The 60,948-nt window shown below is 44.9% G+C and overlaps 1 protein-coding gene across 1 annotated transcript; it reads right to left on the bottom strand.

Moving 5' to 3' along the window:
- Window positions 1-4,111: 4,111 nt before the first annotated feature.
- ANXA13 (annexin A13) lies at window positions 4,112-35,285 on the bottom strand. The gene is made up of 11 exons (XM_055546383.1): window positions 35,187-35,285; window positions 34,845-34,962; window positions 26,643-26,737; window positions 22,743-22,913; window positions 19,330-19,363; window positions 19,146-19,225; window positions 17,492-17,560; window positions 16,979-17,080; window positions 12,341-12,416; window positions 7,906-8,018; window positions 4,112-4,293 (listed from the first exon to the last, which is right to left on the bottom strand). Exons 1-11 carry the CDS (start codon window positions 35,283-35,285, stop codon window positions 4,174-4,176), a joined length of 1,077 nt encoding a protein of 358 aa, XP_055402358.1. The 3' UTR covers window positions 4,112-4,173.
- Between the last annotated feature and the right edge of the window lie 25,663 nt (window positions 35,286-60,948).

Here is a 60,948-nt window from a genome sequence, read left to right as displayed (position 1 = left end):
GGGTGAGGGAAGAGCCAAAATAATGAAGAGAAAAATGACAAAGGGTGGTCTGCCTCAAGGCTGAGTCAGACCCCAGAGGTCTGGTTAGCTGGAGTCGCCAGGGCAGCAGATGGCAGTCTGTGGGTGTTGATGGAGGTGGGTAGTTTGCTCATTTGCTGTGATTAAGGCTCATGCAGGGTTCCAGCAGCCTGAGCTGGCTCTGGTCTCCTGAAAGGAGAAGAGATGGGAGGCCAGAGGAAGGTAAGAAGGCAAGTGGCCATTGCTGCTCAGAATAGTTCATGGAAAGGACTCCCTCCTCTGGGCCCCTCTCTCAGGGAAGATACCCTGTCCTCCCCTCCCTGTAGTTCTCCTGCGGGGTGAGGGGTGCGTGGGGCTGAGGAGACAGACTGACCTGCAGCTTGAAGCCCCTTCTCTAGACCTTGTCTTTGTTGGGGCCCTCAGATGGCTTCTAGGCAGGCACCAGCCTCTCCCCAAGGTTCACGGCAGGGCCATGGACAGCACTTGGGTGTGTGGGCTGCACTGTTCCCACGGAAAGGGAAAATTGAGAAGGGGGGCTGGGACCCACAAAAATTGAGAGTGGGCCTGCATGAGGGACTCTAGAGCCCCTGGGAGGAGCAGCCAGGGGGCTGGAGCACATGCGGTGGGTTGTGGGACTCCCTTTTCTCCTCAGGGGGAACCTCAGCTTCTCCCCAGCTTCCCACAGGCAAGCGTCCCAAAGTCCACATCACCAACCAGCCACGGCCAGGTGAGTCTCTGGGAGTGAACCTGTCAGGGCTCGGAAGGGAATTTCCTGGGGAAATGGGTGGTGAGTTACCCCATGCACCCATGGGACCTGCCTGCTCTTCCTGCAGCCCCAGAGGAGGGATTGGCACCCACTCCCCACCTCCTCAAGCCCCCTCATGTCCCCAGTGAGCAGCCCCGGAGGAAGGGAGTGGGGTGGGGGCAGGGTAGGTGACAAGGCAGGGTTGCCTGCCCCCCCTTCCTTCTACCTCTGTCCTCTCCTTCTTCCCCATCCCCACTGGCCGCCCCGCCCTCGGAGAGTGGAGGGTTGGGGAGCAGAGAGGGGGAGCCTGGACAGGGCAGGGGTGTAGCAAGGGAAAAGGAGGGGATTCCTGACCTGAGGACTGGAGGGTGGGGCACTCAGGGGACAGACTGGATGGGAGTTCTCTCTGAAGCAGGCCCCAGGTCAGGCACAAAAAACTGGCTTCTGCTTGTGAGCGTGAGCGCTGAGCAGCATCAGGGAGGTGCCTTGCGCCTTGTGCAGCAAGCTTTGGGGGAAAACCCGCTGTGGATGTGAGCTCGTGTGGCAAAGAGCTCAGACATCAGGGTCAGAAGGACTTCGGTTTGAATTCTGGCCCTGATTCATTCTTCTTATGTGTGACTTTTTCTTTATTGCAATGTCTTTTTTTTTTTTAATGCTATACAGTATATATAATTATATGTATATTTATAAATTCACATATCAATTTATAAATATAAATTTATATAATGTAAATACATATAAATTTATAAATAAGTGTATTATATAAAATTTATAAATAGATAAAATTTATATATAGACATTTGTTTATGTAATATATTTATATAATATATATTTCTATTTGTATATATATTTAATTTTATGAGCAGCTCATACAGCTCAGTATTAGGAAAACAAGCAACCCAATCAAAAAATGGGCAGAAGACCTAAACAGACATTTCTCCAAAGAAGACATACAGATCGCCAATAAACACCTGAAAGATGCTATGTGTGATTTGAACAAATGACTTTGCTTCTCCATCTTCCTCAGCCTGCTTCCTTCCCTGTGAAACCCCTTTCCTCTCTTCTTCATGTCAATCGTGTCCTTCAACACTCTCCAAGGATGGCTGTTTTCAGTAGTTTTTCAGAGATCTCTTTGTAGCCCGTTGGTTTTTCTGTCCTTACTATTAGCTCAGATCCCAAGAACTGGTTGCTTTTGTTACTGTCATTTTAAAAAGCAAAGGCCAGCTTGGACAACAAGTAAGTATGAGTATGTTTTGTCACGGAGCCATTTTAGCTGTTAGAGCCCATAGCGACAGCGGTGGCTGGTAGGTGGGTCCGCAGCTCTGTTGAGGATGGGGATGTTAGTGTAAGGTCTTCACTTGTTGATCACCCTTTACAACCACTGGGAGGATACGGCTCAGTATGTTTGGGCTATATACTCTGGTGATTACACCACCAAAGTGATTTCCCGGGCCCAAATCTGATCATGTTCTCAGTCACTCAAACATTCCCAGTGACCACCATTGTCCAGAAGACCAAGCCTACACTTGGGAAGCAAAGCCACAGCTAATGTGGCCCAAACATACACCTTGGCAGCTTCACTGCCTGCCTCTCCAACCCTCTCCTTTTGCCACATGCAAGCCCCAGGGGAAGGGATTCACTGCTTCCTGAACACATCATGCGCCATCATGTTTCCAAGCCTCTACACACGTCATTCTTTTTCTGGAGAATTTCTATGCATTTAAACCCCAGCACGACTGTATCTCTGTGAAGCACATCCCTCAGCTCCCCCAGGCAGAGCTCTGTGTTCTCCTCTTCTTACTCATGTGTGGAGAGCTTTACATGCACATATTAATGTACTTAGGGTTTCCCTGGTGGCTCAGTGATAAGGAATCGTATGTAATGCAGGACACGTGGGTTTGATTCCTGGGTTAGGAAGATCCCCTAGAGAACGAAATGGCAACCCATTCCATATTCTTGCCTAGGGAATCCCATGCACAGAGGAGCCTGGCAGGCTATAGTCCATGGGGTCACAGAGTCAGACACGACTTAGTGACTAAAGCATCACCACCATTAATGTGCTTACAGGGTCTGGTGAATATTGAGGCATCTGTCCACACCAGTGACCTGGGACTGAAATGCCCAAGGTATGGCTAGCGTTCTCTTTATTTTTGTAGCCCTAGAACCCAGCAACAGTGATTGGCAGGCAGTAGGAACTTAAGCAGGTAAATGAGTATAGACCCATTTCCATGTACTTTCTGTTATTTTCCCAAGAAAAGCAGTTACTAGTGTGGATTCTGGACTCAACCACCTCTGAATGCAAATCTCAGTTCTGTCACTTGTGAATGAATTCAGCCAGGTTGTTGAATGTCTCAGTTGCTTCAGCTAATAAGTGGGTAACAATATTAACCTTAAAGGGATGTTGGGAAGATTAACTATGAAAGTAAGCCATTTAGCAGTGCCAGGCACAAATAACCATCCAATGAAGGATGACTATAATAATTAGACACAAATGCCCATGTTCTCATGATAGACCCCTTTATGTGGAGCCGCACGTGGCTATGAGACAACCATCTCGGAACAGAGATGCTGTTGGTACAGAATTAATCCATTTAAGAGTCAGACCATTAACCTTGATCCTAATGGCACTGTGCCCAGCCTAATTGTATTTGAAGATCAGAGAGAAGATTCAAGTGGGTCAGTTGTCTAGAGGAGCAAGAACCTTCTAAACCTTTTAAACCAGGTAGCAGATCAGTGAATTATACCCTTCATTACGTTTCATATCGACAAGTCCATTGTTTCCTTGCTGTTGGACTTGATGTCTGTCCTTGGTGATTATCCATAAACATAACTGTTTGCATTTTCCAAATATGTTTGAATTTCACAAGTCATATATTTCCAGGACAAAAGCCAAAATGAAATCAACCCAGTCTTTGAAAAAGCAGCTGATGAAGGCATAATCCACATCTTTAATTAACATTGAGGATTTGAAACTGAAGATTTGAGTACACAGAGGGAAAATGAATGAATTGCTTAATTTTGTCTTTCTTGTACTTCACCTAGTCTCTCTTTACCCAAAACATCCATACCCCTGTATGACATATTCTTCTAAAGGTTTTATTATGAATGCATAGTTTTTTCATCAACTGCAGACTTTATTTGTGCTTAGAAAGCATTCAGTTATTACCCTCAAGGAAAATTATGAGGCTGCCCAGGTACTCACTAAGCCAGCCTTCAGGGTGATCAATTCAAGTATCTCGAGGTTGCTGCCCTTAACTTAAGCAGCTTGGCCTGGCCACTTGGCTCAAGCTGCCAAGGAAATAAACCAGGACCCTTGAGGGTGTTTCATGCTGGAGTTGTATTTGCAAATCTGGTTTGGGAGAGGTTTTCAAAAAAGGTTCCTTCCTCTGCTCCTGCTGCGCTGGGTTGGTTCAGCGCAAGAGGGCGACCAGAAGCTTCTGGAAGTCCCCAGAGGTGTCTGAGCGAACCATGTCAGAGAGAGACTTCTGATACTTCTCTTGGAATCTGGCTTTTATCCCCTGAAGGTCCACCTGTAAGAGAGATGATAGCCAATGGGACATTTATAGTGTTTTCACCATAAGCACAGGCAGCCGCTGTGCTGAGCACATTATTCTCACTTGCTCATTTATGCCTCAGAGCAACCCTTGGAGTTGGAGTTACTATTCTTCCTATTTTGTAGCTGAGAAAAATAAAGTTGAGTTCAGCTCCCCAAAAGTGGCAGAGGTGTCTGTGTGTATGTTCCAGTACAACTTGGTTTATGGACACTAAAACTTGAATTTCATATGACTTTATGTGTTACGAACATATTATTTTTCCTTTGAGGTTTTTTTTTACAGTTACTTTAAAATAATCACTTTCTGATAATAGGGCTGTATAAAAATGAATGGTGAGCCTGATTTGACTTGCAGGCCATACTTTGCGGACTCTTAGTATAAAGTTAAGAAAATTGTCAACACAGTTTGAAATGAAGGCTTTTTTTTTTTTGTCTTTTATACCCTGATCAGCAAGGATATTAGTGCCAAACAACAAAATTCAAATCATCATCAATTCGTAGGACTTAATTTTGAATCTACAATTGACCCTTGACAATACAGGAATTAGGAATACTGACTCCCGGGCAATCTAGAATCTGTATTGCTATCTCTGCCTCAAAAATGAAAGAATTGATCCATGACTCATGCAAGGGCAGGAAACTGAAACAGTTTGAGTAGAATCAGGCCTCAAACCTTAGTTCTTTCGATACTACATATTGTGATCTCTAATGGAACATAAGGGCTTCCCTGGTGGCTCAACGGTAAAGAATCGGCCTGCCAGTGCAGGAGACCTGGGTTCGATCCTTGAGATGGGAAGACCCCCTGGAGAAGGAAATGGCAAGCTACTCCAGTATTCTTGCCTGGGAAAACCCATGGACAGAGGAGCCTGGCGGGCTACAGGCCATGGGGTCGCAAAAGAGTCAGACAACACTTAGTGACAAAACAACAAGGAAATACAAACTCTTCCTCACACTTAGTTAATTTAAAGATCTGTAAAATGAGAACACAGGTACTATTATTTATTGGAAAAAATCTGCATATGAGAGCACCCACACTGTTTGAATCTGTGTTGTTCAAGGATCAATCGAAAAACTTGAAAAGGTACCACCTAGGTGCTGGAGGTGGAGAAAGGACTTAAGAAACATGAATAAAAAGATGGTTTTGCTCTAAAGACTCTTACAACCTAGAAAAGGAGATAATAGTTGTGCTATGGAAGATATAATTCCAGATAGAACACAGGGAGTCTCATAAAAGAAGTACAGAGCTCTCTTTAACCAGGAATTTTTTTGGTTTTTGTTTGCAATTTTGTTTGTTATCATTATTGTTTTAAAATTAGACTATATCTTGCTTTCTAGTATTTGTTCAGTCATTCAGTCGTGTCCGACTCTTTGTGACCCCATAGACTGTAGCCTGCCAGGCTCCTCTGTCCATGGAATTCTGCAGGCAAGAGTATTGGAGTGGGCTGCCATTTTCCTCCTCCAGGGGATTCTCCCGACCCAGGGATCAAACCTGCGTCTCTTGCATCTCCTTCATTGGCAGGCAGATTCTTTACCACGAGTGCCACTTGGGAAGGGCTTTCAAGAGAGACCCACAAACCATTGCTCAGATCTCTGGTTCTTATTTTCTCCTACCCCAATTAGAGGGCCCAACGGGAGATGGAAAGTTAAGAGCAGGGAGGGTAGAAGAGTGGAGGGTTGTTGGAAGTGGATGCTGTGCAAGAGATCAAGCAGGTGGCGCGTGTCCCCTGCTCCCTTGGCTGGTGGGCTGCTTGGCTGGGGGAGGGGGGTGAGTGCAGGGACAGGATGGGGCTCTCCTGGGCTCTGTTCTAGTCTGAGGCAGCTTTGGGGGATTAGGGGATCTGGCCAATATAACTGTCTGGGCCCAAAGCATTCAGAGGGAATGGTCCCCATGTGGAGATGACTCAGGACCTGTGGTCAGCACTGAGCTAGGACAGAGCATATTGGAATGAACAATCCACAGTCCATGCATGCTGGAGTGACCATGGCACCCTGATGATCACTCAGAGAGCTCCAACCCCTGGCATCTATAGCATCCTTGCTGGCCTTTGTCACCAACCTGCTCCTTGGAGTGTCCTAGCATCTGCAGAGACTCTGGCTGGGCCTGAGATACTAAGAGACAGAGAGACAGAGAAGGCAGAGACCTGGAGAGATTAAGAAAAGAGAGAGATTCAGAGCAACCAAAACAAAGTGAAGAGGGTGGCAGAGAGACTGGGGGAGGGAGAGAGGAGGAGGAAAGGACAGGGGCTTTGGGAGAGAAAAGGAAATATGAATCAATCGTGGAGGAGGAGAAAGAGAGGGAGGAGAAATTCCAGGAATAGAAATAAAAATGAAAGAACGGTCGTGTTGCTAAGTTATATTTCAAAACAGTGTCAGATGTTAAGTATTATTTGTCAGAAATATGAGGGCCAGAATTTGGGTTGATATCTCTTCCCCCTCATTTAACACGTTTTTGAGGGAAGATGTCAGTGGTTTTCAAGTTCCACTTCACCCTCCAAGGTCTCTCTGCTGTGGGTGAAATGCCATTTCCCCTCTCTTCTGTAATTCCTTCTCTCTGTGGCCCTGTATTCTGAATCTGAGTCTTGACAGTTGTTTCCAAACTTTTTTGGCTATTTCTCTCCCTGGGCCTTTGTTATGCTCAGGCATTCTCAGAGGGGGGCGATAATGCTCCCCAAAGGGGCAAAATTGGTTCTTAGAGGGTGAAAAAAAAAATCCAAATCTTTTAATATAAGTGTAACTACATATATACGTAAGGAACATAAACAGATGTACAGTGTATGCCGTGTTAACATTTCTTGGAGGGGAGTAAGGATTAGGAAAAAATGAGGTCTAAAAAGGCTCCCTCGTGCGGGGATCGCTAATTTTAAAAAGGTTGAGAAACCGTGTCTTGTACTGACCTGGTTTTTGTGCAGAACTGTGCTTTGGGGGTGTGTTTAAGGAAATAAAGGCCTAACTCAGGAGTCTGGAAAGGACTTGCTAAGGCTCTGCTGCTGGGTGACCTGTTGCCAAGTGAAAGTGTTAGTTGGCAACCCCTGGACTGTAGCCCACCAGACTCCTCTGTCCATGGAATTCTCCAGGCAAGAATACTGGGGTGGGTAGGCATTGCCTTCTCCAGGGGATCTTCCTGTCCCAGGGGTTGAACCAGGGTCTCCCACATGGCAGGCAGATTCTTTACCATCTGAGCCACCAGGGAAGCCCTACCCAGACCAGCCCCTCCAAGTCCCTTCCAGGCACCACCCCGAACTCTCTGGAGGCACCGACGGCAGAAATAGAAGCTGCCGACTTCCCTGGTGGTCCAGTGGTCAAGACTCTGCACTTCCACTGCAAGGGGCATGGGTTTGATTCCTGGTCCAGAAACTTAGATCTCACATGCCCCACACTGCAGGAAAACAAAGATGAAAAAAGAAAAGGCATAGAAGCCGCTATCGTTATTGGATTTTTATAAAAAGAAACCAACTGGAGCACAGCTCAATGTCCTTCCACAAAGTCTGGGAAAGCAAGGGCCGTCTCTGCAGATACACCCTTCATAAAAGTGACCTGTTGATGACGTCCGTGGTGGCAAAACAAGAAGGTGGAGCCAAATGCGTCTTACCTCAGCCCGGGTCACAATGATGTCAATGAGGGTCTCCTCGTCGGTGCCCGCCCCCTTCATGGACTTGTACAGACGGTCAGCAAAGTAGCCCTGGAGATCCCGGGCGCTCCTCACTGGGCAGGACAAAGGGAAAGAGAGCATGAGGAGGTCATGTCTTGTTCGGTAACAGAGAGACGTTGGGGAAGAACAGAGCTGGCTTGCCCTTGGAGCGGATGGAGTCATGACCTTTGAAAGGAGCAGACTTCACACTGTTGATAAAGGGTCTGGAAGATTCCCCTGGGATCAGGGCACCCGACTCTTCAAACAAGTCACCTTCAGACACATAAAAACCTCTCCTATTCCCTGAAGACCCTGGGGAGGAGAGGGAGCGTTGTGGGCACCCTCAGGCTCTCCCTGCAACGTTCAGGATTCTCACCAGCAGAAATGCCTTCTTATCTTTTTTTTTTTTAATTTTATTTTATTTTTAAACTTTACATAATTGTATTAGTTTTGCCAAATATCAAAATGAATCCGCCACAGGTATACATGCCTTCTCATCTTTAAGAGAAATCTCTGATGCCAGAGTCAGGTCTGGAGGGGAAGCGCAGTGGTGGTTTAGTCTCTAAGTCGTGTCCGACTCTTGTGACTCCATGGACTGTAGCCCGCCAGGCTCCTCTGTCCGTGGAATTTTCCAGGCAAGAACACCAGAGAGGGTTGCCATTCCCTTCTCCAGGGGATCTTCCTGACCCAGGGATCAAACTTGGGTCTCCTGCATTGCAGGTGGATTCTTTACCGACTTAGCCACCAGGGAAGCCCCCGAGGGGGAACACAGACTGGCCGGCAACGTCTGCATAATAAAACTTGGTAATCTTGAAGACCGGCTCAGTTGCACTGTGATCCTCCTGCCTGCCGTGCTAAGTAAACTTCCTTCCCTTCGTTTTTCATCACTGGGTTTTAGGTGTGAGCTTCATCTCTGAATCTTTTCCGAAGTCCCCACAACCTTCGTCGTGTGTGGTCTGAGATGTGGGCTTGATGAAATGTTTGGTCTTGTCTACACAGCATCCTCCTGTGATGCTGCTATTTGCTCTTTTCGAGCCCTGCCCCAGTCAGAAATGAATGAAGTATGAGCTAGTCCACAAATTAACAAAGTATGGTCTCTCTTCACCCATAAGGGGATGGGGTGCACCTCTGCTCCTGGGGATAAATCTTGGTTTGTCCCCTCTCCTCCCAGGTTCATAGGAGTCTAACACTTTGGGGGGATGAACTCTTTTCTGTTTATGTTGTTGATGTTTTGCCTAGAACAATGAGCATTTTTGATGTTAGGGATAAGTAATAAGAAATAAATTCAGCGTAAGTGTGGATGCACATCATTACCATGTCCTGTAATGAGAACTCTTATTTTCTAGGTAATTGCCAATGGGATTGATGCTTACAAGCCAGAGGGAAGAACAGAACTGTGGAAGCAGAGTCTAGTTTGGGGGTGTGTCTCCTTATTTTATAGATTATGTGGTAGTCACCAGAGTGTCAGTGGAGAAGCCCAGACTCAGGTGTCTGAATCCACAAACTGCTGAATTGGTGGTGGTTTTTGGGGTGAACCTGGCAATTTGAGGAGCAGCATATCTGAGACTCACTGTGGCACCGCCCTCCCAGGCATTCTGAGCTGGTGACCTCACAAGATTGCCCTGAGGACCCTCTGCCATGCATTTGTATTAATTGATGTTGAAATAATCATCTGCCTGATGTCAGTGTGTTCTGAGTCTACACTAGGGGTGACTTCTCCCTTGAACTCCTTCTTCCTGATATATTGGGGAGAAAATTCTCAACTTTGCTCCTGCATACAGGCTATGCCTGGTGAACAAGCTCTGCTGCTCACAGCTGCAGGAAGGTCCCAAAAGTTTGGATGGGATTCCAAAGTGGAAGGATTTCCCAGATGGCTCAGTGGTAAAGAACCCACCTGCAAAACAGGAGTCATAGGAGTTGCAGGTTCGATCCCTAGATCAGGAAGATTCCCCAGAGGAGTACATGGCAACCCACTCCAGTAGTCTTACCTGGAGAATCCCATGGACAGAGGAGCCTGGTGGGCTATAATCCATAGGCTCACACAGAGTCAGACACGATTGAGGCGACTTAGCATGGATGCTCAGACAGCTCAGGAGGATATGGGAATAAAGCTGTTTGTGGCTGTGGGTGCAGGGCAGCCAGATGCTCTGCTGTGTCCCCTACTCCTCTGGGCATGCAGAGCAGGGATTCTCAAACTCCAGGGAAAGTAAGACAACCACTTGGGGAGCTTGTAAAGGTGTGGCTTTAGGCTGAATTCCTGCAAGTTCTAAGTGGGTGGCCTGGACTGGGACTCGGAAACTGCATTTTCACATCCCCTTCCCCCAGGTGGTTCTGATACAGGGGGTTGTTAGACCCCACTTTGAGAACTGCTGTTCCAGAGACTATGAGCAGTGAGAACCATTTGGTCTCATAAACACCTCCTCCTCAAATTTAGCTTCACATTGGCATCTTTACAAGTTAGGTAGGAGCAGGGTGGGGAAGTGTCTAGAGAATTTAGTTATGGAATCATGTTCCACTCTCTTTGTGGTTCATTTTCAAGGTCTTTTCTGATCTCTTTTTAAATTACTGATCTTTTAGGGGAGTCCACCTAAGTCCTGCATTTCATGGTCCCCCAACTGTAGGGCCGGGCCCTTTCCTTCCTCTGTACTCACTTTGCTCTGATTGCTTTTATCTTTGTGCATTTGTGCTTGTGCGTGCGTGCTCAGTCGTGTCTGGCTCTTTGCAACCCCATGGACTGTAGTCTGCCAGGCTCCTCTGTCCATGGGGATTTTCCAGGCAAGAATACTGGAAGGGGTTGCCATTTCCTTCCCCAGGGGAATCTTCCTGACTCAGGGATCAAACTCCCATCTCCTGTGTCTCCTGCTTTGCAGGTGGATTCTTTACCTGCTGAGCCATCAGAGAAGCCCATTTTATCTTTACTATAGCTCAGTCCATTGATTTGTGTGTTTGTCCTGACCTTGACGCTTCTTTAAAAGAGGAACTGGACCTGTTTCCCACTGATTCCCATGCCTGGCACAACCCCTGGCCCAAGCAGGTGCTAAGTAAATGTTACAGACTTGAATGGTTTTATTACCATTAATACTTAATATCAATAAGGATTTATATTAACCTTCTGACTGAATTCTGGTGTTTTCCTAATTCTTTACAACTGCAAGTACAGAAAGGATTTGGAGCCTTGTAAATGGGCCATGAGTAGATCTCTCTGTTTACTTGAGACAGTGATCCCTAAAACCCTAAGGACAGTCATCTGTGTGTATCCATCTTGGGACAGGAGCAACATTAAGGATGCTCAGGCCTCTGCATTGGATCACAACAGCAGAGCCGCTAGTTTGAATGCAAAATGTTGATGGACTAAAAAAATAATCAATTGCTGACATTGCTCCCAAAAGTCCCATCAAAAAAAAAAAAAAAAAAAAAAAAAAAAAAAGGCAAAACAAAAGAGTTTGGCAGCGATAGGACATTTTTTAGCTTCCAGGGGCTGCTTTTTTGGTTCTTCCTCTTCTTCTGGGGATATTCTCTCCATTTCTTGTGCCATTTGGGATGCTGCCCTGGCCTCCGCGCCACTGGAGTGTGGACAAAGGACAATGCCTTCCTTCCAGGACTTGCAAAGATGAGAAAGGAGCCTGCCAGTCACAGCCCAGTACCCATCTCTCTGCTATTTCCTGCCTTACGGGCAACACCTGGAGAGAAGGGCCTGGCGTTTGCTTGGCATAGCCATGATCTGGTCTCCTCCCCCTTGCTTTCTAAACAGATCTCATTCATTCCAATGTTGAAGGGAAACAAATGGAAAAGGTCACCCTCGAGCCATCAGGCACCTGCGAAAACTTGTTCATGGATCAGAACCTGAGTGCTTTCGGGTGTGTGTCATGTGAACCTGTGCTGCCCTGAGACTAGACAATGGTCCCAGGCTGTGATGGTTGCTGCTGGGGACCCACAATCTTAGTGGGACTGTAGTGGATGCTGTGATATGTCCCAAAGCTTCTGTCTTCAGGACCGTGGCACTGAGGCAAAGTGTTATGTGCTGGCTGCTCACAGCTGAGTCACTTTTCAGGAGGGAGGGAGTGACTGGGTCATACGCATTAGGAGTCAAAGGAGGGAGCTGGCTTCCCCAAGGTTGCACATGCCTCGTGGGTGCAGCCAGCCAGCTGCTTGGTGAGGGGTGCGAAGGCCTGGGACCCTTGCCTACACTTCAGACATCCCGACTTCAGGGCTTCCTGGGGACCAGAAAAGCTCCTGTTGCAGCTGCATCACACCCATTCTCTCCCTTCCCAAGGCTGCTTAGATGTGTTGTGGTTCTCAGACTATTACCTGAAGTCTTCCAGCACACAAACCTCTATCTCCGAGTGTGGTTCCAGGGAGCCTGGCTGAAGTCAGGGGCTCTCCTGGCTTTACTTACCGAGCGTTAAGTAGGCCTTCTGCAGGTCTCCTGATGTTTCTGCCTCGATGGCCTCTTCGATGTCTTTGCCGATGAGCTAGAGAGAGAAAGTCTAGCTGTTAGTCCAGCTTTTGCTCTTGGCCGTGGTGCACTGAAGGCTTGTTCTTCCACGAAAAGACTCATCCAGACTTGGTCATGCAAGGACCAAGGAAACTTTGAAACTCCCACCTGGCCTCATCCTTTGCAGGGCTGGGGGTGGTACCCTGCCCATTCAAGTGGGGACTCTCAGGGCCAAGAGAGATTTGACCCCTAATGGACGTGACCCCAGGCAGGACCACCCCCTCGGCCTCAGTTTCCTCTTCTGTAAGAGTCAGAGAGTGGAAGAACAACGAGTAAATACTGAAACAACATTCTTTGTATTTCTATAGTACTTGAGTTTCCTATGTGTTTATAAAAATTCTTTCCATTTCCAGTTTTTCAGGAGGCTGTGGTTATAATCATCTCCTTCGTTGTAAACTGAGACGGGGAGCTCAGGCGGCTACCGTCTGGGCGACATAGGTAGAGGCCGTCAAGTTCACGGCAAGGACTTGGTCTAACGTTTCTGATACGATGGGGTTACATGGGCTAGGAGCAGGGTGGGGGATGTGTAGGGGCCTGACCACGTAAAATGCCAATTTCCTTCCCTCTGGGGAGACTCTGAATGATCTTGTATTCACCCCCAGCTCGCCTATCATTCTGCGTAGCATTACATGTTAGGTTTCCTTCCAAATATTTATAGAAGCTGAAGTTTAGAGTAAATTGTGACCACACTTAGCACAAGTACCGCCTGGGCCAAGCTCAGAGCAGGCATACAAAGAGAAAGGAGAAACTTCAGGTTTGGGAAATGCAGTTAAGCATTAAGAAATACTGAAACTTCTTTCTTAGAAATTATCTTTTGAGGATATGACACAACTGTGAGTCTATAAATAACTGGGGCCTTTGAGGACACACCAGGGGAATTTATTCTGAAAATCCTGGTAAACAACATATTCTTTGTGGTGGGAGCACGATGGATGCATGGGGAGGAGGGTCTGAATGTAATGAAACCCGTTGCTTGATCTCCTCATCGGAGCTGGCCCATCTAGAGGTCTGGTGTGGAATGGACCTAGATAAGATGGGAGTTGGGTTGGGGGGCTTTCAGTCCTGTCCCTTTCTTAGCTGTCTTCAGTTGTTTAGGGGTTGGATGTGGGAGCTAGTATTTCAGAAGAAACTGCTCTCCCTTTCAACCATGAACAGGGTTCTTGTTCTGTAGATGGAGGTTGTATTACAAAAGGAGATTGTATTCACATAGGTCTCTGTTTACTTAAAAAAAAAAGAATCCTCACACTAAACCACTTTCTGTTTTTATTGTTAATACTGGGCTAGAACAGTATTTTTAAATTTTCTATAGCATCTCAGTCTACACGACAGATAAAAGCAGGAAAGCAGAGCTGTTCTAGGGAGGCGGGAGAGGGGTTCCCGACCCCAGCCCTAGACGCCAGGCTCCCCTCCTCTCAGAGCCTCATCGCTGCCCGTCTCCAGGGGGCGCTATTTATGAGCTACAGGGAGATGGCATTGTCCTTTCTTCTCTGCCTGTCTCTTGACCCTATCCCCTCCTGATAGCTCCCAAGGTACCTCCAGAGGTTCCACTGAACACAGATGGAAAACAATCCACTGGCCCAAGGTACTAGGACTCTCCTTTGCAAATGACAGGCTTCCCACTGGAACACTTAATTCTTAGGGGGCTCTTTGGACACAACCAGGTTTTGTGATCTCGGTACAAAAACTCAGTGCCAGGGTGGGTTCCAGACAAGCCTCAAAGGCTTCTAGTTTACCAGGTAGCATTGTCTGTGGAGAGATTATTAGAAGAATAGGGGAGACATTTCTTTCTTTTAAAACCGGTGCCCCTGATTGGCCACATGCCCACAGCAGAACCATAGGCACTCTGGTTTGTTATAAAAGCTAAAGGGCTAAAGGCTCTGGAATGGGCTTAGAAAAGCTTTGTAAGGGGAGGGGAGAAGTGATGAGGGGTGCGGTGGGGAGGAAGTGACCTGGGGCTAAGGGTATGTGTACCTACAATTTATACTGAGCCCTGTTTGGGAACATCAGAACTCTATAAGCCTCTCATGTTTGGTAGACTTGTGAAGAGTAATAACTTTTCACGATGCAGCACAGTTGGGAAGCTTTGTTGTTTGGGCTGGGATTTCTGAGTGTCAGCAGTGAAGATTCAAGTTTAGAGGACAAATCAAGGGCAAAGTTTTTGTGCCAAAAATTAAAATTCCACTCTATGCCAGCACAACCTATGTCACATAATAGACTTCAATGATCTGACTCTAGCGTCTTCGTGCTTTTAGGCAGAGACCATGAGAAAATTTATGGAGCCAGATTCCCAAGATCGTGGTCATGGTGAACTCTCAAAATCAGTGATAAAGATCAAGATGAATGATGTTCCAGGAAGGTTTTTGGAATAGATGAATAGGTATTAATAGCATTTTAAAGCTGGTTTCATGTAAAGAATCCTCAGATCAGTAGCTTATCTTATTTTCCATTTGAGTTTCAGCTGTTTTTTGTTGCTGTTGGTTCACACAGGGAGACTCCTACCAACTGCTAATGTTAGCTGAGCACCCGCTGCATGCCAGGCACTAAATGCTTTAAATCTGTTATTCATTTAATCCTTACTAACTCTGTGAAGCAGGTACATTATTATCCCTGTTTTACAGTTGAGGCACAGAATCCTTAGCCATTTGCCCAGCCTAAAGCAGACTTCTTAAACTTTAACATGCATCAGGATCTAGAAGATTTATTAAAACACAGATTGTAGGACCCCAACCTCAGGGAATCTGATTCAGTTGATCCAGGGTGGGGATTAAGAATTCTTGTTTTAAGCATGTTCTCAAGTGATACTGATTCTGCTGATTCAGGATTAATTTTAAGAACAGTTGGCTTAGGGAGTATCCTTAGGTCGTCAGTAACTCATGTGTACACACACACACACACACGTATGTGTGTTTCTATAGTGATGCCTAATGACAACCACCCCAGAAACTCGGACATCCATGGCCCCTGTCTAATGGGAAGAGGCTCTAGGTCATGGAGAAGGCTTCCAGCTCAGTCTACTCAGCTCCAGGCCCAAAGGCCAGGGGAGTTCAGGGTGAGCTGCCTTTGATCAGGACTCTGGGCACGATTTGAAAGCAGAGGGCCCTAAAGCCTTATATACAGTAATGATAAAATTCCAAAGCTTTCTTGTCTTTTCATCTGCTGGCAACACGTCGGAAAATGCTATTCTGAGTGAGGAGCGGCCAGCTCTAGCCGAGGTAGGAGCTCAGGCTGGGGAATCTTGGAGCTCTCATCCACTTTCTGCTACTGACTTGCTGTGTGGTCCTGATAAGTAACAGATGGCTCCTTACTCATAACAGACTTCCCTTGTCCAGCAGTTGTGGGTAACAATGGCTGTTCAGCCTACATTCAAGTTACAGTATTGTCGTGAAGTTGAAATGAGACACTGGGCACAGATGTGCTTTGAATAGTTAAAAGCACTCCACAAATAAAAAATACTAGACTAAAGAATATCTGATATTCCACAAAAGCCTTCCTGAAATTAAAGACTGATTTTCAGGGAAAGACTAACTAGTAAGTGTCTTGAAATAACTAACTCACCTTGTTGGCTTACAGTGATCATCAGATTAAAAAATAATTGTACAAAAGCAATTTATACACATCTTTTCAGGAATGTATCTCTGAGGTATTATTGTATCTGTCTCAGGCACTGTTTAGCCAATTGTCAATTGGAATAAAAATAAGGGTAAACATTTGTATGCTTACTACAACCCAGACACTGTCCTGAGCCTATTATATTCATCTTATTTAACTCTTAAAATATTCCCTTGAGGTTGGGAAGATGATGTTCAGGGTCTCTTTTTACAAATGAGGATGGAGATGTCTGGTCACTTGTTACAGTAAAACCAGGATTTGAACCTGGGCCCTCTGACTCTAGGGCTTTGCTCCTAAACTTGACCTGCTGTCCTAGCCTCTGCTGCAAAGTGGGGTTTCTGAGCCTCAGCACTGCACTGGGGCCAAATGGTTGCCTGTTGTGGGGAGCTGCCCTGTTCATTGTGAGATGTGTAACAGCATCCCTGGTCTTGACCCTCTAGATGCCAATAGCGCTGCTCCCCCCAACACATCTGGTTGTGACATATTTTCAGACATGATCAAATAATCCCTTGTGTGTGTGTGTGTGTGTGTGTGTGCGCGCGCGTGTGTGTGCTCAGTCATGTCCAACTCTCTGTGACCCTATGGACTGCAGTCCACCAGGCTCCTCTGTCCATGAGATTCTCCAGGCAAGAATATTGGAGTGGGTTGCTGTGCCCTCCTCCAGGGAATCTTCCCAACCCAGGGATCAAACCCGAGTCTCTTGCATCTCCTGCATTGGCAGGAGGATTCTTTACCACTGCGCCACCTGGGAAGCCCCAAATATCCCTTAGGGTGTGCAAGATCATCCGTGATTGATAACTACCATTGTAAAAGACACCCACCGCCCCTGCGCCCACTGCTCAGTTCCATATCCCAGATCTCGCTTCTTTTGGATATAACTTGAGACTCTGTTCCTGTGTGAACTCCTTGCCTTAGTGCTGGATCACTTACAGTTTGGTAGGCTTGAAAGGTGGCTCGTAACTGCTTGTGGCTTCTCTTGGCCAGGAGTTCATTGAAGGCAAGCTCGTCTGTGCCCCAGCGGCCTTCCCCTGCCTAGAGAACCAAGTGCAAACATTTTGAAAATGACTTTTGCAAAAAGACCAAATATACACAGCTGTGACCAGGCCTCACTTACAGGAAACAATAAAACATGAGCCAAAGAGAAGCCAAATTGATTGACCTAGCTCTTTCAATTTCTAACCCACAAGTATACCTCACCTATCTATTTATGTTATTTATATGTCCCCTTATTTCAAAATGGATCTGAGGTGGTTAACACCAGAGTAAAATAATAGAATAAGCAATTCTTTTAGGTTCGCGAAGACAGTATAGATGAAAAATACTTTCAAGATCATACTTATTTCCCAAGTAATTCCAATTCACATAAAAGAAAGACATAATTGTTGAAAATCGTGTTAAATATAAGAAAACCATTTGCAGAGACTGGCACGCCCGCTTACTTACATCATACAGCTCTTTGGCATCCTGCCCAGCTAGATCTTTGTCCACATTATCTCCTTCATCACGATTAGCCTAGAAAAATCAACACGTTGTTATTAACTTGAGTTCCTGCTTGACCAAAGAAAACAAAAAAGGAAAAGTCCTCGAAAAGGGGTGATTTCAGAGCCGTGGCCTGGAAATTAGATTCAGCCTGGCAAAGTGGCAGCCCTGCTCTTTGCTGCCATCTTTTGGGCACAACTGATAAACAGAGTGGCTTCTGTGACAACACATTTTTCCTTTTTTTTTTGTAGAAACCAGGGTCACTCACAAACCCCTCCGACCTCTAAGAAACCTCATGATGTCCCCTAGAGTGAGTCTGTTGAGAAGGTATCCGTCTTCCTTCCAAAATATCAAGTTTCACCTCTGAGGGTCCCTGTCCGGAAGAACCCTGGATGTTGGTCATGGAAGGCCTTGGAGGTCTCACTTAAGCCCTTTAGTGGCAGGTGGAATTCTAAGGTGACCCCGATGGCCCACACTAATCTCCTCCCTTTGAGTGTGGGCAAGACCTGTAAACATGTGAGGTATCACCCCTGTGATCGTGTTATATTTATGTGGCAACAGGGATGTTTGCAGATGTAATTAAGGTCCCTAATCAGTTACCCTGGGTAGGTCTGACCCAATCAGATGAGTTCTGAGAGGTCAGAGATGGAAGAAGTCAGAGAGATGAGTTCACACTGGTCTGGAAGAAACCATACAGCCATGCTCTGAACTCTCTCTGGGGCCACATGACAGGGGACTGTGGGTAGCCTCTAGGAACTGAGGGTCTTTTTAGTTGACAGCTAGCAAGAAAACAGGAACATCAGTCATACAGCTACAGAGAGCTGAAATCTGCCAACAGCCAGTGAGCTTAGGAGAGGACCCCAGGCCTCACAGGAGATGGCAGCCCTCGATTCCAGCCTATAGAGACCCTGAGCCAAGGACTCAACTAACCTGTAACAGGAGCCCCGGCCCATGGAAACTGCTAGATCATAGATCTGTGTTGTTGCTAAGTCTGCAGCAATTTGTTAGGCAGCAGGAGTACATTCATATAGTCTTCCTGCTATAGCTCAAGCTTACTCTATGTGTTCTCTGCTGTCAATCTTTCCACAGGGAAAGTAATCAGAGGAAACACACAAAGCTCAGAAAGACGGGTGTGTCAATGAGAGGGCAGATGCCATCTGGCTGGAGGCCCAGGGGCTGCGTCCTCGCAGGGCCAGTTCTGAAAACCCTGCTTTCCTGGCCAAGCGGTTCCTACAGGCCTAGACTCAGGGTGAATCCTGGAAGTTAGTTGTATCATGAAAAGGACCCTATTTGGGGTCAGATGAGCCTGTATCTTACTGTGTATACACCTAGAGGTTCCTCACTGGCAAAGTGAGATGGCAATGCTTAATGAGATGACTCACTAACAGAAAGAGATTGTAGACGGCAAATGACAAGGCAGACTGTTACAAGGGGGAAAATCTCCACTGAATAATTTCAGAAGAGCTAGATGGACAGAAGACAGGTTGGTGGTTCCTCAGTAGCAATTTAATAAGAGAAGGAAATGTTTATTATCTACATTGCCTTTTACATCATGGTTGCACGTTGCCAAGGGCTATTTCTCAAGATCATAAAGCAGGTGAGACCTCTTTACTCTTACCTGTAGCAGGGAGACCAGAATTCTTTTTAGGCTTCCACTTGTATCACCTGTGACATCTGATTCAAGGCTCTTGCCAAACACTTTAGCGGAAGAAGAAAGGAGGAGAGGAAGCAGAGTTTTAGTTTCCCAGAGGTAGTTTGCAAGAGGCATTCTTTATCTAAAGGCAGAACAAAAGGTCACTTACACCTTTGGTAGGCCTCTCTAATGGCAATGATTTCCTAGGAAAGATAATAAAAAAAATCAATACTTCAAGGCGGGGTTTATTGATAAGATAGGCAGATACCAGGCAAGGTAAGAGGCAGAAACTCTTTCTGGACACAGGATGCCTTCAGGACTTCCTCCAAAGGGGGCAGTCCCTGCAGATCAAAGTCCAAACCTAGAGCAAGTTGTCAAGTCCCTGGCTGGTGGAGATAAGGGGTTTCCCTGGTGCTTCAGGGGGCAAAGAATCTGCCTGCAATGTGGGAGAGTTCCATCTCTGGGTTGGGAAGATCCCCTGGAGAAGGGAATGGCTACCCACTGCAGTATTCTTGCCTGGGAAATCCCACGGACAGAGGAGCTGTTGGTCACAGTCTATGGGGTCACCAAGAGTTGGACACGACTGAGTGACTAACACACACACATACACATCCTTAGTTAAAAGTGAAAGCATTTCAGCTAAGCTGATTTATTTTTTAAAGATTCCTCAATGTGGATCATTTTTAAAGTCATTACTGAATTTGTTACAATACTTTTTCTGTTTTCTGTTTTGGTTTCTTGGCCATGAAGATCTTAGCTCCCCACCCAGGGATCAAACCCACACAGCCTACACTGGAGGGCAGTCTTAACCACTGGACCACCAGGGAGGTCCCTAAGCTAACACAATCACCACTGCCTTCTTGCTCCACTCTCACTCCCCCTCCTCCCCCGCAGGGAGCCAGTTTTAGAAATTCTGTGCATATTTTCCCTTTGCATTTGTACATATATGCTTGTGCTACTGAAAATACATAGAATTGTTTTATGTATGTGTTTAAAAACTGGAATACTGTATATGTTTGGTCAACTTATTTTTTTCACTCAGTAATAGGTCTTTAAGGTCCAGCTATGCTTACGCACAGTCACCTAGCATTTTTTTTTTTTAAATGGAGACAAAATGTTCCATCCTACAGTAAGCCCCAGTTTATTTAGCCAGCCTCTGACTGATGGACATTTAGGCTGTTTCCAATTTTTCTCTACTTCGAACAAGGCTGCACTCAGTCAACAATTTGCTTTGTGCTGCAGTGCAAGTCTCTCCCTAGGGTGTGTGCTGGGAAGGACTGCCTTACAGGCACATGGCCCCCTGATGAAACGAGTGTCATGATAAAGTGAACTACACGCATCTTTTGGTTTCCCGGTACATACGAAAGTGACACTGATGTCTATGTACGGTGGAGTCCTTTTGCTGTCCATCTGAAACTGTTACGACATTGTTAATCAGCTATAATCCAATATAAAATAAAAGGTTACAAAAAGAAAAAGAAAAAAAGTTATGCTGACACTCTACTGTGGTCTATTAAGTGTGCAAGAGTGTCTAAAAAAACAATGCACATACCTTAATTTAAAAATACTTTATTCCTAAAAAATGCTAGCCATCATCTGAACCTTCAGCCAGTCATCATCTTTCTGCCAGGGGAGGGTTTGAAATATTATGAGAATTGCCAAAATAGGAGACAGAGACAAGTGAGCAAACGCTGTTGGAAAAATTATGCTGATAGACTTGCTCCAAGAAGCATTGCTGCACACACTCAGTTTGTAAAAATGCAGTAAAGTGAAGTGCATAAAGCCATGTATGGCTGTATATTTCAATGGCTCGTCCCGACAGGGCCACTTGGGAGCTTCCTCAGTTTACACTTGAACCAGCAGCATGTAAGAGCCAGTGTCTCCCCACAGTGTCTCCCACAAACTGTTTAAAATGAAAGTCGTGAGGCAGTGATGGGGAGAAGGGGGTGGGGCTGATGGAAGATGAGGAGCCAGGCCCGTGTTGCTGTGGTGGGCGGGAAGGGGGTAGGAGGAGGTGGGGGCTGAACACCTGTGACTCTGCGGCCCCTTCCCCTTTCTCCTCCTTCCAACCCACGACCAGGATCTGCCTGAAACTGTCGCCTGCTCTCTCCCTGCTTTTCTCCTTTTTACTGTCAGATCTATTTGATTGGGAAAACAAAAGTCTTGCTTATTGTTCAAGACCAGGACCCAAAAGAAACTAGGTTGAGGGTGAGCCACATGGGGACAAATGTGATTAGAAAAAGAATGACCAAATTAACCTTCTGGCCAGGGGAGGCTGCCCAGATACTGGCTTCTGGGTGACTGGCACTTTGGTGCTTCTGGAAAGGATGGGGGTACTGAGTAAGGAGAGATGTGTGGTTATTGGACAGAACCAATGCCATCCTCCTGTGCTAACGCTCCTCTAAACCACCATCCTAACCCCAAATAGAGGGGTTTTATTATCTGTGGGAAGAAGAGGAGTCCAGGGATGTTCAGGAAAGGGGTTTGCTCCTGTAGCCTGGACCCCGGTGGTGCCTCGGGTAATGAGCTGGACAGCACAGGCTGAGCAGAAAGAGCGAGCCTGGGTTATCGATAAGTGTTAATAGCCCAGCAGCATCAGAGAGCTGGGGTGGTTTTCCTCACTATCTGCTCCAGGTGCTGCTTCTGTTTCCTCCCTGGAGGAATCAAAAATGTTGGGTTTTCTTGGCACTTTCCTTGCTGGACCTCCCCACTCTACATGATGGATGTTGCAGAAGAAGAGGACATTTCCAAAGAATGACCTGGGGACCCTCTTTACTCTTGATGAAGTCCATGGTCCCTGGGCTTCCCTGGTGGCTCAGATGGTAAATAATCTGCCTCCAATGCAGGAGAGCTGGGTTTGATCCCTGGGTCAGGAAGATCCCTTGGAGAAGGGAATGGCAACCCACTCCAGTATTCTTGCCTGGAGAATTCCATGGACAGAGGAGCCTGGCAGGCTACAGTCCATGGGGTCACAAAGAGTTGGACATGACTGAACAGTTAACACACACACAAGGCCCTTATGGGTTCTGGAACCAAAGATGAATGGGCCTTCACAAATGTCCTTTTTAGCTCAGGACATCATGGCATGTACCCAAGGGACAAGGGGAGAGGACTGCTAACAGAAGGACATGGAAACCTCTGGGGAGGTGGTGGCAGCCCCAGCTGTTTCCTGGGATCCCCTTGGCATTCCCACCGCCCTGCCTCGTTCCTTTGCTCCCTGCGTCCACACTTGGATTGCTAATTGGAGTATTGGTGCTAGGAGACCTGCAAAGTCAGGCTGGGCAGGTAAAGTAGGATTCTTATCCCACACATGGAACTGTGCATCTCTTTAGAAAAATAAATCTGGATTGACACAGCTCTTCTGGAAGGCTCTATCCTGTCAAGCCAGGGGCAGTAACACCAAAACCGACCATCAGAATATTGGAAGAGGCATCTCTCCAATGTGAACCAAGCGGGCACATTGCTTGCCCAGACACTTGCTCACCACAAGGGTGGAGGGCTAGGAGGATGTTCCCTTCTGGCTGCTGTAACCCTCTCTGACGGGCATGTGGACGCTCCCTCAGGGGCTCAGCTGGAACTCACCTTATTGGTTCTCGTGCACAGGACCTCGATGAGTACTGCCTCGTTTGTGCCCAGGCCCTTCATGGCCTTCTGCAGCTGCCGGGCGGCATACTCCTCGGGGCGATCCAGAAGGGCCAAGGCTGTCTTCTCAAAGTTTCCACTCAGCTCACTCTTGAGCACCTCCTCCAGGTCCTGTGGGAAGATGGTGGGAGTCCTGACTGAGAAGGGCCTGAGGACAAGGGGGACAGGTGTCTGCTTTCTGTATGGCACGGCCCCAGGGGAGACTGGACACTTGCCGTGGACGCCCAGGGCACACTCTAGACAGGAGCTCTACAGGGCTGAGTGACCTTCTCTGGAAGACAGTGGTCACCCGACTGCCCATCCATCTGCTGGGGACACTGAAGAGGAGTCACAGTGACAACAAGCATTTGCAGAACACTTTAGGGTTCAGAGAGCTTTCTCAATGATCCTCAAGACAGCCCTAAGAGGAGAGATATTTATTGCTTTATCCCCATGGACTGAACCTCAGTAAGATAAAGGACTCATCTACGAACACTTGGCTAGAGAGGACTAACACAGGTTTGTCCTCTGCAGGAGACTGGCTCATTCACTGGCCAGATGGGGGTGCTTTTGAGAATGAAACACATGCGTGCTCAGTTGTGTCCAACTCTTTGTGACAGGGTGGACTCTGCCCACCCCTCTATCCATGGAATTTTCCAGGCGAGAATACTAGAGTAGGTTGCCATTTCCTTCTCCAGGGAATCTTCCAGACCCAGGGATGGAACCTGTATCTCTTGTGTCTCCTGCATTGACAGACGGATTCTTCACCAGTTGAGCCGCCAGGGAAGCCCTGAGAGTGAAAGGGGGCACTACTAATTCCTGTTGGGGGACAACAGGAATAAAATGAGACTGTCCTGGGCAAACTCCATGGACAGCCACTTAGGTGTTTTGTTAAATCCTGAAAGGGACACATGTGAGAAAGAACTCAAGTAGGGGAAGGGAAGTTCATGAAATTCTACCTGGCATCCTGTTTTTGGCAAGCCCCCTCTAATCGCGAATAGACTGCCTGTTCCCATCTGCCTCCCTCTGGCTAGATGGTTTAATGAGAAAAGTGTCAAGAATGAACGTTCAGTCCAGCTAGAGCTGTCAACATCCCAACCGAAATGAAGGACCTCAAAGCAGGACTTTCATGCAGAGGGACTGCTCCGTGTGGGTCAGACTGGAAGCCAATAGACCAAGGTACAGCACGGAGTGGGCCTGGCTACTCAACCCCATGCATGATGGCTAACAACAGTCACGGAGTTCTGTGACCTTGGAAATGCGCTTAATTTCATCATCTCTCGGTTTCCTTCTTTGAAGAATGGGGAGAATAGTAAGACTTACTTCCTAGGGTTGTTGGGAGAATTAAATGAGACAGTCCTTGCAAACACTGAACACAGTGCCTGGCACATTTCCGATGTTCAGTAAGTGAATGTTATTGTTGCTGTTACTATTATTCTATGTTGATGAAACTTTCAGAGAGAAGGCAAATCGACTATTCCTCAAATGAACCTTTGAGTTCCAGATCTGGGAGAAAAACCCAGAAGATTTTTATCCAAGGCCCTGGGATCTGCTGCCTCAACAGTGGGTTGTGATGTTAATGTTACTAGCTTCATTCCATGGCAGTTGCAGCATCTAACCCTGACCTTGTGAAGACAGGCCTCTGGTCAGTGCTCTGGTGTGGATCCACCCGAAGACTGGAAATCTTTTTTCAAGTCAGATGGGCATTATATAGAACAGCAGAGGAGAGAGATTCCAGCTGCCTGCTCTTAGAAGCCACAAGCATGAAAACAAACCCCTGAGTGTTTACATTCTATTTGGACATAGGAGCCAGCTCAGGATACCTTGGCTCTAACCCTGGTTTCCTGCTAACTAGCTGTGTCACGTTGGGATGCTTATTCTCTTTGGAGCTCAGTTGACTTGAGGATTTAGATTTGTTTGTCTCTAATGTCTTCCAGGGCTTCCCTGGTGGCTCAGTGGTAAAGAATCTGCCCACTGATGCAGGAGATGCTGGTTCAATCTCTGGGTCAGGAAGATTCCCTGGAGGAGGAAATGGCAACCCTCTCCAGTATTCTTGCCTGGAGAAACCTCATGGACAGAGGAGCCTGGCAGACTACAGTCCATGGGGTTGCAAAACAGTTGGACATGACTTAGCAGCTGAACAACAATGACAAGAGATGTCTTCTAGCTTTGTAATATGATTCTCAACCACCTCTTTGGCGGTCCCAGCCGTCTGATACACAGCTGAGAATTGGAAAGTAAAAAAAAATGATTGGCAGATGTAGGTATTGCAGATTTTGTGCCCACTTTAACAAAGCCCGAGGTTCTGACTTTGAACCTGTTTACTTTTATTTTACTGCTTCCTAAGTGGTGCAGTGATCAAGAATACTCCTGCCAATGCGGGAGACACAATAGACACAGGTTCCGTCCTTGGGTCAGGAAGATCCTCTGGAGAAGGAGATGGCAACCCACTCCAATGTTCTTGATGAAAAATCCCATAGTCAGAGGAGCCTCATGGGCTACAGTCTGTTGGGTTGCAAAGAGTCAGACACGACTTAGCGTGCACACACACTCTTATTTTACACCAAAGCTTAAGAAGCCTGCGCCTGACTTTCCATATTGGCAGGATAGAAGCAGACACAGTGCTTGAGGGGCTGCTACAGTCAGGCACACTGACAAGGGTGAGAGTTCAATGTCATTCAATTCAATTTCAAGCAGCTGAACTGAAGCTTCCCTCATCTTCACCAGTGTCATCAACGAATGACATTGACAAGCCTCACTGTGAGGAGAGAAGCAGGAAAAACTACAAAAGCACAGCTGTCTGGACCACTTAGTATAGAAACAAACTGCTCCTCCTCTTATGGCAATGGGTTCTCCAGAAGTGATGGCTGGCCCTGGAGATGGAAGACTTAGACTCGAGGCCTGGTTCTTTTTCTTATTAAGTGTGTGGTTTTGCGTCAGTCTTTTAAATAGATGAGCTCCACTTTCCTCTCTGGAAGATGGAAACAGTCATCCCTTATTAGGGCTTCCCTTTGCTGGAAGGTGCCAGCATTTCCCTGCCTGATTCTCCCAGCAACCTGAGAAGGGAGGCAAATTTATCATTGTATTTGTGAGGAGACCAAGCCTGGAGAGATGGTTGCCCACTCAGTGACAAATATGTAAAAGTCCATTTCTATCTCTCTATCTAATTATACATAGAATTATTGACTCTGTAAAGATTTTCTAAATTTGGAATTACAATGCAGCATAATTATTATTTATTTTGTAAACTGATCATTCTAATGACATTAAGAAAATGTTAAATTGTGTTCATGATATATTAATGAAGAAAATACTGTAGAAAGACTAATGTTTTCTTAAAGATTTCTGTACATAACACTATCAAGGATAAGAATAAAAGAAATGTAAAGAAAGGAAAAGGTATTGATGCTTAATGAAACAGAGGGTGTTTTCGCTTTTTGGTTTTTTAGTTTTTGTAACAGTCATTTATGAAGAATAAATCATTATTGAAGACACATGAATAAATTAAGAATTCTTATATAAAGACCCTTCCGCAAAAACTGATTTTCAAATTAGTGGCCTATCTATAAGTCAATGTGTGGAAATAGTCCAAAAGAATGGGGAAAAAATGACTGAGGGATTAATTTAAAAAGAAGTCAATTGAAAAAGTAATGAATTAATATTGATTTTACAGGCTGTTAACAAGACCATTTCAGTTTTTCTGAAGTCAATTAAAGCTCTAAATAGTTGTCTTGTTTTGTTTCTCCTGGACTAACTAGATAAAGCTTTAAAGGTATCCGTCACTGTCTTGGGAACAAAGGAAGCAGAAGAGACAGTTAAGACCAAGGCCATGTGCGCATGGCTGAAGACCCTCGGCATCACCTTGCCGTACGTTGTCTTGTACTTTTGTTTTATTTGTTGCCTCTCATGCGATGTCCTGCTTGATAAGATTTCGATGATGGCAGCTTCATCAGTTCCTAAAGTGCAGGAGAAAGAAACAAAACCACAGTGAGCAAGAAACAAGAAGGAAGTTTATTTTAGTCCAGCTAGAGAAGCCAGGGCAAAGGTCACAGACTTTGGTGTAACCTAGATGGACCACTTGACTTTAATATCTTGTGCTGATAACTGTATTCTCTTTATTCACTTAACAAGTATCCATTGAGGTCTCACATTGCATAAAGCACAGTACTAGGCATTGTAGTGGAAAGAGGAACAAATACAGTGTATCCCTTAATTTCACTCCTCAACATAAATATAAGAGAAATGAAAACTTATGTCTGCACAAAGCTTGTATTCAAATGTTCACAGCAGCATCATTCATAATGGTCAAAAGGTGCAAATCACTTGAATGTCCATCAGCGGCTAACAGATAAATGAACCATGGCATATTCATTTGGTGGAATGTTACTTGAAAAGAAATGGAGTACTGGTATATTTGATATGAATGGACCTTAAACACACCATGGTAAGTGAAAGAAACCAATCACAGAAGATGATGTATTATGATTCCATTCTTATGGAACTCCAGCATAGGGAAATCTATATTAAGACAGAAAGAACAGTGGCTGAAGGTGGGGTGGGCAGAGAGGTGATAGCTCAAGTGTAGGACGTTTCTTTTTAAGGTGATGAAAATGTTCTAGATGGACCATGGTTATGGTTTCATGTATTACCACATTAAAAACAACTGAATACATTAAAAACAACTGAACACTTGAAATGGGTGAATTGTATGGTGTGTCTTATATCTCAAAAAAAAAAAAAAGCTGTTTAAAAAAAAAAATGGTATGTTCCTTGGCCTCCAATTACTTAAAAGGGAATGGAAGAGGTTAAGACAAAAGGCCCAAATTGCTACAATATCAGGCCCATTCATAAACTTGTTAATTTCATAGAAAAGTCCTAATCGGGAGCTTGAGGGGTAGTTACCCCTTAAACTCCTTTAAACCACATTTTTCCCCTGATGCTCAAAATAATCCTTGTTCATCGTAGGTGAAAGTGAAAGTCGCTCAGTTATGTCCAACTCTTTGCCAGCCCATGGACTATACAGGCCAGAATACTGGAGAGGGTAGCCTTTCCCTTTTCCAGGGGATCTTCCCAACCCAGAGACTGAACCCAGGTTTCCCGCATTGCAGGCGGATTTGTGATCAATACTGAAATGATAATGACTAAGAAAGAAGGGCAGCGTATCATTTTTAGAACCTGGACACAGGATGGGAAGGGGCTTCCCAGGTGGCACTAGTAGTCAAGAACCCTCCTGCCAACGCAGGAGACATAAGAGATGCAGGTTCGATCCCTGGGTGGGGAAGATCCCCTGGTGGAGGGCAACCCACTCCAGTGTTCTTGCCTGAAGAATCCCATGGACAGAGGAGTCTGGTTGGCTACAGTCCATAGGATTGCAAAGAGTTGGACATGACTAAAGTGACTTAGCACACATGCATGCACAGAGTAGCAAAGATGTCCCAGGGGTTGCAGGTATGGGAATGAAAAAGACTACTTGATCAACAAACCTTGAATTCAGTTTCTTCAGACTGGGTTCCTGGCTCCACCCTTAAACCACACGACAAATCATCAGATTCTGGAGCGTTCCTGCCTGTTCCTAGCCCTCCTCTCATGCCTGCTGCCTGCGAATAGTGTGTGCTGGCAAGGACTTGAAGTGTTTGGCCCCAGCCAGCATCGCTTTATTTGGAAAGTCAGTGCTGGGACTTAGAAAGGCCGCACTGACCCAGGGGTTGGAGGGCTGTGCGCTGCTCCTGGGAAAGCCACAGCTCCATGCCTGTGGACTGTTCATGTAGTCTCAAGGACTAGTTCCACCTTTAGAATTCTAGGAAGATCTAGCTCTTTGATTCCAGCTGGAGAAACAGAAAATTTTAGGATGAGCTCACTCGCAAAAATAGCGTTCGCTGCCTGCCTCATTCCAACTCACTCCCAAAGCTATTTCTGCTGTCCCTCCTCATTTCCTCCTGCAGCCTCGCCTACGGAATCTGTATGCAGTTACTTCCTCTGCGACATGATGTCTTTTTAACCTCTGAGTGCCGGAAATCTCACCTCAGAAGGGATTTTTTTTTTTCTCATAAAAGAATCTCTGAATCCAACCCCTTCCTTTTTTTTTTTTTCCCCATGTGGGCTGCTCCATGGGGATCCTGCCTTACTCTCACCTTTTCTGGTCAGAATTCGCTGTCCTGAGTGGTCTTTCTGCTGAGCAGATCAGCCTGCTCACCCTTCTGCTTCAAACCATTCCATCTAGGCCCCTTTAGATCCAGAACAACAGCCTGGACTCTTCTCTGCCTGCAAGCCCTTCTGTTAGCTTTGCGCCCCTCACCTTCACTCCCGTCCCTCCTTCAGGACTCAGCTCGCTGGACTCTCCTGGGAAGAGATGGACACTCCTTGCTGGGTCCCTCCTATTGCCCTTCCTCCTCCTCTGTCCCGTCTCTGCCATCCCTCACTGCAAGTTCCATGGGAGCAGGGGGCACTGCTCATTGCAGTCTCCACACAGAAGGCTCTCAGTATTCATCAGACCTGACTTGCTGAGTGAAGGAATGTTTAAATGCATGGGGACGTTTGCACTGCATTTTGAGGGCACTGGTCTCTGCATGGGTGTAAAGCTGTGTGCTCTACTCAGGCACTCTGTACGTAGCAGGTGATGTGAAATGTGTGTGTGTGCTTGTGTTGGACTCTTTTCAACCCCATGGACTGTAACCTGCCAGGCTCCTCTGTCCATGGAATTCTCCAGGCAAGAATACTGGAGTGGGTTGCCATTTCCTTCTCCAGAGAATCTTTACGACCTGGGGATCAAACCCAAGTCTCCTGTATCTCCTGCATTGGTAGGCAGATTCTTTACCCCTCACCCCCCGGGAAGCCTGTATGTAGCAGGGACCAACAGGAAACCCTCTGCTCCGATGCTTCAGTCAACCTATATCTGCATAATTCAGGACAATTGAGTTAAAAATTTAAAAGTAAGGCTTGTAAGGCTTTCCTTCCTGCAAGACTTTTTAAAAGGAGAGCAGAGCAGTCTGGGGCTGGCCCAGCAGCAGCCTGGAGGTAGAGGGGAGCAACTGGAAGTGACTTGATTTCCCTCAAGCTCTTTGAGCCCGGGCATCGGGTTTATGTGGAGAACTGTTTCCACTACTGGACCAAGAAGCAATTTACTGAACGGTGACCTCATCTTATATTTCACAGAATGTGTGTCATATAAGCAGTCTGTGCAGGGGAACAATTTCCTGTAAACATTTACAATGGTTTGAGGCACCAGGGCCAGTCCCCAGCAATTCTGGGAAAGATTTTTTTTTTTAATGAGGAAAGAAGGAACCTTAGCCTTGACTGTGCATAGGACACAGTAATTACACAGTTGAGGTCAGAACCCGGTGACCGTCAGCCTCGGAGGGCCAAGAGCCTCCTGACTTTGGCTTTTCCAGCAATTTTCTGGGAAGACACGGAGCTGAGTTTCAGCAGGATGGTGGGGAGTTGAGTTTCTGCTGGGTTTGAAGCGACCTCCCTGTTGCCCTCCCTGATGAGTAACCACTTCTCAGCAGGCCCCAGAGCCAGCCAGAGCCACCCTCCAACAGCTCCATGGCAGCTTCTCTCTCTTAGACCCGTTTCTGTATTTTTTGGAAGGAGAAATGGCAAACCTCCTTTTGCATTTCTGAGAGGATAATGAATGCTGGGGTCTGTGCACTATCAGATTAAGGCATTATCTACAGGAGGGACCTGCTGGGATGGGGGTTCACAGAGCCCTGAGAGGAAGGCCTAACAGAGGGTCAGTGTCAAGGGTTTTAGGTTAACCAAGACCCAGACCAAGGGTCCAAGGTACTTAGGAGCCAGGGAAGCATAAGCACCAAGGATGTGAAAAGGAAATTTGCCAGTTTAGCCTTATTTGGAAAAATCAATTGTTATTTTATGGTATAGCATTCTTGTGTTTCTTTTTTAATTGGAGTACAGTTGTTTTTGGAGAAGGCAATGGCGCCCCACTCCAGTACTCTTGCCTGGAAAATCCCATGGACGGAGGAACCTGGTGGGCTGCAGTCCATGGGGTCGCTAAGAGTCAGACACGACGAGCGACTTCCCTTTCACTTTTCACTTTCATGCTCTGGAGAAGGAAATGGCACCCCACTCCAGTGTTCTTGCCTGGAGAATCCCAGGGGTGGGGGAGCCTGGTGGGCTGCCGTCTATGGGGTCACACAGAGTCGGACACGACTGAAGCGACTTAGCAGCAGCAGCACAGTTGTTTTACAATTTTGTATTAGATTCTTTTTCTGTATCAAAGTGAATCAGCCATACTTATACACATAGCCCCTCTCCCTTGGATTTCCTTCCCATTTAGGTCACCACAGAGTCCTGAGTAGACTTCCCTGTCTATGCAGTAGGTTCTCATTAGCTCTCTGCTTTATATTGTAGTGTATATATGTCAATCCCAATCTCCCAGTCCATTCCACCACCCCTTCCTTGCTTGGGGTCCATATGTTTGTTCTCCATGTCTGTATCTCTATTTCTGCTTTGCAAATAAGTTCACCTATAGCGTTTTTCTAGAATCCACATATATGTGTTAATATACAATATTTGTTTTTCTCTTTCTGGCTTGCTTCATTCTGTATGACACACTCTAGTCAATCCATGTCTCTACAAACGGTCCAATTTCATTCTTTTTTTATGGTTAAGTAATATTGTATTCTTATTATTTTGACTTTCATAGGTGGGTGAATGAGTGGGAGCCCACATAACCTTTTTGATGCCTAGGGCCTCTAACCTCTCTCTGTGCAACATAGTGGATGCATGTGGTTACTGAGGATGCAAAGTGTGGCTGGTCCAAGTTGAAATGTTCTGTAAGTGTAGAATATATATAGTCCTTCGATGACTTAATGTGAAAAATGGGATGTCAGGTATCTCATGAATAACTTTGAAATTGTCTATCAGTTGAAATGATATTTGCAATGCAGTATTGAGTTAACTAAAATATATTGTTAAAATTAATTTCACCTGGATTTTAAAATTTGGCTTCTCAAAAATTAAAAATGACCTGTATGTCTCACCAGGATGGCTATTGGACAGCATGGCCCTAGAAATTTAAATCCAGCCCTGGCAGGGCTGGTATAGCAATAAGGTAAGCACGTGGTCTTACAGATGAGTTTTGCCAATGATACAATTTTCCTTGGACTTACTAATAGAGGTTGGAATTCTAGACCTTTATCCAAATGATAGCTTTTCAAGATGGCTCTAGGTCCAATCACCCCATCCTCATTTCATAATTTTTTGACTTTGGACAAGTAATTAACCTCTGAGCCTTGGCATTCTCCTCTGTTAAGTCATTACAGTACAACCTTACAGGGTTGTCCGGAGGTTACGAAAGATGATGTGTGTGTGGTACCCAGTTTAGCACTTGGCACGTAGAAGGGACTCGCCAACAGTCACCAGCACAAGAGTGGTTCCACCTCGCAGCCACACCCAAGTGGAGGCAGGAGGAGAACACAGCATGACTTTGACGTTCAGTAGGTGCTGCATCTGTGCTTGGCAAACTGAATTCGTGTGGTAGCTAAGAACTCAGGGATTTATCATAAACCACAGCTGACTCATTCCACACCCACTTAAGCCCCTGTCTCCAGCCCACATCCAGATGTCAGGCGCTCACTCAGGAGGCAGCAGGGAAACACCTGTGAGGCTGGCTCAGCCCCTCAGAACTATAAACATCCTGACACCCGCTGGCAAGCATGCCTCCTGACAGCTGTTGTCCGAACATAAGATCAGCCAGCCAGGATGTGAGCAAGGACCAGCTCCTCTCTGCTGAGCTCACTTCTGATGTCCCCCAAACCAAACAACCTGGTTGTCATCCTTCACTTCCAGCCCTCCCACCTCTGATTTGTTCAACAATACTTACTATGTAGAAATCCCTTCTACTACTTCCCTCCACATTGTCTCCAACCCCAGCTCCTTTGGGATTTCAGCGTTTCCTGGGCAAGGTAGGCTATTCTATAGTTGGACAGTTCCTTCTACAGAAGCAAAAGATGTCTTCCTAAAACTTCCACTGTGGATCCCAGGTCTTTCCCCTGGAGTCACACAAAAAGTTTAAATGGCCATCTTCTACCACAATACCCATTCCTAGGAAAGTAACTTTCCACTGATTTACCTCTAAGTAAAATCTAGCACTTGTCTTCATAAAACATTATGCCGAGAGAAAAAAGCCAGACATAAAAGGCCACATATTGAACCTTCAAGTGTCAAACTTTCCAAGATGCGAACATGCGTTCTATCGACGCCAGGTATGAGTGAAATTGCAGCCTGCACTCCAGGCTCCCACTTTGTCTCCCTCCTGCAGTCAGTATCTCTTCTATCCTATTCACTCGATGCCCCAGTCCCTGTGTGCCGGCTCTTGTACTGTACTATTGTACTTTTCAAAGTACTGTAAGATTAAAATGTTTTTCTTTATTTTTGGTGTTTGTTTTTGTGTATTATGTGTGTGAAAAGTATTATAAATGTCTTACAGTACCGTACCGTGTAGCCGATTGTGTTGGCGCCTAGGCTACTTTGTTGGACTTAGGAACAAATTGGACTTATGAATGCACTCTTGGAATGGGACTCGTTTGTATGTAGGGGACTTACTGTAATTCCAGGTGCATGAAATGTCCAGAATCAGCAAATCCATAGAGAGAGAAAGTGAACCAGTGATTGCCTGGACCTGAAGGTGGAGTGGGAGTGGCTATGAATACATGTGGGGTTTCTTTTGGTTGATGAAAATATTCTGAAGTTAGAGGTGATGATTACAAAACCCTGTGAATATATGAAACCCCATTAAACTGTACACTGCAAAAGGGTGGATTTTATGATATAGGAATTATATCACAATAAGAAAAAGAAACATTTAATAAAGCAACTTTTGGATTCAGATGGCTTCTACCAGCTGTGTCTTCTCAGGCCTGACCCCACGTGTGGCCGCTGTGTGGCTGAGGTGGCTTAGCTGTGATGTCTCTAAATTGTTGGCACTTGCAAGCAATGACAGAAATTGGTTCAATCCTAGGGCTCACTGCTTACTGGTGTTGTGTCTTTGGGTATGTTACTTAACTTGTCATGGCCTTTCCCTTCATCTGAAAAACGGACTTTTGTGAGAATAACTTCATGAGATCTTATATATAAAGTGCTTGGCTCAATGCCTAGAATATTAAAAGTTTCCCAATAGGTGTAAGAAAGAAAATTGAGGAAATTCATCAACTCCTTTTCCTCCCAAGCTATTGCCGTTACTTCCTTGTTCTCCTGGAACCCTTGATCAACAAACCCGGGATCAACCCCAGTGACTTCCTTGGGTTCCAGAGCCTCTGTTTATGGCCCAGCACTAGGTGCTGTTCCCCTCATCCCACTTTGTTCCTGGGTTTACCTTTCTCCTGATCTCTTGCTTGTTGTTGCTATTTAGTTGCCAAGTCATGTCCGACTCTTTAGCCACCCCATGGACTGTGGCCTGCCAGGCTCCTCTGTCCATGGGATATCCCAGGCAAGAATACTAGAGTGGGTTCCCATTCCCTTCTCCAGGGGAATCTTCCAGATCCAGGAATCGAATCCGCGTCTCCTCCATTGGCAGGCGGACTCTTTACCACTGGGCCAACAGGGAAGCCCAATCTCCTGCTTAGTCTCCCATTCTTGGCCGCACTTAGGCCTGGATGTAAACAGCTGCTCCAGTGTGGCCCCTTGATTCTTGACCTTGGCCACAGTTTTGCCTCTACTTGTTCAGCTTCCAGGTGAAGCTCCAGGTCCCTAATTCAGTTCTCATCAGCCCTGACTCCCCACCACCTCCCATGAAAGACATCAGAGGGTTTAGATGACATTAGGATTGTAGAAACTACACTTCTCATGAAGTTTCCCCCAGCTCAAGTTCAAATTAAATGTCATAATTTTCAATCTCTAGCTATTATGTTGAATCCTGAAATGTAATAGGATCTGATAACTTTGAGAGCTTTTATAAAGGGAAACTTAAAAGCGATCAGCTTAGCTTGGAAGATATTAATACAAGATAAGTGGGAGGTCATCTTCCTGAGATCATGGGAAAGTCAGACGTGAGATCAAGTTTAATCAGCTTCAGGAGTGAATGAGAAAACAAAATATCTTTCATACCCATTCCTTTGCAGGCTTTGTTCAGCTTTTTGGCATCTCGATCGGCATCAAAACGCTGATGACTTTTTGCTTTGGTATCTCGACCAGCATCCAAGCCTTGATGACTTTTCTCTTTGGCCTACAAGAAAAAATAATTGCAAAGGTGAGTGGACAATTTGTTGTTGTTGTTCAGTCATTAAGTTGTGTCTGACTCTTTGGGCATTAAAAATGATATCTGGCTGAAATTGGCAGCTAAAAGGAAGACCAAGCAGACACCCAGATGAGGGAACAGCTGCTGCTGTACACATGGGTACGTGTGGAAATCAGCTGGGGAAGCTCTGGCTGCAGAGAGATGGCTGGTACCTCCTGGAGCCAGCTGGACTCGGATGCCCACAGAGAATGGGCCCCTTTGTTCTCAGGGACAATCAGCCTGGTCAGCTCTGGGAGGAGTGATTTTCTCATCGACTCCTCCTCTGTGTGTCTGTCTCCGAAACAGAGAGTAATACAGTGGGCCAGTGTCTTGGAATGCTGGTTTTTCCCCTTTGCCTTGAGACACAGCCTGTCTAGGGAATAGTTGCTGCCTGCCAGAAACTGAGGATTCTAGGATCTTCTTACAGATCCATTTTGTAAGCTGGGCTAAAGCTTTACCATTCACACAATGAGAGACGTACTCTTTAATTTGTCAGAGATAACCCTATGGAACAAAACAGGGGTATTGGTTTTTACTGATCCTTGGGAAGAGAAAGCTCTGTATGTACACTCATCTAATGTTTCCCATATTTTAGTCATTGGCATAGTATATCCAGTAAATGTCCACAGCTATCTAGGTCTACATTATTATTATTTGCTTATTATTTTTCTCTCAAGTGACCTAGTTTGTTTTGCTTAAAGTTAGTTTCCAGAAAGAAACTTTCTGTTAGCACTGAAGTGGAAAACCAGTGTTGCTTGCTTAAACAGAAGGTAAGCATAAAAAAAATCAGTGCACTGCTATTAAAAATTTAAAGACGTGAGGTTAATCACAATTATGCAACGAGTAGCTTTGAACACCCCCTGGCTTTTCTCAGCTCTTTATCTCTCCTCAGAGACCTTCTTTAATGACAAGCATCACTTATTTGCCATCCTTCCGGGAAAGTTGGCGTAAGTGTTACTGTCTACACTCCCCGATTCTCCTCTCCCTCCTTTCGTTTCTGTGGGCGCCTATTGGGAATGAGCAGTAAACCACACAAAGCACAGAGGAGGACTGCATTCATCTGCTGGCAGCTCTGTCCTTTGAGGACTTCCCCTCCCCTATTCCATGCGGCCGCACTGGGGCTGTCAGTCATGAGGCTTGAGCTCCGTTGTCCTGCCCTTGGGTGGACATGCACTCTGTCACTCAGGCAGTAGTGACTGGTTCTGGAGTGGGGATGTAATCCAAGCAGGATCAGTTAGAAATTTCCCTGCTTTGATATATGGATATTGGGAGAGAGATGTCTCTCCCTGCCAGGTTTGCTAAGCTGACTGAGCATGAGTGTAGGGTGTGTTGGTAGCCATGTGGTCCACTCCATGAAGGAAGCGTGGGTTCAGTATGGAGCAAAGCAAAGGCAATCAGAGTGGAAATACAGAGACAGAGAGAGAGAATATAACTAGGGGCTGGAGGAGGGCTGACTTTTAGGTTTTGGTTAATGGAGAACCGTATAATTTTAGAGACGAAGGGATATCAGGACCTCCCCCCCCCCCATTGCCTTTTGGAATGTAGTGTATAGCCCATCCCCCCCACCCCATTTTTTGACCCCGTGTGACGTGAGGGATCTTAGTTCCCCAACCAGGGATCAAACCCACACTCCCTGCAGTAGAAGCACCGTGTCTTAACCCGTGGACCTTTAGGGAAGTCCTACCTGGCCCATCTTCAAGTTTCTATTCCTGAAACAAGCTGGAGAGGGACTCATATTTGTTGAGCACCTGCCACATGCTAGACGACTCCTTCACTGACAGACCTTTCTTCACAGGGGAGAGTGGGCGTTAGTCATCTGATTTACAGAGGAGGAAGCCTGGGTTCACGCGGGTCAGAGCACCTATCTGTGTTCTTGCAGGATGCATGTGTGCACCAGCTCAATTTGTCTCCTAAAGCCCATGCTCTTGTGTCTCCTGCACCATCTTCCGTGTGTGCGTGCTCAGTCACTTCAGTTGTATCCAACTCTGTGCAACCCTATAGACTGTAACCTTTCAGTCTCCTCTCTCCATGGAATTTTCCAGGCAAGAATACCAGAGTGGGTTGCCATGCCCTCCTCCAGGGGATCTTCCCAACCCAGGGATCAAACCCATGGCATCTCCTGTGTCTTCTGTATCGCCGGCAGATTCTTTACTGCTGAGCCGCCTAGGAAACCCTGCACCATCCTGCCTCACATCTAATTATGACTGGTACCTTCACATTCAGTGGAGGGATCGTGTATCCCCTTTTCCTTTCCCAATCTTTTGTCAGCTATAAGAAAACTATCTGGGACTTAGGAAGGCTTGTTGGCAGGACCAGAAATATAATTTGTGGAGCTCAGTGCAAAATGAAAATGTAAGGCTCTTTGTTCAAAAGTGATTGAGAATTTCAAGTGACATCAAAGCTTTAAACCAAGAGCAGGGCCTTTGTAAGTGTGGGACCCTGTGCAGCTGCGCAGGCTGCACACTGACCAAGCTCACCCTGCTCTTTGATCACATTCTAAAAGGGCTGGTTCTCTGGGTGTGGGAGTGTGGGAAGGAGCAATCTCAAAGAAGTAAATTGTGTCCCTGTTTTTCATCAGGAGTATTATGGGTGGCTCAGGAAGCGAGGTGGAGTTGAACCAGAGCAGCAGAAATCTCCTAGTAAAAGGCTGATTCATAAACAGTTCTGTAGATCACTTTAGCTTCATCCGTGAAAGAATTAAGTGGAACTCTTATTATCTATCCCACTTCCCAACTGACAAGTTGAAACAGAGATGGAGGCTCTGTGAATGATTCTGGTTATGCCTGAGGGTCCTGGCTGAGTGGGGGTGAGGGTGGGGAGGGGTCCAGGTGGGTTTACGCTTGACCAGCTCTCTGCTGGCAGGCTGCTTCTCCCCCCGGGGGAGACTTTTTTCCTCATTGGCACAAAGATGCTGCCAGGGCTTGCAGAAGCCATGAGGAGACTTGTTCAAGATCCCCGGGCTAGGTAACTGCAGGATTGGAGCCCGGGCTTTAACCAGGACTGTCTGGTGGTCAGCTGCAGAGTGCCATTCAGTCTCTGTTTTAGTAAGACGGTTCCATGATACAAAAATCATGGAGTTGTAAGAGGGGAGGGATGTGAAAAGGAACCCCTGAACAGGAGCAGTTTGTTTATCCAAGACCAAAAAAGTACAAATAAGTGTCCTTTAGGTCAAAATAGTATTGATGTCCTGGCAAGGTGGGGGGACCATGTAGGGGGGAAAGGATGCTAGTGGAGGGTGTGCATTGGGAGAGGGTTGAGCCACGTGTCAGGAATAAAGATGATGTTGAGACTTCATTTTTTCCTTTACAACTAATGCAGCGTGTACGTCTCTATCAGATGTACAACTCAGCAGGGCAGGGTAAAGTAACTGCCCCCTTCTAGGAATGAGTCTTAGCCGTCTTGGTTATCTTTCCTTATCAGTAGAGAATTCCATCTTGTTCCTAGTTGTTTAATCACTCAGTCATGTCCAACTGTAGCCCGCCAGGCTCCTCTGTCCATAGGGCTCTCCAGGCAAGAATACTGGTGTGGGTTGCCATTTCCTTCTCCAGGAGATCTTCCCAACCCAGGGATCAAACCCACATCTCCTGCATTGTCAGGCAGATTCTAACAGCAGGATATTCGATGTCAGAGGGAAGGAATTGTGTTTTGTGATTTTAAAAAGAAAAAAAGAAAAAGAAAACAGTCTGTTTGGAAGGAATCTTCCCCTTGGCACGGCTGGGACTGCGTCTACAATAGCTGCATTCATCAGCCGTGGCCAGTGTTGATGCAAGGGCTGTCCTTGGCTTGTTCCGATGAGCCGGGTAACAGCCTCTCCGGAATGCACACGGAGCAGACATTCGTCCTCCATGGTTCATTGTTAATGGGCCGGGCAGCTGACTCTGGGGACTCGGGCCAATTTGCTCATCAGAAGATTTTGTTTTGAAACCTGAGGCCACTGAGCAGAACTTCCATACAAAGCAGGTCTGCAGGAATGTGAACCAGACACAAAATGGCAATGCAGGAGACCCCAGGATGGGGACGAAAGGTTGAGTTTATGAGGACTGAGGCAAACACATGGTTATTCTACCTGCGTTCCACCACAAGGCATCAAAGAGCTGGGGCAACATTCCTTTTCTGTTTTGTTTTTTTAAATAGCATTTGCACTGACACTCGGGAGACACATAAAAAAGACACGATGCTAGATGTTAATAAAAGTGATTACAGAGTCTGGGTTTGAAGCCACATAGATTCAAGTTTGAATGTGGTCCTGCCCCTCTGCAGTCCTGTGAACTTGAGCCAATTAAACTCTAAGCCACTATTTCCTCATCTGTAAAATGGGGGCAGTGTCTGCCTTCTGAGATCAGAGACTTACTTGAAATAACATTTCCAGTGCCTGATAATTAGACAAGCCACAGACATGTTAGTCCTGTCTCTGCTACTTCGGGCAAACTCTTTTTTTTTTGTCTTGTAGTGATAGTTAGGCTTTCAATTCTGTGTATTTTGACTTGGCAAATTTGGAAGGTATACACGTATTTTCTAAACTTGAAATTATGAGATTCTATTATCTATCTATTCATCCATCTATCATCTATTATCTAGCTATCTATTCACCCATCCATCTATTATCTATCTTGCAATGCCCCAGAAGATATCATGTTTATAATAAGTAGCCACTGAGGATATGTTAATGGGCTTACCCTGCTGCTAAGTCGCTTCAGTCATGTCTGACTCTGTGCGACCCCAGAGATGACAGCCCACCAGGCTCCCCCGTCCCTGGGATTCTCCAGGCAAGAACATTGGAGTGGGTTGCCATTTCCTTCTCCAATGCATGAAAGTGAAAAGTGAAAGTGAAGTCACTCTGTCGTGTCCGACTCTTAGCGACCCCATGGACTGCAGCCTACCAGGCTCCTCCATCCATGGGATTTTCCAGGCAAGAGTACTGGAGTGGGGTGCCATTGCCTTCTCTGGGCTTACCCTGCTCAGTGGTAAAAAAAATCCTCCTGCAATACAGGAGACACAGGAGACGTGGGTTGACCCCTGGGTTGGAAAGATCCCCTGGAGGAGGGCATGAAACCCATTCCAGTATTCTTGCCTGGAGAACCCCATGGACAGAGGAGCCTGGTGGGCTGCAGTCCATGAGGTCGCAAAGAGTTGGACAAAACTGAAATGACTTAGCACACATGTACAGGGATATAATAGTCAACTATAATAGTCAAGCTTTCTAGTCAGACTGGATTTGAATCCCATGGGGACTGCTTATTTCCTCTGTGACCTTGGGCAAGTTTGGGAAACTCTGTGTGCTGGGGCTTCCTCACGGCGAAATGCAGATAATATCACCTATCTCGTAGGTCTCCTGTGAGAGTTCAAATAAGTCATTCATGCAAAGCATCTGAAAGGAAGCCTAGCAGAAGGCATGTGTTCAATAAATGGAAAAAATATTTGTTGAAGGCAGATCAGCCATGACCTTTCTAGAATATTCTAAGCCTTTCCTGCTTGAGGGGTTTTCACCTTGTAAATGGCTCTCTAAAGATCAGTTTTTCACTCATGACCTGCAGCGTGGCTCCAGAGTTCTAAGCATGCACTTCACTGGGGGCAGTAAGGTGGTTAAAAATTCAGGCTGGGTGGAGTCCAGATGACCTGCGCTGACACCACAACCACATTCTGGCCAGCATGACAGTTCACACCCACCGGGTGTGAGGGTCCCATTGAGATACAAGGCTGGTGCAGAGCCAACCATTGCACTGCTCAGTCCAGGTTCAAAATGAAGCAAATACTTCTAACACTACAGAGAGCACTGCCTGGTACATGATTCCTCTGGGAGATTTTTGGTTTTTTCTTTCTTGTCTACATATCATCTTTCTGTGTTTTCATGTCCTTGCATCTCCAACAGGGACACTGAGGATCCATTTTTCTGGAGGAAGGATGCAAAGAAAGTAAATCGATTCTAGAAGCCTAGGAAGCAGTGCCACCTGGGCAGAAAAAATGTTGAAAACATCACTCTGAAATGACTCAGGTTTAGCACGTTGATTTCCCAGGAGGAAAGGTAGCTCTCTATTGAGTTCTGACATCTTTATTGAGTTTTGATATCTCTATTGAGTTTCGATACCCCCAGCCAGAAGGATGGAGGGGAGGAACAGACACCCAAAGGCTTCTGACTCTGTGCAGTTCAAGCAAGGCTTAACTCTTATGATCAAGAGGGAATATTTTACGAAATCTTCCTCCAGCTCCCAGCAAACTCTGGCGATGGAGTGTGTTAAAACAAAGGATTATGGTTTGCAAATTCATTGCTCTATGCATTATATCATAACTAAGATTTTCCAGATAGGTCACCCAGCCCGAGTACACTCATATTTAAATACACTCCTACTTATCAGTAGAAATAACCTGCTTAGGTGACCTGATCTTCTATTTGGTTAACATCAAGACTGGAAAATAATAATACACTGTCTCGTGACAGACAAGTGAATTCATTGAAAAGCAATGCCCTGCAGGCAAATTAGACTATCCTCTAGCAGTTCCTCCCCTTTCACCTGCTTTCTTGCCTCCCTTCTCTTTTTCCTTTTCCTTCTTCCCCTTTCTCCTTCCTCCTCCTATTTTTCTTCCCTCCTCTTCCTTCAACAAACAAGCATTGAAGATCTGTCACATGGCAAGCACTACCCCAGGTGAGGGGGACTCAATGGGACTATTAATTGTAACCCCTGTCCTCAGGGAAATAAACACAGAAATAGATCAATGACCATTGGGTTATGATATAGTAAGCACTTTGGCTGCAAACAGCTGAGAAGAGAAAGAGGAATTTCTATAGAGAAGTTGACATTTGTGCTGGCTCTTCAAAGATGAACAGGAGTTCAGCCAATTCAGTTCAGTCACTCAGTCGTGTCCAACTCTTTGCGACCCCATGAATTGCAGCACGCCTGGCCTCCCTGTCCTTCACCAACTCCCGGAGTTCACTCAAACTCACATCCATCGAGTTGGTGATGCCATCCAGCCATCTCATCCTCTGTCGTCTCCTTCTCCTCCTGCCCCCAATCCCTCCCAGCATCAGGGTCTTTTCCAATGAGTCAACTCTTCACATGAGGTGGCCAAAGTACTGGAATTTCAGCTTTAGCATCAGTCCTTCCAAAGAACACCCAGGACTGATCTTTAGAATGGACTGGTTGGATCTCCTTGCAGTCCAAGGGACTCTCAAGAGTCTTTTCCAACACCACAGTTCAAAAGCATCAATTCTTCGGCACTCAGCTTTCTTCAGTCCAACTCTCACATCCATACCTGACCACTGGAAAAACCATAGCCTTGACTAGACGGACTTTTGTTGGCAAAGTAATGTCTCTGCTTTTGAATAGGAGTTAGGCAAGTGCAAAAAAGTGGGAAGAGGAAGGGTGGAAATGGAAAAAAAGGGACAGTCCAGGGAGGAACTATAGCATGGTGCTTCCTGGGTGTGTGTGCACACGTGTTTACTGTGACCTGTGACAGCGCTGCTGCAGAACAAGCATGATCTGAATGCGACATGAAGACAAAATGTGAACTTAGGAGTCAGTCCCACTGTGTTCAGTTACTCTTTGCCCCTTGCTGGTTGTAGGCCTGCAAGCAAACTGACCCATCTGTCCGAGCCTTTGTTGTCTCATCTTCACAGCGGGGCGGCACCAGCTCGCCGCAGCGTGCGCTTTAGCTGTGGTCGTGCTGAGGGTGCAGTCGCACCATGCCAGGTTACAATCAGCACACGGATGGTGGCACGTAGGAGGTGGGGTGCTGGGTGACAGAAGGAGGTAAGGGTCATTCGTAAACTCGGAAATATTACCAAAAGGGAATGGGAGTGGCATTTGGATTGTTTGCTCTTTACAGCGCTGGTCTCCAGAAGCCTTCGCTGTCTGCAGTCTGCTGGGTAAATATTTAAAAGTGGTTGCTTGGTATCCAGACTTAGACAGGAAGTCTCCGAGGCAGAGCTGGGGAGCAGAGGGCAGAGGGCTCACTGTACACTAATCTGAAGAGGCCTGCTGTGTGAGCTGACGTGGAATCAGGAGGGGATGGGGAAGACTAGTAACAGGGGCAGGATTAGAGCTCAGCAATGGCCTGGGCTTATTAAACAGGAGCAAAATGAAGGCTGGGCTAGGGAGACCCTCAGACACACCTGCACTCTCCTCAGCATTAGCAAGACCATTGCCATGCTGGTTTATGGTACCTTGAGTGAATGTTGGCCATTTGGGCTAAACTTGCCTTGTATAGAGTTGGGGCAACTGAGGTTCACTTCGGGTCAGAAACTTCTTTCTGTTCACATAGGTAACCACCCCACCCCACACCCGCTTCAAGATATCTGCCCTTGAACCTGGTGTGATGCTGGTTCTCTCTTTATCCTTTCAAAGTCTCTGTTTTCCCATCTGCAAGATGGTAATAATAGTATCTCTCTCTTGTGGGTTGTTATAAGGATATGGGTCAAAAGTGCTTAGCAGGATACTCGGCATGTGGTAAGGGCTCAGGGTTATTTTTAGCACTTCCTTCTATCTTGACCTGATTCCTGCTGTGTTGAACAAGCCCCTGACATGGTGCCTTGTATGCCAGCTTTAAAATAGCTCATTACATAATTTTGTCCAGAAACCATTTTGTACTTGTAGCTAAGTAGTAACAGGAGTTAAGAGTTTACGAGAAATTTGTGGGAGAAACACTTCAAATTGAGAATGACAGCTGAATATAACACATTTACTACATGCCCAGCACAGATCCAAACAATTGACATATACTCACTCAATCTTCACAATAACCCTATGAAGTAAGTATTGTTACCTCCTATTTTGCAGATGAGGAAACCAGAGCACAGAGAGGTTAATTAATTGCTGAGGTCACACAGCTAGTAAGTGATGGAATTCAAACCTACACAGTCTGGATCCAGAAACTCTACTGTTGACTTCTTATCAACCAATTTTTTGTCCCTGTCAAAATTGTTAATTTAAAAACATTTTAATGGTAGAAAAGTTCATTTCAACTCTTAAAATGCTAGTTTTTAAAATAGAAACATCAGTGGAAACCTGTGACTGGTCTGCTGACCAGGGAAGCTGAGGACCATATGCATGGCCATGGGGTCAATAAATGTTCCTGATGATGAGTCAATAGGAAATGAAACGAAAAATAAAGGCCAATTATCACTATTTGCAAGGCAAAAGGGAAAGCCTCTCCCAGGGCAAAGTGTGTGTGCAGGGCAGACGTTATTGTCAAACTCTGCTCCCAATATTCCTTCTGAGTCAATTGAAATTGTATTTTCAGCTTCTTTCTGTAAAATGGGACCAATACCTACCATACCCAGCAGAATTTCAGGAAGATAAAATAAGATGAATGGTGTTCACAATGACAATGTGAATATCATTCACCATAGCCAGGATTTAGAAACAACCTATGGGGCTTCCCTGGTGGCTCAGCTGGTAAAAAATCTGCCTGCAGTGCAGGAGACCCGGTTCAATCCCTGGGTTGGGAAGATCCCATGAAGAAGGAAATGGCAACCAACTCCAGTATTCTTGCCTGGAGAATTCCATGGACAGAGAAACCTGGCAGGCTACAATGCATAGAACTGCAAAGAGTTGGACATTACTGAACGACTAACACTTTCACTTTTCATGTGTCTGTTAATGGATGAATAGGTAAAGAAGATGCGGCAGATAGCTAGCCAACTAGCTAGATAAATAGACAAACAAACTTGAGGTATTATGTCAAATATATATATATATATATATATATATATAATGGAATATTATTCAGCCATGAGAAAGAAGGAAATCCTGTTATTTCCAACAACTTGGATGGATCTTGAGGGCATTATACTAAGTAAAATAAGTCAGAGAAAGACAAATACTATATGATAATTGATATCACTTATATGTGGAATTTAAAAAAGCTGATAGAAACAAACACTGGAATGGTGGTACCAGGAACCAGGGGAAAAGGAATGAGGTTAGCTAAAGTGTACAAACTCGCAGTTTTAAGATGAATAAGTTCTGGGGATCTAATGTATAGCATAGTGGTTATAGTTAAATAATACTGTATTATATACTTGAAAGCTGCCAAGAAAGTATCTTAAATGTCCTCACCACAAAGAAGAAATCGTAACTACATGCCATGTTGCAGGTGTTAGCTAATGCTATGCTGGTAATCATTTTGCAATATGTAAGTGTATCAAGTCAACACGTGGGTACACTTTAAACTTACATAATGTTATACATCAGTTTATTTCAATAAAGCTGGAGGGACTTCCCTGGGGGGTCCCGTGGTTAAGACTTGTGCTTCCACTGCAGGGAACACAGGTTCAGTTCCCAATTGGGGAACTAAGATCCCACATGCCACTATGGTACAGACATAAATAAATAAATAGCAAAGATTATGTTTAAAAAAAAAAATAAAACTGGGGGAAAAAGAGAACATGTGAGGACTGTGGAGAACGCTTTCATTACAGTGATCAGAGTTGGCCAGGGAGGGACTGACTTTTCCGACCTGCTCCAATAGGCTCTTGGGACTCTTCCTCCTCTCCCCATCTCATTCCAAGTCTTCCAGTTACCCCTTTTCTTGCTACTAAGACATCTTGCCATAGGGATCATCGTTCGAGGACCACAGTGTGCCAGGGAACTGAATTTTAGCAGAGGCATTGTGAAGACTGAGAAGGCATGAGGCCAGCTGCAGGACCAGTTTCTGATGATTGCCCTCTTGGGGTGACTGCTTACCAGCCTGATGAACTGTCAAACATTCTCACAGGTAAAAGGTCACTTCTCTCTGCCTGACAGAATCTATGCAAAAACGACTGCTGGCTTGTCTTACTAGCCAGGGGCCTGTCCCTGTGAGGCAGGGGAAGCAGAGGGCAGATGCTGTGATGGATGGATTCCTCCCTGTCCTGCCTGAGTCTGCAGAGGGCCAGCGGAGCTTAGAAACTGACAGCATGGAGCCTCGTGTCCCTTTGTTTTTAAATACCTGGTTGCCCACCGTTGGTTCTATGGGCAATGAAGGAGAATGGATCTACTTAAGGAAATTTACTGAAGCCTCATCTTCTCTCTGAAACAGTCCTGACCTTCCTGGAAAGAAATGAGGATTTTCTGCCAGTGGTGGGCTGGCGCTGAGGCGAACAACCATTTGACTGCCCAAGAATGGAGGGTTTCCTGGGAAATCCTGGGTTTTCAGTGCTAACACTGAGACAGTCCAGGTGAACCAGGATAGGTGGTCACCCTAGCTGAAACTGACTGTGCAAGTTTGCAATAGCCAGCATGTACACACACAAATGACTGAGTCCTATTAAATCTGAATCATTAAGATATATGTATATAGTAGGTATGGGCTTCCCAGGTGGCTCAGTGGTAAAGAATCTGCCTGCCAATACATAGGAAACGTGGGTTTGATCTCTGGGTTGGGAAAGAGCCCCTAGAGAAGGAAATGGCAATACATTCCAGTATCGTTGCCTAGATAATCCCATGGACAGATGAGCCTGGCAGGTTGCAGTCCATGGAGTTGCAGAGTTAGACAGGACTAAGTGACTGAGCATGCATGCAGATATACAAGGTATAGGTATTTTAAAAACTCTCCAGATAATTCTAATGTGTAACCAAGGATAAAAACCACCGGTGTCATAAAAATTAAGACATTTCCAACTGATATTTCCATGAATGAGAAAGCTTTAAAAATATATACACTGGGTGTTTGTACAAGAAAGAAATCCTAGACTTTATCCAGGGTATAAAAGATAAAGGGAAGAGTTTTATCAGCAATTCTTAGGGTAGAAATTCAACCAAGGGTTTTTCAAAGTAGATAACATGGAATGTTGAAGATATTAAAACCCACTGGGTTTCCACTGGGAGAGGAGTTCCTTTTAAAATTCTCTCTCGATTATTGTGAGTAGCCAGTCTTTGTCTGGTAACAGTATGTTTTTCATACTTTTCCAGTCCAGGAGCTGGCAAACTATAGATGGGGCCCAAATCCAGTCCATTACCTGTTTTTGTAAAGAAAGTTTTTATTTATTTAACATAACCAGCATGGGGCATAACCAACCCACTCATACCCATTTGGTCAATGATTGCTCCCACACTAAAATAGCAGAATTGAGTAGCTGCAACAAAGGTTGTAAGGCTTCCCTGGTGGTTCAGTGGTAAAAAAATGGCCTGTCATGCAGGAGACACAGGTTCAATCCCTGGGTGGGGAAGATCCCCCGAAGAAGGAAACAGCAACAGTATTCTTGCCTGGGAAATCCCATGGACAGAGGAGCCTGGTGGTCTATAGCCCATGGTGTGCCAAGAGCCAGGCACAACTTAGTGACTAAACCACTACCAACAACAAAGATTATGTGGCCCAGAAAGCCTCAGATAGTTACTTTGCAAACACCTTCTCTATTTTATGCCAACAAGTGTTTTTTATCAGAAAACAAATGACAGAATCTGAGCCTTTGGCTGGCAATAGCATTTAGTTTGAGTTTAATACACTCTTCTCCCTTTTTGTATTTATGTCAACTGATACTAGTTTCCCATTTATGGTATTAATACAATGTTTCTTTTTAAGATAAATTTGTGTCAAAAAGATGAGTGGATTTAAAGAAAATAGAACTATTAATAAAACATGTGGCACAAGTATTTGGAAACATTCCAAAAGGTCACACTTAAGTGTGAAGTCTGGGAAACATTGTTCAATGTATCCAATCACCTCATTTTACAGACACACTGAAGCTTGGTGGTGAAGTCATCTGCCCAGAGTCACTTACTCGATTATGGAAAAAAACTGGATTCCTATCTCCAAGGACAGTGTTCTTTTACCCCTAACTGGCCACTCATTTGTACTTTGAAACCAGTTAGCATGAATGCAAAGTATTGTACTATTTAAAGTCGATGAATTTAGAACTAGATACTGTCCCGGTGACATTTCCACAGATACATTTAGTAGACACTGAGAGGCAATTTGAAACACAACAGAGGGGTCATTCACCTCTTTAAACATGAATCTTGGGTGATTAGTGGCATATTGTTTCATTAAGTTGATTGCTTCTTGGCCATGGTTTCCTTGAAACAATAAGTTTGATTAAATGTCTTGCTTTTTTTGGTTTTAAATCAAAATCCACTTAAATGCTTGTCAGAACAAAAAGTTAAACTATTAAATAGAAAAAAACATATATAGTAGTGTACTCTGTTGGGTATATTTCAGCACAGTTTCAATCTTACAAGAATATTTGGTAATTTTTGCCAGGCAACTATTCCTCCATTTTAATTAGGACTTACCATGGTCACATTGACTAATAGCAAAGCTGATTCCTCTGTTCTTAGATCCTCTTTCCACTTGAATCAGCTTTTGAAGTCTATTAGCCAAAGATGTAGACCAGATAGCTAGGAAAGCGTGTTAGGAAATCTTTGAAGGGTGCTGAGAACCAGGGAGCTCTTTGTTTCTATTGATTCGTCCTTTCAAAGACGGAGTTTTTAAAGTGACAGGTGTGACTATTAAAGGGTTGGCCATCACTGTTAGTGTTAGTCTCAGTCGTGTCTGACTCTTGGTGACACCATGGACTGTAGCCCGCCAGGCTTCTCTGTCCGTGGAATTCTCCAGGCAAGAGTACTGGAGTGTGTAGCCATTCCCTTCTCTGGGGGATATTCCCACCCCAGGGATTGAAGCCAGGTCTCCTGCATTGCAGGCAGATTTTTTACCATCTTTACCATCTGAGCCTCTAGGGAAGTCATCACTCTGAATGAGTACAAATATTTGCAAGACTGGGCAAATAAGGCTGGAAATAGAAAAAGCATCCCCTTGGATCAGATCTCAAAATGATATACTTACATAGGCTGTGTGTTCTGAAAAGTAAGTGAACCTTTTTAGATTTAAAAAGTGATCTTCCTCTTAAGTTTGGGGTTTCTATAAATTTAAATTTTATAGATTGGCATTTTAAGAACAACGTTTAAAGAAGATTGGCATTGTTAGGTCATTTTCCAGAAAGACACAATTTCTTAGGCTATGCTCTTTGGGTTATACATCTCAATGTGGTGTTTACCGTCAAAGGTGACTATGAGGTTGAGACTTGACCTTTAGGAGAGATGAACTTAAGACTCATCAAGGTGGTGGGTGCCATTGTTTCCAAAGGTACTAGCAATACACTCAGAAACACGAACAATGTGAGAAGCCTACCACGCCCTGTCTCTGGTCTTGAAAGTCTTGCTTTTCAGGAGTTTTAAATCTAAATCCACTTTGATGCTTGTCAGAGTGAAAAGTTAAACTATTATTAATAAATAGAAAAAAATTCATTGCAGTGTACTCCATTGGGTATATTTAAGCACAGTTTCCATCTTATAAGAATATTTAGTAATTTCACCATGTAGCTATGCTTCCATTTTAACTAGGACTGGCCAGGGTCACACTGACCAGTAGCAAAGCTGATTCCTGTGTTCAGGGGGAGATTGATTGGGGCAAGTCTTTAAGGGGGCTCCACCCAGAGGAGAGGTGAGCAAACTGACTCCTGATTATTTCAGACAGTGTCTTTCCAGATGAGCAGCGTTCATCTAGGGAGGAAAACAAGTAGCTCGGCAGTCTTGTTCCTGGGTATTTCTTAAGAGGGAAGCTCTTTGCATTCTGGCTATCAGAACTTAATTAAAGAGCTAAGGACCTTTGGGGTAGGGGGGACCACTGCCTCTCGACTGCTGAGGTCATCAACAGGAGGACAAGGGTCAAGGTTCAGATGAGTTGGCTTTTGCCCTGTGATAAGAGGGGCAATCAGTGGGAGAGAGAGCCTGGGCCAGAGGGGCAGGAAGGCATGATTGCTGGTGGAATCTCAGCCAGATAAGGACATTATCGGGACTTCTCCTGTCCAGTAGCCTTGCTTTCCCATTTAAGGTCTGTGCCTCGTGAAGTGGATCTCAGCCGACAAGGAGTGATTTTGCCCCTCTAGGGACATTGGGCAAAGTCTAGAGAGTTTTTGGTTGTCACAAATAGGGGAGTGTTGGTGGTATCCAGTCACACAGGCCAAGGGACTCTAATAAACATCCTACAGGGCACACAGCAAGCCCCTGCGGCAAAGAATTACCTGGTTCCAAGTGTCAGAAGTGCTAAGGTCTGATCTGTGAAGGGTCTACAGCCCTGATCGCATGGTGTGACAGTTTCGTCAACATGTCACCTGAAGGTGTTGAGAAGGCCAAGCTTCTGGTGGTAAATGACGCCTAGGTAACAAGGTCCCCAGTCACAAAGAGGGCATTGCTGTGGTTACTTAAAAGAGGGGATTAGAAGTGGACCATGGGGTCTTTCTCTCTTTGATTTTCTTTCAAAGGAACCCAGATGACACATCTGAAAGATGAGTACTGGGTTAAAGTAACTAGGAGGAAGAGTTCAAGTTAAAGTTGGTCCCAAGGTAAAAGCTTGTTATCCCCACCTGCTTCTTTGTCTGAATCACAGCCCCAGTTGGCAGCTCCTTTGGGAGGCCCTTCAGTACTGTATTGGGCTGGACAACCCCGAATTTCTACTAGAGGCAGAACACGATCAGTGTCTCAAAACCAGATTTTGTGTCCTGGGGGAAATGTCTGCTTTGAGGTTGTCCACAGATTGTTTGGGGATTTAGAGGCCTCTAAAGAGTGTTAAAACCTTCAGATAGTCAATGACTGCTGTATTGCCTTAACAAAAGTGCACTTGGAGGATAAAGTGGTGATGGGGAGATGATGGCTATTTCTCAATTATGAAAGGACACATGCCTTCAAGAGTGATGAAAAATGAAGCACTTTCCCCATTAGAAAAGAATTGTCCATGTCCTTTTTCTATTGCCAAAGACTTTTCTTCCTCCTTCCGATTCAATGAGCATATAAACTTGAGATTCATTGCTTACACGAAAAAAGGAAGCAAGTATACTCTGGGATCCTCTGTAGTCAATGATAAGTGGGCAGATGGAATTGAAAATTGAAAATATTAGGGGCTGAGCTGAGCCATTGCAGCATTGAATAGTGCTGTGTATTGGGGCATAACCAACATTTTGTGAACAAGTTCAGATTTGCTGAAAAGGAAACAAGGTGAAAGAGTGAAATTTGCTTTAAGCGTATTTTTGTCTCCTCTGGAATCCAAACAACGAATGCTATTCTTTCCCCTGGTAAGAGAGTTGAACTATGCATTGGGTCCAAACTTCTTAATTATTTCTCTAAAATTCTTTTCATCATTTTTGTCTTCCTTTTCATTCCCACCACAATCCAAACCCACATCCCCAGAAGGGTGATTTATTCTACTGCCTTCCCATCTGATCTTCAAGTCTTCATTCTCTTTCTATTTCAATAGTAGTCATATTTGTAGTTATAGTAATGTTAATAAAAAAACTATAGTTGGGGGTGGGAGGGAGGCTCTAGAGGGAGAGGATATATGTACATATATAACTGATTCCCTTTGTTGTACAGCAGAAACAACATTGTAAAGCACATATACTCCAATAAAAAATAAAATAATAAAACTATGACTCTACATTTAAAAACAAAAGGCCAGTAGTTATAAGAAAGTAATACTGACAAAGCAATGCCACCCATCCCTAAGAATAGGTAAGGCCAACCTTGGCTAACATGATAGTCCGGGAAATAGGTACATACCCAAGTCAATCAGAATTGTTCTTGGCATTGTATGTATGGATGCTTAGAGAAAATTCTTTTCCTTAGGGTAATCTGGAGCTTTGTGAGGCTGTGGAATTCTCTGTGGTGCTTGAACTGCCTGTGGCCAGGTCTCCCTCTCATCAACTCCTTTTGCCTTCCCCACTATTCAAAAGGCAAGGTTCATTTTCGATAGGAGAGAATGAGGCCAAGACATAGAAAGAAGGAGAGAGTGTGAGAGAGAGAGGCGAGGGAAAGAACACTTACTGACAGGATGATTCCCCAGCGTTCGGGATGAATCGTGATCCATCACTGTGCTCTTCATCTTTGTCAGTCATTGGTCTTGCAGTGGGCTTTTGACCAATTCCGGCCAAAGTGATACAAAGGGATGTCTGCCTGGGGTTTCCCAGAAGATTATCCTCACTGACAGGGGACTGTTTACAGAAGAGAAACCCACTTTTTCTCTACCCCTTTCCGTCTTGCCTGTGACCCTATCCTGTGAGATTGCAAATCTGAACACACACGCGGCCATTCTCTTGCACCCATGAGTAGAGATGTTGCCAGTACTTCGGGGGTGGCAGAACGGAAAGGCAGGGGTACCCTGAGTCCCTAGTGATGGGACTGAACTGCTGAACCAGCCCTGGAGTTCCCTGCATTCACGCTTTCTGTCAGAGTTAATAACTTAAGGTCTTTGTTATTGAAGCCACTGTCAGTCCAGTAGTTTGTGAACAAATACATACTCACTTAAAAACAAAACAAAAAAAACCCCCAGAATTTATACTTACAAACCACCTCAACCCCAGACTTCTCTCTTGAGTTTCAGATTCAGCTATGTTAGGTGTAATACCCAGATATTTCAAACCCAACAGATCCCCAAACCAAATTCATCCTTTCACCTTGCAGACTTGTCCTCACTCCCAGGGTGTACCACCATGATTCCGCATTCACAGCTAGGTATCTGGGGGGCCCGTGGAGTCTTTCTTGTCCCCCACCTCCCATATCCTGTCAGTCAGCAAGTTATGTCCGTTTGACCCTCCCATCTGTCATTTTCTCTCCAATCCCATTGTCACTGTTTCAGTTCAGGGCAGGGGTTCATCATCTTTCTCCAGGGCCACTGTCTTTCAAGGGCTTTACTTGCCTTTGGTCATGTTTCTCTCCAAACCTTTCTCCATCAGCTTCCAGCATGGTCCATCCAAAATGCCCACCTTGTCATCCCCTTGTCTGAGATCGACTGGGGCTTCTCTGTTGCCTAAGATAGTAGTTCTCCAGGTGTGGTGCCTAGACAGCAGCATCAGCATCACCAGGGAACTTTTCAGAAATGCAGATTCTCCAGCCCCACTGTAGACCATCTACTGAATCAGACTCTCTGCAGATGGGGCCCAGCTCTCTGTTTAAATAAGTCTTCCAAAGGAATCTGCTATGCAAAGTTTGAAAACCACTACTAGCTTAAGGCAATGAAACCCAATTTCCTTGGAGTAGTGGGTTAACTAGTGCCCCTGAATTCATGTCTACTCAGAACCTCAGAATGTGACCATATTTGGAAATTGAACCTTTGCAGATATAATTAGTTAAGGAGTTTTAGATGAGCTCAGACTGAGGGAGGGTCCTAAATCCAGTGATTGGTATCCTCATAAGAAGAGGAGACTCAGGTTTGATGCCCGATCCAGGAATATCCCACATGTCACAGAACAGCTAAGCCCATGCACCACAGCTACTGAGCCTGTGCTCCAGAGCCCAGGAGCCACAGCTCCTGAAGCCTGTGCCCTAAAGCCTGTGCTCCACACGAGAGAAGCCAATGCAATGAGAAGCCTACACACTGCAACTAGAGGGTAGCCCCTACTCTCTGCAAGTAGAGGAAACCCCAGCAGCAAGACCCAGCGCAAACATAAATAAATAAATGTAGTGAAAAAAATAAGAAATCGTAGTGAATCGATGAATTCATTCACATTTGCTGTGCGCCAGGTATTGTGTTGGTACTGGGGATGCTAAGACGACTGAGACCCAGTCCAACCCCCAGGGCAGTTGGAGCCGTCAGTCCAGTTCTGTCCAGTGATGTATAAATAGTTCCAGAATCACCTGGGAGAGAAGTGATGGCATTATACACAGAATGTTATGGAAGCACTACAGAAAAGCATCTACTCCAGTGTGGGGATGAGGATAGAAGGAGAAAGCTCAGAGATTGGGTAAAGACATCATGAAGTGATAATCCAGTTCCATAGTTGTAGACATCCCTGTTGATTAGCTTCTAGTTAGTGTAATAGGAGCCCAAGACATAGTGTGAAGAATTTCTACCCAAACCCTAATTCATGTTTACCTCTTATTCAGTTCAGTTAAGTTCAGTGGCACAGTCGTGTCCAACTCTTTGCCACCCCATGAACTGCAGCACACCAGGCCTCCCTGTCCATCACCAACTCCCAGAGTTCACTCACACTCATGTCCATTGAGTTGGTGATGCCATCCAGCCATCTCATCCTCTGTCATCCCCTTTTCCTCCTGCCCCCAATCCCTCCCAGCATCAGAGTCTTTTCCAATGAGTCAACACTTCACATGAGGTGGCCAAAGTACTGGAGTTTCAGCTTCAGCATCATTCCTTCCAAAGAAATCCCAGGCCTGATCTCCTTCAGAATGGACTGGTTGGATCTCCTTGCAGTCCAAGGGACTCTCAAGAGTCTTCTCCAACACCACAGTTCAAAAGCATCAATTCTTCAGTGCTCAGCTTTCTTCACAGTCCAACTCTCACATCCATACATGACCACAGGAAAAACCATAGCCTTGAATAGACGAACCTTTGTTGGCAAAGTAACGTCTCTGCTTTTGAATATGCTATCTAGGTTGGTCATAACTTTCCTTCCAAGGAGTAAGCGTCTTTTAATTTCATGGCTGCAATCACCATCTGCAGTGATTTTGAAGCCCCCCAAAATAAAGTCTGACACCGTTTCCACTGTTGTCCCATCTACTTTCCATGAAGTGATGGGACAAGATGCCATGATCTTCGTTTTCTGAATGTTGAGCTTTAAGCAAACTTTTTCACTCTCCACTTTCACTTTCATCAAGAGGCTTTTTAGTTCCTCTTCACTTTCTGCCATAGGGGTGGTGTCATCTGCATATCTGAGGTTATTGATATTTCTCCCGGCAATCTTGATTCCAGCTTGTGCTTCTTCCAGCCCAGTGTTTCTCATGATGTACTCTGCATAGAAGTTAAATAAGCAGGGTGACAATATACAGCCTTGACGTACTCCTTTTCCTATTTGGAACCAGTCTGTTGTTCCATGTCCAGTTCTAACTGTTGCTTCCTGACCTGCATACAGGTTTCTCAAGAGGCAGGTCAGGTGGTCTGGTATTCCCATCTCTTTCAGAATTTTCCACAGTTTGTTGTGATCCACACAGTCAAAGGCTTTGGCATAGTCAATAAAGCAGAAATAGATGTTTTTCTGGAACTCCCTTGCTTTTTTGATGATCCAGCGCATGTTGGCAATTTGATCTCTGGTTCCTCTGCCTTTTCTAAAACCAGCTTGAACATCTGGAAGTTCACGGTTCACGTATTGCTGAAGCCTGGCTTGGAGAATTTTGAGCATTACTTTACTAGTATGTGAGATGAGTGCAATTGTGCAGTAGTTTGAGCATTCTTTGGCATTGCCTTTCTTTGGGATTGGAATGAAAACTGACCTTTCCCAGTCCTGTGGCCACTACTGAGTTTTCCAAATTTGCTGGCATATTGAGTACAGCACTTTCACAGCATCATCTTTTAGGATTTGAAATAGCTCAACTGGAATTCCATCATCTCCACTACCTCTTATTAGATATATTAATACAACCTCAGACAAATAACCTAACCTCTCTTTGCTTCACTTTCCACAATTTAAAAGAGAACTAATAATAATAGTACCTTACTATTAGAATTGCTGTGAGGACTGACACTTGTATATATGGAGTGCTTTGTAAAGGGCTCAAATTTCGTGGGCCACTGTGCTCAAAGCTATTCACTGTCTCACAACAACTTAAAAAAGGTCTGTTGTCATTACCATCATCATTTCAAAAGGCCCTTTTAAACCTCCAGTGACGCCCATTATTGCTGAGCGTTGGGGTCATGTTGCTGTGCTGTAGAGTAGAGATGTTTGGCTGTGTTGGGATGTGCTCAAATCCATCCTGTATTCAAAGTGCCCCAGGCTCCTACACCTTCAGAGTTCCTGGGTCAAGTTTGTCCTGGGTCAAGTTTTCAGTTGCATGTTCTTCAGTCAGTGTATTTGTCCTTGCCAGTCTTTATCCTGCACCTCTTTTAAATGACTGCTTTTAATCTATTATAGCCAAGACACCTCCAAAGCCAAGATTGTGTAATTTTGCCTAAAACGTAGTTAAACTTCACGTGGGAGAGCTGTCATTAAATAAAGCTTGCTTTAGTGCATGTCATGTTTTGATGGCAGAGGCCATTTTTATTTCCTCTTCCGGATGGTGATGATCTAAAGGACTAACTTTGCAGGACAAAAGTTTTCCGGATAGGAGAGATATTCCTGCATAGTCTAGGCTGGTTTCTATTTGGGGGTCACTGTGATTCTTTGAGTTTGGGGATCACAGTGTAAAGCACTCTTGGTTAAAGCCATACATACTTTTGTCTTAAATTCCCCATCACATTTCAGCTGTCTTTAGAGCCTCACCTCTTTTCTCAGGAATCCTGACCTAGGCCCCACCTGTCATGTATCTCTCGGGTGTTCATGGTCCACCACGTAGTCCCATTTCAGACAATATTTGTATTGGCTAAATATCAGCACAAGCGAGTCATAAACGTGGCATCTTGACAAACACCCTGGGGATCACTGAGCAGATGTTCTGACATTTATGAGATGGTTTTCATTTCCAGGCACTCACAATGACACTTCGCTCATCAGCAGTGTGCTGAGCTGGTCTTGCCAGGATTGTGGTGTGCGGGTCACCATTTCTCAAACTTGGTGCTCATCAGCATTGCCTGGGGAGCGTTTAGAAATCCCAACACCCAGGCCAACTACCAGACCAATTAATTCAGATTCTCTGGGGGTGGGACTCAGGCCTCGCTGGTTTTTAGAATCCCCAGGTAACTCCAACATCCAGGCAAGTTGAAGAACTTGTTCCCCAGTTGGGTACTTCTCAACTTCAACGTGCATGGGAAACACTTGGGGATCTTGTTGAAGTGTAGATTCTGATTAAGTAGGTCTGGGTGGGCCTGAGATTCTGTATTTTTGTTCTTTGTCTGTGTCAGGTCTTAGCTGTGGCACTTGGGCCCCAGAGTGCAAGGGCTTCAGTAGTTGCTGCAGGTGGGCTGTCTGTTTGTGGTGTGTGGGCTTAGTTGTTCCTCGACATATGAGATCTTAGTTCCTTGATCAGGGATAGAGCTCGTGTCCCCCACACTGCAACTTGGATTCTTAACCACTGGACTATCAGGAAAGTCCCAGATTCTGTATTTCTAAAAGCACCCCGGCCATGTGGACGTTGCTCCTAGTCCAGGGTCCATGCTATGAGTAGAAATTCAGTAGTACTTTTTTAACACCTGTTCATTTGTCTCGAAAAAATTTTCCATAAATCAATAGTCCTCTTGAGTTTGTGATGATTTCCACATTTATCCATGGCACCCCTAGATCTTGCTCCCTGTCTATGACTCTGCCCTCTACAGCTATACTCTTGTGACTAAGTCATCTCACTCTTTGTCACAATATTCTATTTTCTTCCAAATGGTTATTCTCTTGAAAATAACTCACACAGAGGAAGAGTCATCTGGCTGAACCTAAGCTTTTTTCATGAAGATCTATTTTTCTGTCTCTGCACAAAGCTCATTGAGCAGAGACATGGTCTCTAGGCTAAGAAGACTCTGAACACTGTGTGTTTCAGTAAATGATAATAATATACTAGTGTCAGTTCTTACTGCTCCAAATAGGTTAGGTAGAAACACTATGTCTGGAATTCAGAAAAATCAGTGATGATGGCAAAAGCATTGGAGAAAAACACAAAGGAAAAAAGTATTTTTTAGTTTTTGGAATTCACTAGGATTCCATATCAGAGTACCTTGGAAAATATTTCCAACTTTCAAATGGCTTTAGACCAATATTTGTCAAACAGTTATCTGTGGACTCTGCTTTATGGACATATTTTGAGAGATTCAGCTTTCCTAGTAGGCTTTTTAAACTGTGGTTTTGGAGAAGACTCTTGAGAGTCCCTTGGACTGCAAGGAGATCCAACCAGTTCATCCTAAAGGAAATCAGTCCTGAATATTCAATGGAAGGACTGATGTTGAAGCTGAAGCTCCAATACTTTGGCCACCTGAAGCGAAGAACTGACTCATTGGAAAAGACCCTGATGCTGGGTGGGAAAGACTGAAGGTGGGAGGAGAAGGGGACGACAGAGGGTGAGATGGTTGGATGGCATCACTAACACTATGGACACGAGTTAGAGTGGGCTCTAGGAGTTGGTGATGGACAGGGAAGCCTGGCATGCTGGAGTCCATGGGTTACAAAGAGTTGGACACGACTGAGCAACTGAGCTGAACTGAACTGAAAAACTAGTATGAAGCATGCTGGATCATCAGGTTGAGCAGGCGCTAGCACATGATCTCAATGCCTGTGTTTGTGTTTCTATTTATAAAGCATGCCAAATAACATACTTTAATTGTTACAAGCTCATGATAAAAGAACAAAGAACAGAAGGAGGTTTAATGTAAAAAGCCTGCATTTTGGCCAAGAGAATGCCCAATTGTCTTACAGGGAGTCTTATAAACAAAAGTTCCTCAGTAGTTAGGATAGAGAAACGTGATGGGAGAACTAAGAAGTCACACACCACATCATATTTCAGGGATGTTGTAACTCAGAAAAACCACATAATAGCTATCTGTGCCATTTTTGCATTGAGCCCAGCATTTAACCTCAGCACAAGAACATTATCTATTACACTAAATCAACAACATACTTTTGCACATCATGGACTTGTATTTTGCTAACATTTAGTTTCCAAATGTGTTTTGGTTGAGTGTGTGTGTGTGTGCACGCACGCACGCTCAGTCACTCAGTCGTGTCGACTCTTTGCAACCCCATGGACTGTAGCCCACCAGACTCCCCTGTTTGTGAATTTTTCCAGGTAAAAATACTGGAGTGGGTTGCCACTTTCTTCTCCAGGTGATCCTCCTGACCCAGGGATTGAACCTGAGTCTCTTGTGTCTCCTGCATTGAAAGGCAGATTCTTTACCACTAAGCCACCACCAGGAAGTATAGCTACTTTAAAACTATAAGCATCTTAGTTTTAATTTTGTACGTATTCAAGTCATTTTCTAATGCAGTCATTTGTCCTTGTAAAAGATTTTGCATTTACTTATCTAGAAACACAGTCTTAGAATATATCATTCTTTATGCATGTTAAATTCCACTAATATTTTCCACGGTGTCATAGGAGCATAGCGTAGGATCACATTCCCTGTTCCTGGGCACCATTAAGGGACACTGTTGGGAAGGGAAGCTCAGTTCCTAGATTAAATTTTCACCATAGCTGCAAATATGGTAACAAACATTTTCCAGGGAAGAATGTCCCTGCTTGGAAGGAATGCCTCATGGGGACCTTTTCAGATTGGAGGGTTCAGCATGACAAGTCATTGGTGAGTAATATGGGGCCCATGAGAAAGCCTGGTCATACTTATGATTTGGAGGGAAAATAAATGCTTACAGGCTGGTGGGACTCTGGCTCTCCACTCCCTGATGGGTGGCTGAGAGGCTGCAGGTCTGCCGAGGGTAAGGCCTGCCCTTTGGGCAAGTGTTGACTGCCTTCTGGCAGGGAGTAAGATTGGCTCTGAAGATTCAAAAAAGAAATACATAAAATGCTAGACCACTCACACAAGCCACGGCCCCATGGGGTTGACTTTCAAGGGGTGAAAATATCCTCTGAAGCAGCTAAGGCAGGGGCCAATAATTTTTCCTGAGGTCCTCTGCACAGATCAGAAGTATCTTATTTATTAAAACAAAACATTAAAAAAAATTTTTTTTTTTCTTTTGGCCACACCACACAGTTTATGGTGATCTTAGTTCCCTGACCAGGGATCAAACCCATGCCACCTGCACTGGAAGCTTAGAGTCCTAATGACTGGCCCACCAGAGAGTTCCCAGGATCAGGAGTATTGTAAAAGTAGGTTTCAGTTTCTCGGAAAGACCAACTAAATGGAAGCTTCATAACCTTGGCCTCTATGATAATGGTATTTACAGATGACTTCAAAAATAATGCCTCTCTGAAGACAATGCTTGTAGGTTTGCAACCATCTGAGTGCAAGTCTGATGTAGAGCAAAGGAGAAATATCTTATAAAGTTTTACTTTACAGAAAATTTTGGATTTTTATTCTCTTCATTCCTAGCATACACACAATAAATCCTTCTTCCTGTGGGAAGTTACAGTAGGTGCAGCAATTAAAATTAAAATTCTTATTGCCATAGCTTTGGGTATACTTTTTTCACTGTTAAAAAAAAAAAAAATCAGGATTTAACTCTGAACTGCCTTGTGCCTAGTTAGTTCCAAATGGTAGTATTTTCATCAATTTTTAGCCATTTATAGTTTACGGACATGCTATTCACATGAGCCTAGACATTCAGAAGAAAAGTAAAATATTAAATCTATTTTGTGAATATTTACAAATACCAGGTTGTTTGGTACTGGGATATTTTCACCTTTAAATCCAAGCTATATAGGCTTGTGAGAATCCTAGTAGCTTTGTCTACTGATATTTACAACATGAACCTGTAGTCCCAAGACACTGAGGGTGACATCTATGAAGCTTTGTGTAGCTTTGCTACAAACTAACTGCTTTAATCACACATTCCTTAAATTTTTAACCGCTTGCTCTCTGCAAGGCATTGTTTTCCACCTTGTTCCAAATACTTCTCTTTCATCCCTCCGAAAATATTTCTAATGGAAAAAAAATACATTTCAAATGCATTTTCAAAGCATAGTTTGCTGTTGTGAAAACTAACAATTAGGAGTGATCACAATGATAAAGTATGAAAGTATCAATCATGATTTCATAATTTAAATTTCTCCACATGTTAACCAAAATTAGAACTTGGTTTGAGTCCCGAGAGCAATAAATACTTACATGACGATTGCCCATTTTCGTTTCTTCAGTGACAGTTGTTCAGTATTTCATGAAGAGATCAGTTCTCCTAAAGGCCAAGTTTATAATGGTTTTCCCAGGGCATAATATCTCTTGAGTTTAATAAGTAACCATTGGCATTGCATTTGAATACATTGCTGGGGATGGGTAGAGAGTGACTCCAGCAACGACTGATATTAACCTGCCCATGCTGCCTTGGTTGGCCATCTTTTTAAAAGTAAAAAAATATTTTTAATAAATTAAATATAGGCTTTTAAAGTTGATCTTATTCACAACTAAAGGGCTAAACCTGTTTCACTCTTGAATTAT

Source organism: Bubalus kerabau, chromosome 14 (genome assembly GCF_029407905.1).
Source record: "Bubalus kerabau isolate K-KA32 ecotype Philippines breed swamp buffalo chromosome 14, PCC_UOA_SB_1v2, whole genome shotgun sequence".
NCBI lineage: Eukaryota > Metazoa > Chordata > Mammalia > Artiodactyla > Bovidae > Bubalus > Bubalus kerabau.
Note: the sequence above shows the minus strand (reverse complement) of the source record. Positions and strands in the feature narration are given on the sequence as shown.

Excerpts from the sequence above, each read along its gene's own strand:
- ANXA13 (XM_055546383.1), bottom strand. The coding sequence starts at position 35,285 with ATGAGAAAATCACTCCTCCCAGAGCTGACCAGGCTGATTGTCCCTGAG. Across the intron at positions 12,417-16,978 it reads CCTTTCAAGCCTACCAAACT|CTCATCGGCAAAGACATCGA; the intron begins GTAAGTGATCCA and ends TTCTCTCTCTAG. Across the intron at positions 4,294-7,905 it reads TCATTGTGACCCGGGCTGAG|GTGGACCTTCAGGGGATAAA; the intron begins GTAAGACGCATT and ends TCTCTCTTACAG.